General features: G+C 52.6%; 1 protein-coding gene across 1 annotated transcript; it reads right to left on the reverse strand.

The window, feature by feature from the left end:
• Positions 1-9,154: 9,154 nt before the first annotated feature.
• DISP3 (dispatched RND transporter family member 3) lies at positions 9,155-57,820 on the reverse strand. The gene is made up of 21 exons (XM_047728325.1): positions 57,428-57,820; positions 37,898-39,002; positions 36,806-37,025; positions 28,377-28,513; positions 27,351-27,485; positions 26,903-27,063; positions 25,505-25,644; positions 24,409-24,557; positions 24,044-24,205; positions 23,109-23,270; positions 20,948-21,061; positions 19,988-20,124; positions 18,697-18,881; positions 16,763-16,893; positions 16,516-16,688; positions 15,403-15,529; positions 14,696-14,841; positions 12,628-12,787; positions 11,964-12,077; positions 11,317-11,483; positions 9,155-10,683 (listed from the first exon to the last, which is right to left on the reverse strand). Exons 2-21 carry the CDS (start codon positions 38,997-38,999, stop codon positions 10,321-10,323), a joined length of 4,185 nt encoding a protein of 1,394 aa, XP_047584281.1. The 5' UTR covers positions 39,000-39,002; positions 57,428-57,820; the 3' UTR covers positions 9,155-10,320.
• Between the last annotated feature and the right edge of the window lie 12,779 nt (positions 57,821-70,599).

Raw genomic sequence — 70,599 nt, forward strand, 5'->3', positions numbered from 1 at the left:
TGAAATCAATTTAAAGTGCATTTGCTTAATGGCTTAAGCATAGTGAATTATCTATAAATTGTTAATTTAGTTGAATGTCACACCAGATTTTCATTTTATAAATTGCATTTTGGGGTTTGTAAATGTATGTGTCCTTTCTCTCCCCTCTATCCACGCTTCTTTTCTTTTTCTAAAACAAAGCTTGATAATTTACCTTCTGGGATTCAACCTATAACAGGAGGGTTGAACACAATTCAAGCCATAATAGGAGGCCTTATGTGCTCCCACTCATTCTCCAGGAACACACTGCCTTGTGAACGAGTCTGGTGAGTGACATATGGCCCCACGACCCCCCATTCCTCCAGCCTGACAGTCAGCAAAGCCTCCAAAGCAAAACCACTCAGCTAACCTACAGCTGACTGCAGATGTAGGAGGGAGCCTTTAGGATTGGAAGAACCACCCAGATAAGCCCAGCTTAATTTAATTAGTTTACAGAATCATGAGCTAAATAAATGGCTACTATTTTAAGCCACTAGTTTCTGAAGTGGTTTATTAGGCAGCAATAGATAACTGGTATACTGAGACTCAGAGAGCTCATGTGGCTTTCATAAGGTTGCACAGCTATTGGTGATGGTCTGGTTACCACACCACTGGGAAAGGATGTGTTCCAAAGTCCCCCTGGGCAAGGGTCCCAGGGTCCCTGAGTGTGACCTCCGGAATTCAGTGATCCAGGGGACAAGGTGGGAGGAGTCTTACCTCAGCTTCATTATTTGCTATGTTACCTTGGGAGAAATCACTTCACCTTGCCAAGCCTCAGTCTTCTCCTCTGTAAAATAGGGGGTAATAGGTCTGCTTGGCAAAGTTAGGAGAAGCTGGGGAGACGGTGGCTTGTGAATTGCATAGTGCTGTACGCATTTTAGGGCATCTCTCTTTTTATTGTAATAATGTCATCGATGCTCTCTGTCCCCTTTGATCCTACCTGCACCACTGAGGCACACCACATCACTGCTCAGTGTGGAGGCAGTTGCGTGCGGGAGAAACCGACCTTGGAGTCAGACAGCCTGGGTTAGAATCTGACCACTGGGTGAAGATGGGTGACTCACTGTTTTCTTTGAAAAATGGGGATACAATCCTCCTTTCAGGGAGGGTGGTAGGGAAGAAGTGATTTCAAGGCATGTGGAAGGGACTCGGTTACATGTCAGCTTCCCTCCACCCCTCCCTCTCTCGCCTGACCTGCAGAATTCTACCTGTTCTCACCAAGGCAAGGCAGATCTGCCCTGAAGGCACTCTGACAGGCAGAGTGTAGTGACTGTTTGGGGACAGCCTGGTCAGAAGCCCATCTCCTCTTCCCACACAGGCCAGAGAAGTACAAGCAGCATCTCTGTCAGGTAGGCTTGTGTAGAACAAAGGCTCCACTGATCTGCTGAGAAAACATGTCCTTCACCTTGAGTCCTTTTGACAAGAGGTGGGGGAGGAGGTGAAGGCAAGGAGGGATGCAGGGTTGCTGGAGAGTAAAAGCTGTTAATTAATCCCCTTGCAGTGAAGCACAGCCTGGACATCGCTCTGCCCTGGTTCTGATGAGATGGTTCCCGTTTTACAGGTAGGCAGATGGAGGCTTGAAGGGGCAAGAAATTAATTCAGTCAATAAATATTTACAGCAAGCATGCCCTGTGCCAGGAGCTGGGGATTTTCAGCCTTTTGCCTTCAGGGAGTATGCCCTTGTGGGGAGAGAGAGACAAGTAGAAGATCACTAAAAATACAGGACAGAAGCAATCCAAAGGGCTATGGGGTCACATCCCAAGATGACCAGCCCAGACTTGGTGCACTAATGAGGGCTTCCTGGTGGAAGCTGAGTCTGAAGGCTAGAGAGGAGCTATGAAGATGCAGTAGGGGAGGAATGTTCCAGGCAGGGAGGACAGTCTGAGTGAAGGCTGGAGGTGAGCCACAGCACCACATGCATCAGGACTAAAGTTTGGTTCGGCTGAGATCTGAGGTGCAAAGTGGAGGCAGTAGTGTGAGATAATAGTGGGGAAACTGTCAGTGAGATCCTAAAAGAACTTGAAGAACCTTCAGCTTTATTCTGAAAGTCATGACCAATGCTTCAGTCAGCTACTGTTGCAATAATGCTGCAAAAAAATCTCCCCAAACTCAGTGGCTTAAAATAACAGCCACCAGTGTCAGTTGAGAGTCAGGTGATCTATGTTGGGACCAGCTTTGTTTGGCTTCAGACTACGGCTTGTGTCGAGTCTACCCCACATATCTCTCAGCCTGCTGGAGCTAGTGGGCTCCCTGGGGAATGTCTTTCCCTTGGAGAATCAGAAGGTCGGAGGGCAAGTCCCTTCGGACAGACATATTTCAAGTCTTTGCTTGCTTCTCTCCTGCCAGCATCCCAATAGACAATTCAAAGGCATATGGCTAAACCCAGCATCAATGGGACAAGAAAACACATTCCGCCCACAGTTGGAGAAAGACTAATTGGGGAGCAAATAGTTCCTGTTTATTGAAGAGCTTTGCATCTCTAAGTACATAAATGCTACCCTGAGTTGGGAGAAATCTATTTTGTAACAATGCTGATGGTCGTGATGATGGTTTAGCAGGTATCGCTATGACTAAGCCCTTGGCATTATATTACCTCATTCAAAATGCAACAACCATGCACCATGGATTATTCTATTTAATGGATGAACAAACAGGTTAAGATAGAGCAAATGACTTGCTCAAATTCACACAGTTAATGGAGGCAGAATGAGAACACAAACCCCAAGTTCTAGGACTCCACACTGACACGACTACAGAGCCCAGACCCAGGCTTTTCCTATCACCCTGTGCTGTCCCTCCCAAGCATTCCTTCTGCATGCTCAACTCCAAGGGGGAGAGGGAGAGGCATCAGGCAATGCCACACTCCCAATCACTTCCAAGGCTCTGATTAAACTCTTTGGCTACAGAACAGGTGACTGCCCCATGTTTCTGCTTAGAGAAGGAGGCAGGGAGGGTGCCGCTGGCCGCACTAGCTCCCAGCAGTGCCTGGGTTCGGACAATCTCAGCTAATGTTCGTTGTCTTTTCTGAGTGGGGAGGTGCACCCCTCCTCTTCTTCCTCACTGCTCTCCCTGCCTCACTCTGCCTTCCTCCAGCCCACCCTCTGCCCTGAAACCAGAGTGAGCTCTCTAAGGAGCAAATGAAAGCCACATCTCTCCTCTGCTTTAAAAAAAAAAAAAAAAAAGAATCATCTAGGTACTACATTCCTGCAGTCAAAAGAATCCAGAATGTGAGAAGATTTATAAAAAATCTTCCTTCAGTTGTTGTCTGCCATATGCCTGGTACCGGCCCCTCACGCCATACCCACAGGTAACCAGTGTTTTAGCTTTTCTTGTGCTTCCTTCAGATGCATACACAAGCAAAAATGAATATATATCCTCTCACCTGCCCCCCTTTTTAAAAACATAAACTAGCACATTTTACACACTGTTTTGCAACGTCGCCCTATTTGACAGCTGGGTGATGTTTCACATACTAGCACTTAGCTTCCTCGTTCTTTCTTTATAGCTACAGAGTATCCTATCGTCTGAAGAGACAACTTTATTTCATTGGTTCCTGTGCTGATGGACATTTAGGAACCCCCAGTCCTTTGCTATACCAGACAAGTTTTCAGTGATTAGTTTCTACATTTGACCCGTGTAAGTTTATCTTCAGGATAAATTCTCAGAAGCGGGTTTGCCGAATCAAAAGGATCGTGCAGCTGTGATTTTGAGAGTTATTGCCAAATTACCCTTCATAATGGCTGTTTACACTTCTACCAGCAATGCGTAAGAGAACCTGTCTCCCCATAGCCTTGCCAACAGAGGGTGTTATGAAACGTTTAGATTTTTATCAACTGGATAAACCCCAAATGGTCTCCTGCTTAAAGAAACCCTTCATTTTATTCCCATTTCCTTGGGATAGAGTCCAGCTTCCTTGGGCAGTCCTGGTGGAGGGCACAGCTTTTTCCTTTCTCAAGGTCTTATTGTCAGCCAGAAAGGTAGATGTGGACACAACTCATGATAGCATGGAGCTTGGCATTCCAACAAGGAGCCATGAGAATGAAGAGGAAGCCTTCGTGGAGAAGGTAGCATCTGAACTGAGCCTTGAGGGACAGGTCAGAGTCTGACAAGCGTTAATGGGGAAAAGAGAGGGAGACATGGGTGCATAGTCCAGAATGAAGATGGGGAATGTCTGGGCCAGAATGTCTTGGATGGCTGGAGGACCTTGAAGGAGATGAACCTGAAGCCAGGGTTGAGGCCAGATCATGATGGACCTTGAATGTCTTGCGTAAGAGTTGGGGCTTAAACCAGTAAATGATAGAAATACTTGAAGCCTTTGGGGGAGACTCTTTAGTTACGATTCTTGATTTAAGGTGAAATAGAACCTTACTCAAAGTGGCTTAAGGAAAAGGGGATTTATTGGCTTAAGAAAGAAATCTAGGCACATTTAGCTTCGGGCATGGCTGGATCCAGAGGCTTAAGTGATATTATCAGAAATTTGACTTTTACCCTTTGGTGTCTTTCCTCTGTTTTGGCCTAACTCCTAGGTAGGCTCCAGACTTTCCTCCCACACCTAGAAATATTGGTCAAAGGAGAGTCTACCTTTGCCATAATTCCAGCAAGTCCGCAGGAAGACATTCATTGGACTGGCTTGGGTCAGCCCATCCCTCAACCTATCACTATGACCAGAAGATGGAATGTACTGATTGGCCAGGCCTGGGTTACGTGCCATGCACACCTGGTTGGGGGGTAATGTGAGGGGGTAACTGGGGGAGTGTATGTGGGGGAGGGTGGCCTCAGCTTCACCTGCACCACAGGTCTGGGATGGGGAGAGAGCCTCAAAGAAAAAAGATTAAGGCACAGTGACCAGAAGAGGGAAGAATGGGTTTGTATGAGAGACTGATTAAAGGTGGGGAAACCAAGGAGGAGGAGACAGTCAAGGCTGGGAAGAGGATGAGGGAACTGGAAGAAGCTCCCTTGGAGCTGCTCTGTTGGAGCTGTGGTGTGGGGGAGCTGAGTGCCTCTCTGTGGCTGGGAGGCGCACTCTACCCTCCTGGTCTCAGGATGCAGACCTCATCTCTAAGGCAATTCCAGGCAGCCTTGGAGGGTGGAGAGAGAAAGGACATCAGGCCACATGCCAGCCTGACCCCTAGGGACAGTCATGTGTGGACCCATGGCCCCCAGAGGCTGGGCTCCTGTTATACATCTGTTCAGAGTGGCCAGCGTTTCACAGGACTCCACTGGGCCTTGAATGCCCAAGGCAATGGTATTTAGCCTGCTGGAATGGGTGTGACTACCACCCCGAACTCCTCTAGAGGCCTCAAGAGCCAAAGGAGACTTGGTTCTTTCTGAGCAACTCTCTGTAGGAAGGGAGGCTGGCCGGACAGCCCTGTGCACAAGACACTCCATGTGCTTTGCTCGGCTCTCGTTCGATTCAGCTGGTGGGTTGTGTGTGTCCCTTTGAAGCAGATGTTCGCTCCTGGGCCAGTGTATTGTCCCTTTCCGTGTCTGCTGCCCCAAGAAGGCTCTGGCCTTGGTCCCTCTAAGGTCCAATGAATCCCTTCTTTTATGCCTTCACATCAGCCTGCAGTAAGATGTCCTTTGGCTCCAGAAGGCATGTGTCTGGTGGGATCAGCGCCCCAGAGGCAAGGAAAGTGGTCCTCATCCTTCTCCAGGGACCCCTCTGCCAGCCCCGACTTCATGGCTTTGTGCCCTTATGCCTCACTCCTCTCCCTCACTGCCCTAGGGTTTGTGTTTTTATGTTTGAAGAGTTCTTCTATGAAAGTTCTTTTCCCCACCTCAACAGTAAGGTCAATGAGGTCAGGGATCTGGGTCTCTGTTTGCATTCCCTTGTATCACTGAGGCCTGGAACGGTGCCTGGCACATAGTAGGTCCTCAGTAACCAAGTTGTTGAACACATGAACGCCCAGCTCCAGTGTGGATTCTTCTGCTTATGAGATGTGAACAACGATGAGAACAAGACTCACAGGGGACGGTCACCGGTGGTGGGCACAGGGCAGCTTGATTTCAGGAGACTCAAATTCTGCCAGCATAGCAGAGAACAGATCAGAGCTCTGGGTGTCATTCTGTCCCCTGCCCCATTTCCCAGATTAAATAAATGTTCAGTGGCTTGTTCAAGATCACCTGGGTAGGGCTGGAGCTAAGTCTTGGACACTGGACTCTCAACTCCAGATCAGGTGCTCCTTTCTCTCAGAGCAGCACACAGGTGGGCAAGCAGCTGTTGGAAGCTGGCCAGCTGTCCCTGGAGTCAGATGTGGTGCATGCTGGGAGGCCGTAGGGGACACAGAGCATGTACTCAGGAGTCAACAGCCCTGGATGGGAAGCCTGGCTCTGACTCTCACAAGCTGTGTGAGCTCAGGCCAGTTACTTCATGTCTCTGAGCCTCAATTTCCCTTAGCAGTGAGATAGAAACAGAAACATTCCCTTCTGAGGAAGGCAGCGAGGATTTCCAAAAGTGCATGGATAGGACCCAGGACACAGCAGGCGCTCCAAAAAAGCTGGTTCTCATTAGTACCTCCTGGCCTCCAAGAGAAGGAGGGAGAGAAGCAGGGGCTTGGGGAACTTTTGGAGGGGACAGGGGTCTCTCTCCCCTGGTTTCCCTTTGTATCCTGTGGCCCTCCTTGGCCTGCTGAATGCCTGCACCTCCGCGCAGACCCCAGGCTAACTGCTGTGCCCGAGCTAATGAAGGGCTTCTCATTAACGCTCAGCAAAAGCCCATTAAGATCGTGAGCTGTGCATCAGTAGCAAAGGAAGGTCAAGTTTCTTCTCATGGGAGTTAGTGCTTCTGGGACTCAGTGTCAATATTCACAAACAAGAGAAAGGGGGATTTATCTGTAGGCAGGTAGACAGCCGAGGGTGTGGCCCCAAACAGTCACCCAAGTCCTTCCCCCAGCCCCTGGGAGGGAGAACATCACATCCCGGGAGCTGGACAGACGCAGGGCCTGAGGGACCAGGACAGGTCAGTTTTGATGAGGAAATTAAGATCCAAAGTTGAGAATGTCACCCTCAGGGCGGGGTCGGGAAGCAGCCTGGTACTGGTACCCAAAGCTGCCTTCCCCTCTCGGGGCCCCGGGAGCTCATCTGTGAGATGGGAACCCAGCTCTGCGGAGAGCCGTGAGGGGCACCAGAGTTGTACGTGGGCTGGGCAGCCCTAGTCACCTGGGGGGAGGTGACAGTGACACCAAGGCCTACCTGCTCAAACCCTGCCCCCCCAACACTGGGAGAAAGCAAAGATCAAGGGGAAGGAAGTGGAGCAGCTTCTCAAAAGGAAACGGGCTAAGTGAGGTATTCTTTACAAATGGGCATTATTTGGACTGCATGCAAATGACATGCAAACGACTCTGCATCCCCATTAAAACTAGGTTGTTGGAGAGGTTATTGGACAGGACAGTCCCTTCTCCGAGCGCCTCTGGGATGACCTGTCACCTTGCCAGCTGCCTCCCTGTCACCCCTCCCACCTGAACTCCTCCCACAAGCTTGCCTGTTCCTCCCACAGCACCAATCACCGGAAGGAGCCCTGGGATCTCCGGCCTGAACCCCTGAGAAGCCCCTTCAGGGCTGTGTGGTCCCGAGCTCCACCTGCCCGAGCCTCTGCTCTTTGCTAGGCCTCCGAGGGCTCGGGTTTCACTGAAGGTTGATGGGAGAGTACTTAAGGGTGAAGTATTATACACATTCAAGGGTTTCCACGCCAGCTTTTCTAAGAACAGGCCTCTTGATTTGACCACCAACCTTGAATGTCCCCATCGTCAGGCTTTGCTACGATTCTCCCCAAGGTTGTATACCTTTAAAGGTTGAGTACACCTTAGGGCAGATTGGCTGGGGTCAAAGTCTGGCTCCGCGCTACCAGCTGTGTGACCCAGCCAAATTAATCTCTTGGAGAGCTTTGGCTTCCCCATCTGTAAAATGGGTATGATAGCACACACTCTGTAAGGCTCATGAAAGCTGATACACGTTGACCCCTGCTGGTTCCGGGCTGAAACGTGTCCCCCCCGGAGATACACTGAGGTCCTAACCCTGGTACCCATGAATGTGAGCTTACTAGGAGACAGGGTCTTTGCAGGTGATCGAGTGGAGCCACTGAGGTAGACCCTGACCTGATACCACCAGTGTTCTTGTAGAGGGCAGAGGATGTGAACATCACAGAGAAAAGATGGCCACGTGAAGACGGAGGCAGAGATGAAAGTGACGTGTTTCTACAAGCCCAGAAACACCAAGAACTGCCCACAACAGCAGGAGCCAAGAGAAATGCCTGGAACAGATTCTCCTTCAAAACCTCCAGAAGGAACCACCCAGCCAACACCTTGAGTTTGGATGTCCAGCTTCCAGAACTGAGAGAATAAATTTGTTGTTTAAGTAGCCCCCCTCCCCCAGTGGTGGCATTTTAGCTCTGGCAGCCCCAGCAGACGATACAAATCCTGAGAAGAACATCTGGCACAGTAAGTAGAACCGTGAATTACTTGGGGTCTGGCTTCACCATAGATGGTGGGTCCAAAGTCGGCTATTCCCCAGACAAATACCGAGTCCCCACTTGGTCCCAGGCATGCACTGGGTGGTGACACGCTGTTACACCTCTGCCTTGTAGACCCAGCCCCCAGATAATATTTCCAGATGACCAGATGAGCTAACCCGAAGGTCACTCAGGACTCAGGGCTCAGTTCCAGCTGTTTGTGTCCGGCTTCCTAACACTCAGGGGGCAACATGTGCCCCAAGGAAGGACAGTGCCTGGGACACCAGAAGTGCCCCGAAATGCCCCGGCTGGGGTGCCTGGGTGGCTCAGTCAGTTAAGTGTCTGCCTTTGGCTCAGGTCATGATCCTGGGGTCCTGGGATCGAGTCCTTATCAGGCTCCCTGCACAGTGGGGAGACTGCTTTTCCCGCTGCCCCTCCCCCCACTCCTCTCTCTCTCTCAAATAAATAAAATCTTTAAAAAAAAAAAAAAAGAGCCCCAACTGACAAGCCAGACAAGCTCCTTAAAAGAAGGTTCACTGGGGTGCCTGAGTGGCTCAGTGGGTTAAAGCCTCTGCCTTCGGCTCAGGTTATGCCCCCAGGGTCCTGGGATCGAGTCCTGCATCGGGCAGGGAGCCTGCCTCCCCCGCCCTCTCTCTGCCTGCCTCTCTGCCTGTGATCACTGTCTAATAAATAAATGAAATCGTAAAAAAAAAAAAAAAAAGAAGTTTCATCTACGGAGCCCCATTCCCACAGTGCTACTGAGGCTTCCAACCTCAACCTGGGCCCGCAGAGTACTGTGGGGCCTCGGTCCCTGGGGAGTCTGGCACCCTCCACCCACCTCCATCTCCCTCCAGCCTCCACCCCCCACCCCCGTGCTGGGCTCTGGCCAAGCAGCCTGAGAGTACTCGTTACTACAACGTGAAGGACGTGCAGCCCGTGACGCTTACGATGCTCGTGTTAATGGCGGCAGTCCGCAGTGTCATTTCACTTGAATAGGAACCATCTGCTGTGAGCTGGTGGCAGGCACAGCCAGCCCCCGACCCAGGGACTGCCTCCCCCAATTCCAACCCCCAGAGTCGAGTAGGGGAGATGGGGGCTTGGATCAGTGAGGAAGGCTGGATTGGGGAACCCACAGCACCCCTGGGGAGAAGGAGCCCCTTGAGGCCAGGGCCAGGGGTAGGACGTGCAGAACCCAGGCCGGTCTCTTGTGCTCTCTGGCTAGGACCAAAAGGCCTGGGAGGGACCACAAGACCACCCAGCATTGGCCTCCACGAAGCCGGTGGGGAGGGGAAGAAGGGGCAGAGGGGTGCAAGGCCCCTGCCCTTGAACCCACTGTGCTCTTCCTGCAAATTCTCTGACCAAGGCACAGGGCTCAGGAGGCAGTTGGGCTCTGCCACCGAGCCTTCTACATGTCAATCAGTTTGCCTCCTGGCGCCTCAGTGTTCACATCTGTAGAATGGGGACCCCGTAACAGCCCTGTGGGAGAGCTTGTGGGAGAGCTGTCATCAGCACTGAGGCAGTACAAGGGGGAAGTCCCTGTGGTGAGCCGGCATGGAGGGGGGCTGGACTCTGGGCTGTCGGGGGTACCTGACACAGCTGCTGGCCGCCCAGCAGAAGGGGGTGGTGGCCGGCTTCCCACCCAGCTCTGGCTGGGTGCCGTCATGAAGGCAGTGCGGGCCGCGCGGGCAGGCGTCCACTCCCACACTGAGCGATGGGGTGCCTTTCCCGGCCCAGGCCTGGGAACAGAACTAGTTAGAGCCGAGCCGGGAAATAACGTGCCTCTGGAGTCAGAACAAGTACCTCGTCCCACACCCGCCGGACAAAAGGTGCGCTGGTCAGGACCCCAAGTGCCAGGGCTATAGGGAGGCCCCGGCGGGCAGGGGAATCTTATAGCCGCTCCGGAGGAGCACGAGGCAGGCAGCCAGCCCCAGGGCCCCTGCCAGGAGCACAGCGCCCAGGGCTTTGAGGAAGGAAGTCCTGGTCCGGGTGAAGGAGCCGGGTGCCATGATGCCAAGCAGGGCCGTGCTGACCGTGAGCGTGTAGAGGATGGACACCCCCGTGTTGAGCGCGACGATCTTGCCAAACTTGGCAAATGGGGCGATGATGCAGAAGAAGAGGGGCACCGTGGCGATGACCGTGGTCAGGGCGCTGGACACGATGGCCACTCCCACGTGCCGCACGGCCTCCAGGGTCCGCCACTGGCGCTGCGAGTGGGCATCCTGGGTGCAAAGGTAGGGCAAAGGCTGGGGCCAGGGACCCGACGTGCCAGGGGGATCCCTCCCTGCTTGGGGCCAGCCTGTTTCTGGACGGCCCCAGCTCTGCTTCCAGAGACAGGGCCAGGGACGGCCCCTGCTCCCCGGGCTTGGTGGGAAGATGACCTGGTTCCCTGACGAGGGCGCACAGGCAGGCGCTTAGCGGTTGCTGGGACAACCAGGCTGCTGCGGTGTGCGTAGTAGGTCCTCAGAAATGGCCCGGAGGGGAACGGATTTCTTTCTTTGGACCAAAAGCAGCTAAAAACATAACTGACTTAATGTACGTATTTATGAACGTTTCCACACCACCACAACTCCAAATTAGGAGAAAACAAAGCCCTTGAAAAGACCCGGAGCTGGTGCTCGGTACCCGGAGATGAGCGCGTTCTCACTAAGCCACAGACATGTGGGGGGTGGGGGGTGGCTTCAGAGTCACGACTAGAATGGGCCACCCTGTTCTCCAGGCTGGAGAAGGAGACTTGGACTCGGAAGCAGGGAGGCCTTATGCTCATTAGCGGAACAGGCTGGTTGGGAGTTGGGCACCAGGGTGTCCCGCTGGCCTCAGGGGACGCCCTGGGGTCGGGCCGGCAGGCTGCTCACCTCAGCCTGGTGGGGGGGCAAGTGCTCTCCGGCCAGCAAGTAGCCCTCCACCAGATGGACACAGTAGTCCACAGACGAGCCGACGAGGATGGACAGGGAGATGGCTTCCACGGCCCCCATCTCCCAGCCGCTCCAGTACATGATGGTCACCACGAGGCAGACGATGCCTGCAGGGGGCAGGGGACAGTGGGCAGGCGGCTTGGACCCAGCCTTACCCACACAGTCTAGAGGGGCACTGGGTAGACTCAGAGGGCCCCTGGGGGAGGCAGCAGAGCCTAGAGTGGAGCCCCCATCTCTGGTGACAGGAGGGACCAGGAGGGCCAGGGTCAGAGAGAAGTGGGGGTTCTGGGGGAGGGACAGGTGCAGCAACAGGTTACTGGGCCAGGAGCTACCACCTGGCAACATCCGGGTCCCTTCCGGGAGCACACAGGCTGGTGGGGGACAGTCCTGGGAGCGACCATCACACGGGGTCTTCCTGCCGGGAGTGGATGTGGGGGTGGCTGGGAAGCCTTCAATAAGGACATGTGACAGTTAAGGATGAAGAGGAACCTGCTGGCCTGAGACCATCTTTGGGACTCCTGCCCACCCCTGGCCCCAAGAGCCTGATGTCTGTGTATTAGCCCCCACCCATTCCCCGGCCCACATACCCAGGATGCTCAGGAGCACGGGCAGGAGGAGGAGCACGTGGGTGGTGAACACGGCCACTGCAGCCACGCAGATGAGCAAGGACAGGGCCAGGCCGTACAGGGCACTCTGCACCCCTGGAAGGCATGAGAAGAGGTCCTCAGCTGGGCTTCATGGGGGGCACCTATAACTACCCCCCACTGCCCCTCCATGGTTCAGAGGTTACTGGGGTCCCAGAGATGGCCACCATCATAGCTGGCCATGTCACTCTGGGTGAGCCACAGGACCTCCTTGAGCCTCATCTGTAACACCGAGCGACAGGAGTACCCACCCCACAGGTCTTCTCTGGGGTTTAAAGAACATGGTCAGGCCCTTGGCACAGGGCGTGGTCCCGGGACCAAAGAATTGCCACAATGGTGATCATTGTCACTGTTCAGGGGACCAAATTTAGGAGAAAAGAATGGGGCTAGGTGCCCCTGAGCAGGAGACCCACACTCCAGCCTCTGATTGGTGCTCCTGGCCACTGGGCCATTCCAGTTGCCCCGGGGCTCTTGGCCAGGCTGGAGAAGATGACAAGTGGGCAATTCATACAGGCCACACCCTGCCCTCCCTGCCCCAGGAAACCTGCTACCATCCCCCGCTTCAGGCCCGGGGAGTTAGGGGGTGAGGGGCTGGGCTGCCGCTTGCCTATGATCTCCATGAAGATCTGTTTCCAGTGCTCACACGTCTGGAACCCTCGGCGCAGGGCTGAGCCCTCAGGGAACGTCTGTAGCTGCTGCTGCAGGAAGCTCTCCCAGCGCAGGTAGTCCGAGTACGTCTGGAAGGAGGACTTGCCCTTGTACGTGGTCTGTGAGGCACATGAGCCAGTGAGATGGGTAGGGGGCAGTGTCCACTCACGCTTCCCAGGTGATGACTAGTCTGCCCTGTGGCAGGTGCAGCCGGCCCTTGGGCACCTGCACATGGACAGTGCCCCAGTCCGGGAGTACCTCCCACCGGCCTCTGGGTGCGTGTGTGAGCCTTACAAGGGCAGCAGGTTCTGATGCCACCAAAGTCCCCGCCCCTTCCCAACAGAACCAGTGGCAGCTCCCAGAGCCCCCAAGCTCTCACACCCCAGCCTGTGCACACAGTTCCCTCTGCCCGCACAGCCAACTCCCAACATCCTTCAAGCCTCTCACGGGCTCTGTCTCCTCCAGGAAACCTTCTTGGAAGCCCTGAGACGGGCCTCTGCTGGGCTCTGCCAGGCCTCGGTGCTTCCCCATCAGAGCTGTTGTCACGGCCCAGCATCCTGCCCGTCTCCAGCCCCGAGCTCCGCAGAGCTGTTCTGCGGGAGGACAAGCACTCAGCCTGCTCTGGGACCTTCGCACGCGCACTCCCACACCCACTTCTGCTCTCCCCGAGTGTACCACGTTACGGTGTGTCCGTGCACATGTGTGTGTCTGAGTGTTGGTGGGGTCTGCTCGGAAGCAACACTCTGTGGTGTGGCCAAGCCCGAGAGGGGTTCTGTCCTCTCTCAAACTGTCTAGGGCCTCAGCCTCTGAAAGGCAGAGGATTCTGACACAGGCCGGACCTGGGTGAACTTGGGGACCGTTATGCTGAATGAGATAAGCCAGACACAAAAAAAACCAGTGCTGTCGATTCCGGTTACCTCGGGGGCCCCGAGAAGCCAGGTTCCCAGAGACACTTCGTAGAACAGTGCGTGTGAGGGCTGGGGGAGGGTGGGAGGGAGCTGGTGTCTCTCGGGACAGAATTCCAGAGGCGGCATCACAGCGTAAATATCCCTAAGCGTTACTGAACCATTCTTCCAAAATGGTTAAGATGGTCAATTTTACGATGCGTATTTTACCACAATTTTTTTAAAAACTGCCTGGGGCTTTGAAGTGGTGTCTACATGAGCCTGGGGCTCCCTCGGAGGAGGACTGGGAGGGGCTCTGGGGCCTTGTGACTTGGTGCGGTGAGTGGCAGATGGCGGGAAGGAAAGCAGGGCCCCAGGCCAGAGCACGAGGCCTGGTTTTCATGCCCCGCATCTCTAGGTGACGGCCCTGCTGCTTCCCGGGACTGCCAGACAGCGGGCAGGGACATATCACCCTGTGCTTCAGAGGAGGCCTTGGAGGCCAGTGGGGAGCTGTGATTGGCACAAGGAGACACAGAGCGCTCCAGCATCAGCGCTGGGACTGGACCCCGGGTCTCAGCACACAGGCAGCAGCGGCAGGCTCGGCAAGCCTCTGGAGCCAAGCACCATGGCCATGGGGCCTGCAGAGGCCCAGGTCAGGCATGCTTGCGTGTGTGTGTGTGTGTGTGTGTGTGTGTGCACGTGTGCATGTGGGCCTCCCTCCTTGGGCAGAGTCCAGGCAGTGTCAGGATGAGGGAGAAGGCAGTGAGGGGTATGGATGGCTGGTCCCCTGGCTCCCAAACTTCTTGGAGGCGGCCCAGCACCCAGGACTGTGGCCTAGAGCCCAGCGTCCCAGAGCAGCAGAGGGGAGCGTCCTGAACTTTCACCAGGGCTCTCCACCCCAGAGGCGACAAAGCAACACAGGCCCTGGCATGGTGGGAACAGCCTGCATGGTAGAAAGGGCAGTGCCCTGTGGTCAGACAGCTGGCTTCACACTCGATGTTGACACCCATAACCGTGTGAGCCAGGGGGAGTCTCTTCAGCTCTCTCGGCTGCAGTCTTCCCCCCTCTATAGAGCCGCCTCTCAGACCTGGGCTGGGCACTGCGAAGAGAGCCCTGGGCCTGGCGAGGCCACGGGGAGCTCACCGACTCGAAGGCCATGGAGATCCACTGTACCCGGCCCTCCTTAACGCCCACTGCCCCATGAGACAGCTGCCCTGGGAGCAGGTTGGGCTCAGGTAGCTCCTTGCACTCAGGATGCAGCATCTGCAGGAAGGATGAGGTGCTGTAGCCTGTAGGGAGAAAGGGAAGGGAGAGAGGCAGTGGGGCTGGGGGGACCCTGGGAGCATGTCCCTTCCCCTCCCCACCTTGTCCCACCCAGGGCATGTATGCACCTGCTGGGAGGGCATGTGGGAGGGGCCCTGCCCTCCCCACAACCTCCCGGCCTTAACACGTGTCTGTCACCAGGGGCAGTGACCTACAGCAGTCATTTGCCACTGGGGTGGAAAAGGACACCTTGGGTCTCCTTCAGCAGAGCCCTGGCATGACCTCACCCGGGTTAGTGGCGTCCAGCCCAGCCCTGGCTGGGAAAAGCCACTCTGGCAGGTGTGCCCACACACATGGCACACATCCCGCACACGCATGCGCCTCCACACCAATCCGTGTCTGGGCACGATTTGGCTTTAGAAGTCTCACCCCCTGCCCCTTGCCCCAGTGGGGACACAAACTCAAGCAAGGACGTGTGTCTGCCGGACTCCTGCCAGGCATGGAGGTCCTCGTGGCTATCTACCCTGGGAGTGGCAGCACGGCCTCCCCGGCGTGTCCTCCCTCTGGCAAATGGCTCTCCCACACACCTGAGGGCAGACACTGGGCCCCGCCTGGCTTCACCAGCTCCGAGTTCCCCGCGATGGCCTTGCAGAGGCGACACAGGTGCCCAATTTCTTTGAAGAGATCAAAGCTGCTGTCATAGACGACACTGCCCTTTCCCAAGGAGACACAAGTGGGCACGGGCCGCTCAATGAGTTGGGAACTCGGTCCTGAGCCCCACCCCAAGGGAAGAACCTCCCCAGCCCCTGGCCACCATTGCAGACATCAGGCTGGAGTCTCTGCATGGTTGCCTAAGCCCCCTGCCCAAGACTGCTGTGTCCTGCTCCAACCAGTACCTTCTGCTCCCAGAACAGACCCCTAGGCTCAGCCCTGCTTTGACTCACAAGCTCTTACCCTGGGCTTCCTCCTGTCTCTCCCTGCTCCACACAGCCAAATCTCCATCCTCCCTCAACTGCTTAGTGTCCTCCCCGCCTCCCCATCCTCCTCTGAACACCTGGGGGACTCGCGGTCAGGACAGAGCACATGGATCCGGATTATCCCAGCTCCAGAACTACTTCGGGTCTGAAATCCTGTATACCCAACCGGACTGACTTCTCAAGGCAGGAGCTCTGACCCTGCCACACCCACGGTCCTTCCCACCACACACTCAGCACCCACCCGTGTCACACAGACCCCACGGCTCCAGCAGTTTCTCTCCCTTCCAAAGCCCAAGAGCCCAGCGCAGGGCACAAACATCTACAGGGGGAGGAGCCTACACAGAGGGGAGGGCCACTTAGTCAGGCACAGAGCAGGGGCTGTGGGAGCAGGGAATGGCCTTCTGTAGGGAGGGGAGGGCCAGGGGGGGCAGTTTACACACCTGCATCTCCCTTAGCTCTGTTCTAACCCCTCACAGTGAAGGGCAACCAGCTCAGGCCCACAATGTACCCAGATTCCTGGGTGATTCTGAGAGCCCCACCCTGATCGCTCCTCAAGAGAAACCACCCCCGAGGGCCCGTGGTGGTCCTGTCTGGGCCTCAGGAGCAGTCAGAGGAGCAAGAGGATGTGTGGGGAGCTGGGCCAGTGGCCACCCGGGCTGGCGTCTGTTTGCACATCTGGTGTGGTCTGGCCCCTTGACATCTGCCCAAAGTGGGCCCACGTACCGGGTCTCCGATGACATGGTTGTCCACCTGCCGTGTGCGGTTGATACCAATAATGCCAAAGACCACGAAGACCATGGCCCCTGTATCCACCAGCGGCCGCACGGCTGGCTTCCCGCAGCCCGTGTTCACGCAGGGGTTGAAGCCGAAGGTGGCCGAGAGGCGGGCCTTGGGCACTGCAGAGGGAGTCACATCTGTATGCGAAGGCGGGGCTCAGCCTCCCGAGGCCCCACAGCCTCCCCACATGTACCTTTCTCACTGGGCACATAGAAGAAGCCTTTGGTCGGGCCGTCGGGGCTGGAGCTGAGCAGGCAGCCAGGAGGCGCCACGCACACGCGCCCATGGAAAGGAGGCTTGTGGGACTGAGCAAAGTACACTTTCCTGCGGAGGCAAAAGAGACTGGCTGAGGATGGGAAGGCCAGGAGGTGCCTGGGAGGTGAGGCCAGCACCGCCGCGTGTGGCTGTGCACAAGGACAGGAAGAATGCGGGGACGGATTCGGGTCCCCACCCCCCAGCACGAGGATGTAGTCTCAGGTTGGGGGCTGGGATGTGGAGGTCACTCCTGGTCCCGCCCCTGCCAGGGGCGCCTGCTCAGCAGCCTCCTGCTCTGTGTGGGTCTCCCCACCCGTGGCAAGGAGGGTGGAGACCAGGAGTTTCCAAACCATCCTCCAGGGAGTGTAAGAGTTTGCAGAGGGGCCCCGGGCCAGCCTGGCGGTTCCCTGCTCGGAAGCACCCCTGCTTTAATGGGAACAGTTACTGAGCCTCAAGATTTTGCGTGAAATAAGGTTCCATGGTTAGCTTGTTCACCACTGGACCTGACATAGCTCAAGGTTCTTTCTAGAAAGTTTAAAGCTCCTCCAGGCAGCCTGATTCCATTTGCTATTGTATATATGCAAAGCAAGCCCAGTCCTGGGCTCAGGGGAGGATGGGCAGAGGGACCCCTATCCCTGAGCCCAGGTACCCTGGGCTGGAAGGGCCCAGTGAGCCTGTCTTGGTCACCTCCCCCCACCTCCATGCCACTGCCCTCTGCCCCAAGGGGCCTCCAGCCTCTGTGGGTGCCCAGTGCCCAGAGGTCAGGCTCCGTCAGAGACCAGAGCCCCATGTGTCCCCAGGGCAGGGTCCGCACTATCGCTGTCCAGGCCCAGCACCGCTCCCCCTTCCAGAGCAGAACACGTGCCAGCATTTGCAACGACACTGGTTGACTTGTTAGCTGTTGTCTCCCGCTCGCCAGCCTAAGGGCAGGAGCCACATCTGTCTTGTTCACCACTGACGCCCCAGCAGGAGCAGGGTGTCGGCACACACTCGGTGCCCCACGTTTGTTCAGTGAGCAATGAAATACAGTCTCAGTGGACACATGAATGTGGGGCCCTGGTCTGAACACAGGTGCCCCCAGCTGCTTGGAGCCCCCCGCCTCCCCAGGAACAGAATGCTGTCACCCATTAAATACTCTGGGGCACCTTCACGTGCCAGGCACTAGGCAGGGCCCAAGTATACAGAAGGTAAATATAACAGACAGTCTCTTCTCCTGCCTCCTTACGGTCTGGCGGAACAGGGGTAGGGGGGAGGAGTGGTGTGGGGGGTGGCATTTATTAAATATTTACTAAATTAATTATATGTAGAGAGTGAATAGTGCCTTGGAGAGGAGGTAGAAAGTGCACACATCCACTCATTCGGCCAGTGTTCACCGAGAACCCCCTGGGTGCCAGGCCCGATGCTGGGGACACAGCGACAGAAACGGTCAAGGAGCCTGCTGCAGGATGCTCCCAAGGAAAGACAGGTTATAAACAGGTCAGAGTGATTCCAGGTGGTGATGGGGCGGGAAAGGGAGTGGGGGAAACGCACAGAGAGGGACCGGGCTTGGTTCTTCTGGACGGGGAGGGAGTTCCCATCAGGGACAGCCTCTCCCAAGAGGGGACCCTGGAATGGACACCTGAATCCCGGAGAAAAGTCATCACACTCGAGGAGCTAGGAAAGAGCATTCGAGGCAGAGGGCAGACAGAGAAGCAGGTCCCCGCCCATCCTCTGCACCGGCGTCCCCCGCTCCCCAGCCCTGGGCCGGGAACTAGTTGAGCACACGTGTGCACATGGACGGGTGCCTAAAGGCACCTAAAGGTGCCTGCTGACATCTCTCGGTGGAGGGGGTGGTCCAGCTGGTGAAAAGGGGCTTATCCACGAGGCTGTTACCGCGTGTGCTGCTGCTCCTTGGCGGCCGCGTAGAAGCTGAAGTCAAACTTCCAGCCCCGCTTGGCATCGCAGCCCAAGGTCGTCACCATCCACTTGCGGGAGGGGCTCGCCGGCTGGAGCAGCCCTACTGTAGACATACAAGCGGTGAGCTTCTTGGTGAAGTTACCCAAAGGCGCTCTATACACCTAAGCAGTGGATCGACAGAGACAAGACAGGTGACTCCGGGGGGCTGCCTCGGCCTGGGCCCAGCCTCAGGCTCCGGCCCCTCCCTCCCTCCTGAGCAGCTCCCCTGACCCTGCCCCAGCACCCACGGAGGGGCGGGGCAGAGCCCTGGGCAGAGGCTCAGGAGGCCTGGGTTCGAGTGTGAAGATGGAGCACGTCCTTCCTTCCCTGTCTGAGCCTCGGTCCTTCCCCCAGTGGGGCACCTACTCTGCCCAGGTCCCGAGCTGGGCAGTGAGCGTCCAGCAGCGAGCAAGATGGGCTTGGCCCCTGTCTCCGGGGAGCCCCCAGGCACGATGGCTTTAGGTTCTATTGGGGGCTATGAATGTGCTAGGATGCGAAGACCGGGGATACATGGGCAGGGGAGGAGGAGGGCAAACCGAGAAGTGGGTCAGTGCAGGGCTGTATGAGGGGGTGACATTTATGCTGAGGCCTCAACGAGGGGCCTGCCATGCGTTCCGCTGGAAGGAAAGCTTTCGAGGCAGCGGGAACAGCAATGCAAAGCCTCAGAGTCAGGAAATGCCTCAGACACCTCACCATTCAGATGGAAACAGAAACCCTGAACAAATGAGTTGACACAGGGCGTAACTTGTCCAAGAAACACAGATGATTCCTGAGAGGGAGAAACTGGAGGACTGGGGTGGCCCTTAGAGGCTCTTTTCTGGGGTGCTGGAGCAGACTGTTCTGCCAAGGACAGTCACCTAGCTACCGGCTACCAAGCACTTCCTGTGTCCTAAGCACTACCTACCATTACCTCATGTACCTCCAACCCTGGCTGTCATTTATGCACCCCATTTCACAGATGAGGAGACTGAGGCTCAGAGAGATTAAGCAATCTGCCCCAAGACACACAGATTATAAATGGCAGAGCCAGGACTCGAACCCAGGTCTGCCTGACCTGGAAGCCCGTGCTGTCACTACTCTGTGGGTACCACAGACCTCGCTGGGAGAGGGTCCTACTCTGCCTCACAGACCCTGCCTCACCCTCCCGATGTGGCCAGGGTCCACCAGCATGGCTCTGAGGGCCCCCTTCCCCATACTGGCAGTCCATGTCACTGCAGCCCAGGCTTACCTGGAAGGAAGGCACCTCCCCGTCCCCAGGGGACACGATCTGCCAAGGGGCGGGTAGGCTGGCGTTGAGGGAGAACCTGTACACAGCCGGGTGGCCTTTACTCTTCACCTTGGAGACATACACGGTGCCTGGGGAATCTGGGAGACAAATGAAGGATGGAGAAGGGGCAGACAGTCACCTTGCCTGGCTTCCCTGGACTTGGAGCAGCCCACTCTCTGTTCTGTGGCCTGAGGAGCTAAGCCCTGACTTGGGCTCCTCTCTAAATGCGGGCTCTGTTCCTCTCTACTGGACCAAGCCCATGGCCATGATGGGGGATGCTGGTAGTGGACGTGGGGATGGGGTGGTGGGCACGGAGGAAGTGGGAGGTGGTAGTGGTCACTGGGATGGGGTGCCACAGTAGGTGGCCAGATTGACAACGACGACGTTACAAGTCGTGGGAAGATGTGGTGTCTGGGCTAGGGTAGATGCTCTGCTGCCTGTGATGGGGGTGGGGGTGAAGGGCAGGGCCAGAGCTGCGAATGACAATGGCAGGCAGCGCAGATGGGTGACGACAGCCATGGGGTGACAAGGACACACAGAAGTGCCCCATGGGGGAGCTAATTCCCACACGTGTCCCAGTGTCCCAGCGCTGATGGGGATCTGGGCAGGGATAAGTCACTCTTTGGGGCTCAGGACACTCCTGCCCACCCCCAGACACTCAGGAAGGATCTGGCACGCACAGCAAGTCCATGGGACGCCAGAGGCCTGGCTGGGGTGGTGTCAGGAGGGGATGCCACTGTTATGACTGAGGAGAGCTAGTAGGATAGTGGGCGAGGGCCCCGAGTTCAACTCCCAACCCCACCCCACCTCAGTGTCCCCAAAACACAGACTCTTGTTCTCATCAGGAGCACCCTAGTACTAAGGCAGGATCTCCCAAAGCCACCCCCCTCCCCCACCAGCCAGACCACACTCCCCACTAACCCTGTGGGGTGGCCTCAGGCCGGCCGGCCCAGGAAACCCCTGAGCCCCGCTTCTTCTTCTCCAGAGACGTCCGGATGTTGTTCTGCAGGCTGTGGGGCTTCTCCTGGAACAGACCTACCCCCGCAGCTCCTTAGGGACAGCCGGGCCTCCCTGGCTGAGCCCGGCAGGGAAAGGCAGAGACTAAGAGAGCTGGCCACCCTAGGGACATGGGCCTCGGGGCCCTCGGCTTGGGGGACGGGTGACAGGGGTCTGAAAGAAACTGGATAGAACTGAAAAAAAAAATGCCAAATATTGATTTTGCAGGAATCTTAAGGCAAAAGGAAGGCACCTCTCTGCTCCATCTGGAGAAAGACACTCTGACACTTTCCCTCCTCATCCTTGCCGCGCCTCACATCCCTCCTCTGTCAAATGGGGTAATGCCGATCCTCCAGAGGATGGGTGGCAGGACCAAACAGGCCACTGCATCTCACGCATTTAGCTGATAAATGCTCCACGAGCAGGAACAAGTAGAAATGGGACGCCATCCACCAGCCGAGATGACAGGAGACTGTCCTGTTTTGCCTCAACAACTGGGGATGAATTTTCTGGTTTCCTTTGTTGTTGTTTCATGAGAGGAATTCTACACTTTCAAAGATGCAATCTTCACAGTAATTCTCGGAGGTCGCTATCATTAACCCCATATGACAGAGGAGAAAGCAGAGAGGTTCGGGGAGGTTCTGTGACCTGCGGAGGAAGTGACAGGAAGAGCCTCATTTGGATCCTGTCTTGGTGGCCCTGAAAGCCCTTTCTGCCACAAACCCAACAGGCCTCCCAAAGGGCAGTTCAGGGAGACAAGAGGGCCAAGAGGCTGGGGGCTGGACTTGGGCCAGCATTCTGGCCCTTCTCTGGACAATTTTAGGAGCTTCAGCACCATTCTGGGTTTCACCTAGCTAGGAAACGGGGACTGGCTTTTTGACTCTGAGCCCCGAGGGACAGCAGGTGGCCCCGAGCAGCAGTGGTCATGGAGTCTAATGCGTACGCACGGGCGGGAGAGGAGCTGGGGATGCGGCCGGGGCTGGCTCCAATTTCGGAGGCGCTCTTCAGGCACCTCTCTGAGCTGCAGTCGATTATCGTGCATTTGGCTAATGCCATTACCGAGGGGAAGGCCAGGTTAATGGGAACACCGCCCTAATTAAATGAAGGCAATTACAGCAGTCGGCGGATCTTCTCCTAGGAGCTGGGAGGACAAGCCCAGCATCTTCTCATTTGATTCTAACGGACCTGGCAAAGCTGTATGACCTTGTGCCAACCTCCTCTGGCCCCAACCCCAACCTCCTGCTTCCCTCTGTGAAATGAGGGCCTGGATCAGACGACCTCTAAAGCAAGGGGACATCTTCAACTCACCTCCTTGCTCTTTCCTGACACCCACTCCTCATCACTGTTTCTATGGATTTCACCTCCTCAAAACCTCTTGACTCCACGGCCACCGTAAGCATGCTGGCCCCAGGCCCACTGTCTCGTGCTCAGATGAGGGCACCAGCCCCCTGGTCTCCCAGCCAGCTTCCACCCTCACCCTCCCACCCACATCCACACAGTGCCCGGGAGACTCAATCATGGCCCTTCTCTGCCTAAAATCCTCCAGGAGCTCGCCTGACAATTAGAATCAAATGCAGACTCCAGTCCTCCAGTCCTTGGCCGGGCCTACCTGCCTTGCCTTAGCTCCTGCGACTGACTCTCTCACACTTGGCCTCGGTCTTGCCCATCGCTGGTGCTTCCCTCTGCCAAGACCTCTTCTCTTCTCTCTCAGCCTGGCTAAGTCTTTCCCTTTCTTCGAGTCTCGGCTTAGACACTGCCTCCTCCAGGAAGCCTTCCGTGATGCTGAGCTCACCAGGCTCCCCGTTCTTCCTCCATCACAGCTACCTACTATTCCAATGTCAGCCCCTAGCAGGCAAATGGACTCCCAGAGCTCAGGAAGCCTGTCCAGCCCACGACAGTTTCCCCAGCACCTGGTAAATACCTGTTTCAAGAAATGGGGAAACACTGAGGCTCGGACATGAAATGATTTGCTGAGGTTGCACAGTGATGGGAGCCTGGACCTTGCATCTCACAGCCTGACAGTCTTTGAGACCTGAACTCCAAAGAGAGCAGGGAGCCCGGGGGTACACCCCGACTGAACTCTCACCTGAGCAGGTGATACAGGATATGCCCTCGGCACTCAGGTTGTACTTGAGGTCCAGCAGCACCTGGATGTTGGTGTCGGGCCGGAAGAGCAGGGGGGCCCGGCTGGCAGGGCGGAGCCGGCTGACGAAGACCAGGGACAGGATGAGGACAGAGATGAAGAGCCCTGCCAGGAGAGGAGGCATGCTAGGCGGGCCCGGGAGGCTGGGGGGGGGGGGCTTCACAGCCCTGGGGAAGAGCTGCTCCCTTTATGGGGGAGCAGTGAGGGGGCAGGGTTCCCAGGGAGCTGGCAGAGGTGTGACATGGCAGCCTGCGGGTGAAGCTGGTCAGGGACTGGTCCTCTGGGGTTCGGGGCTGGATGTTATTTGTGTCACTTGGGGAGGCAGACGAGAAGCTGCAAGGTTGCACTCTTGGGCAAGAGAGTACCTAACAGTTTCTAAAGAGCCGATGCGTCTGCTTGATTATACACAGCCCTAAATACAGTCCGTGATTAGAATAATAACAGCACTGAGCCTTTATTGGGCACTTACTGCGTGCCACACCCTGGGCTGAGTTCTTTCCTTGCACCGTGGTTTGCCCTCCTTCTGCCCTAGTAGATAGATACTATTCTTATCCTCAGGAACAGGTTACCCAGCCAGTACATGGTAGAATTAGGATTCCAACCTGGCCAAGCTGGTCTGACTCCAAAGCCCAAGAATCTGCTCTACAGCCCGGTGTGATGACTGGCACACAGCAGGCGCTCCGTCAGCAACAATTATGGGGGACCAGCTCTGTTCCACACAGGAAGGGGAGATGCGAGACGCCAACCCAGGGTCATTTGCAGGAGGGATGCTGGACTCCCACGGCCAATGCGTCCCTTGGGGGAGTCTGTTCCTTGTGCCTTAGGCACTGGGGAAAAGCTGCAAGTCAGAGGGGAAGGAGGGCAGAGACCCCACTTACCGACAATCACCCAGCGGCTCTTGACAGCGGACCACAGGGCCCAGCGGTGCAGCAGCTTCTGCAGCTGGGCAATGAGCCGGCCACGGCTGCCCTGGTCGGGGGCTGGCTGGAGGCTCTCGGGGGGCACAGACACCAGGGACACATCTCCTAGCTCCAGTGACACTGCCAGGACAGAGCAGCAGCCCCTCAGAGGTCAAAGGCCACCCTGGTCCCCATCCTCTCTAGGGAAGCCCAAATGAGGATGAGGATGCCCGAAACTGTGAGCACCAGCCTGTCCCCACACTGTCTCGTCAAAAGTGACCTCCCTGACAGAGGCAGGCTCAGCTCCCGCCGGGGTCAGCAGGGCAGGTTGAGGCCACACTCACCTGGCTCCTCTTCAACGTTCAGCAAGGGAATGTCATCGTCCAGGTAGGGCATGGGGCCCTGGGCAGGGCTGTCCCCAGCCCGCTGCGGGGTGGCAAAAACGTCCCCAGGAAAGTGCAGGGAGCTCTTGTGGCCACACTTCTGGTGGCAGCTGTGGAGACAGTGGGGCGGCAGGTTGAGCCCCGAGGACCCCAGGTGTGCAGGGCAGGTGGGCAAGGCCCTAGCTACCATATTGAGCCCCAACATGCTACCGTGGACGTGTCCTGGGGGATATTCAGCACAGACTCCCAGGAGCCCATTGCCTGATTTCTTCCCGGGTCCATCTCCCACCCCCTCCACCCAGACCTCCGGTGCCACCACACTTCCTCTAGGGAGACAAAGGGTGATGGCAGCCATGACCCAGGGAAAGGGTCTCCTGCCCTGGTGTGGCCCACCCCAAGCCCAGAGCCCCTGTCATTCTTAGTACCCAAGCCCAGCCAGCCACCCAGGCCCGACTCCATGTGGCCTCTCACCCTCCCTCCTTTCCTCTCTTACCTTTCCAGATCACTCAGCCTGGAAGACCCCAACCCTTCACCTTCTGGCAGCAACTGGGGGCTGACCCATCCAACTTTGCACACAGTTCACTATGTCTAAATATGTTTACTCCACCAAGGCAAGAACGCGAGAAGCATTTAACATGGAGGCTGGCGTGGGGGCCATTCAGACCACTGGGTTGAAATCTTGCCTCTGCTGCCTGCTGAATGGGCGACCTTGAGAATGTCGTCCACCCTCCCCCAGCCCTTGCTTTCTCATCAGTAAACAGGGAGAAACAAGGGAACCTAGCTCCAAGGGTCCTGGGGGGGAATAAGGTCTTATATAAAAGCACTTTGCCCACTTCCTGGCATGGAGTAGGTGTTCCCAAATGGTAACTACCTGGCAGGATCCTCTTCTCCCTCCTCGTACCTGCAGGAGTGCCCAGCAGAGAACTGGGCACACAGAAGGTGCTCCATAAAGGATCAGAAAGCTTTTAGAAGGGGAGGGTGCTGGGGTTCCCAGAGGACCTGTTATGGACATTCAGTGGGAGGAGGGCACGGCCCCTCCAGCGCTATGGCCGCTCACCTGGTCTGGCAGGCACTCTCCAGCGGTGCCATGTAAAGGCTCCAGATGCCCAGGGCAGCTGGCATGGTGAACAGCACAGCCAACCAGCAGCAGGACACGATGAGAGACATGAACAGGCCAAAGTCATGGACGGCTGGGATCTGGCAATGGAGAGGTACAGGTGGGCTGTGAGGCTGCTCGGGTCCGGTATCCAGGGAGCCTGCATCGCTGCAGCCAAAAGCACTCAGGACCCCAGACCACTCCCAGAATGCGGGGCGGGGGGAGTGAGGAGGCTGAGGCTGCCAGGAGGACCTTGTAAGGCAAGGGACTGGTGGAAGCTCAGGTCCACATTCCGCCTCGCTGCCCACAGCGGTGTCCGGCACGGAGTAAGCGCTCGCTAACGGTCGTTACCCGAGTGACTGGGGCTCGGAGGAAGACAGCCTGTTAGAGCAGGCCACAAGTTAGTGAGGGAAAGGGAGAGAGTGCTCACAGGTGTTCCCGGGGCTGCGGAGCAATGGGGTGTCCCAGGGACACACACGGGGATGTGGCGGTCAGAGGAAGACTAACCAGCAGCATGTAAGCCTTCGCTGCTTGTGAAAAACTTGGACAACCACCTTGTTTCAGTCCCTGAATAACCCACAGAGGAGGTGAGTGAGGCCTGGACGTCCTAAGGTCACACAGCCAGTCACAAAGGGAACCTAGAACCCAGCTCTGCCTGTTTTCAGGACACAGTTCTCTAGCGAAGCCTGGATACTCCCAAAAGCATCCAGTGGTTTCTAGATGGGATACTTGGCCCAGGTCCTTAAATGTTTTGAAGGCTCAGGTGGGCTCACTGCTTTTCAGGTTCTGTCAGCGCCAAGGACCTGGCCCAAATTCAGTAACTCAGATCCTTCTCCTGAGCCCAACTCAGGGGCCTGAAGGAGCATGGGGCCAATGAGAGGGACATCGATGAGAAGGATGACAATGTAGGGTAAAGATGCTGGGTGGGAAGAGCTCTGGACTGGGGGTCCGTGGACTTGGTCAGGCTCACCACTGACCAGCTGTGTGACCTTGAGGAAGTCACGTTATCTCTCTGGGCCTCAGTTTCAGTATTAGGAAAAAAGGGATGTAACTGTACCTTTCTCATATGTCTTAAAAACTAGATGTGGAAGAGCTTTGCAAATTGCCACATACCCTTCAGGGCAGAGGTTGGATTACTGTTAATGAGCATTAATAATAAATACTATTTGTATTTTTATAATTTCTCCATTTGTTAATTTCTGGCAATCATCCAGGAGCAGGAATGGAGTCTAGGGACATGGCAGGAGCCTCGAGGCCAAGGCTGTGTGGCTGCAAGAGAAGGGGTGAGTGGGAGGAGCGAGCCCAGGGTCTATGGGCATAAGAGGGGAGGCTGAGCCCAGGACAAAGGCCATCTCTCACCTGGGAAAAAACATTAGCTGCGTAGGCAGCGGCCGTGGTCAGGGAGGTGAAGAACGTGGCCTTGCCGGCTGTCTGGATGGTGTGGATCATCCGCAGCTGTGGGTCCTCCAGGTGGCTGGCCTGGCGGTAGGTGTTGACGAACACAAAGACATCGTCCACACCTATGGGCGGGAGGCCCAGGCCAGCAGGGGCGGGCTCAGGATCACATTGCTCTCTCCAGAATCAGACCCACGCTGGGCCTGCACCAATCCTGAGTGGCCCCCCAAGAGGTCAGGCTCCCAGGGAGTCCTACTTCTCAGCCTGGAGTTTGGAAAGACCCATCTGACTTTGCAACGCCCCCCTCCCCAGAATCCAAGTCCCACCCTCCATGCTTCCCCAGAATGAGGGCCCTTATTCCAAATCTTCACCTCCTTTCCACCCTTCCTGCCATGCCACAGAGGGAACTCACCGATGCCCACTATCACGAAGGCAGCCACCCCATTGAGGATGCCCAGGTACTGGATGCCGAAGACCACGTGGTACAGGAAGAGTGCCACCAGGCAGCTGAGGCCAATGCTGGCAATCCCGAAAAAGGACAGGAACACTGGGCAGGGTGAAAGGTATATGGGTTAGAGTGGGAGGGTCAAACAGACCACACACCCTTTGGGCATACCACTGGGTCCTACCTCATACCCTGTGTCCCCGCAGAGTGCCCTCCACCGCCTGGGTATGCCCTGAATAGTTCTCATGCCCAGAGAGAAGGGTCCAGGCAGGAGGCCAGAGTGGCAGAGGGAGCCATCTGAGTGGGCAGTTCACAGGCCCTCACCTACATAGAACTGACCTCAGTTGCTGGTAGGGAATTATTATATATTTCACATCTGTCACCCCAGCAGACTAGAGGTTCCATGGGGCTAGTAAATGTGTCTGTGATGTTCATCACTGTATCTCTGGTGCCTCAGGGCACCCGACACATAGTCAGTGCCGAATTTGTATTTGTTATGTGAATGAAAGGATGTCTTTTCCATTTTTGAAGGTATGATGAACCTGTCATTTGCTTGGGCAATAGAGAGTACCTACTGTATACACAGTAAGAAGCAGCCAGGATATGTGGGAAGGTAGTGTTTAGGTGAACTAAGGGACAAAAGGGCAGCTGACCTGGGACTATAAAACATGCAATGGAATAATCCATAAAGGAGGGCCTGATATTCCAGACCCCCAGAACAAAATTTTTAGCAAGGAAACAATGGTCAAAGGGTACAAGGTTAAGCATGCAGGGTCCTGGGAGCAGGGGCCCTCAGTTATGGCTCGAGCTGAGTCTGGACTACAGTCCACCTGCCTGGGGTTGGAAGGTGATCTCTGAGCACCCCGCTCCACCAGCTCTGACACAGTGGATTCAAGACGTGGCATTCTGGAGAAGGCAGGCTTTAGTGGGACAGGAGCACACGGGGAAGGGGGAGGGGAGCTGGCTCCTGCTGGGCCTTCTGAGGAGGCCTACCAGAGCAGGAGGTGAGAATGTAGACGAGGGCCGCAATGCAGCTGCTGCTGATGAAGGCCAGGAGCATGTCATTGTTGAAGGTCCTGCGCACCTCATAATCAAAGAGGTCCGTCCCCCCGTACAGAACCTGGACTTTGCTGGAGGGGTGGAGAGGAAACACAGAAGTGGGTTGCAGATGGCTGTTGACACTTGGAGGAACAGGAGCTATCCACCTCTGTAGTAGCTCTTTATTTTGGCTCTATGTTGAATCACCTGGGGGCTTCCAAAAATCCTGATGTCCAGGCTGGACACTAGACAAATTAAACCCGAATTTTTGGGGTGGGGTCGAGTCATCAGTGTTTAATCCCAGGTGACTCAAATGTATGGCCAATGTTGAGACCCTGATCGACACAGACAATAATCAATCACTGTCGAATCCTTTGTCATCTCCAATCCTCAATATTCACTGCAAAATTCAAACCAGCTTCCACACAGCTATTCCATGTGTGGAGAATACAAGCTATTCTTAATAATAACAAAAACATAACCAGCTGATCACATTGAGTTTTAAAATACAAACAGGAGGGACATCTGCCTCTGGCCATGAAGGAGTGATAAGATGAGATCTAGATTTACCCTCCCCCTAAAATTAACAACAACAACAACAAAGAAAGAAAATATATAAAACGAGATTCTGGACATGAGACAACACAGGATGATGATACCTGAGAGATGAGAAGCAAAATGGATCCTGTGCTTATCTTCACTTATCACCTTGAGAGTTGCTGGGCTCCCATGCAGCATAATGGGTTATATATCTCATCCACCCAAAGGAGAGTGAAACTTTCCCAAACTTGATGGAAACTATAAGCCTGCTGATTCAAGAAGCTCAAGCAACTAACTCCAAGTACAAAAAAAAAAGAAAAGAAAAGAAAAGAGACCCCCCCCCACAAAAAAATCCCCATGAAATGACAACAATGCCCATCATAATCAAATTGCTCAAAACCAGTAATCAAAAGAAAGTCTTAAAAGCAGCCTGAGGAGAAAGACCCATCACATACAGAAGAACAAAACTAAGAATGACTTCTCATCAGAAACCATGCAAATGAGAGGACAATGGAACAGTACATTTTACCTATCAGGAAAAGAGCTGACCCAGAATTTTATACCCAGCAAAACTGTATTTCAAAAGCAAAGGCAAAATGAAGACTTTTTCAAATACACAAAAGTCCAGGACATCTGGACTACAAGAGATGTCAAAGGAAATCCTTCAGGTACAAAGGGAAGGATAACAGATGGAAACATGGATCTACACAAAGGAATGAAAAGAACTGGAAATAGCAATGGCATGAACAAATATGTAAAACTTTCCTATTACTTATTTAAGTCTCTTTATAAGATAATTGATCATTTAAGCAAAAATAATAATGTAGTGTGGTATTTATAACATGTATGAAAATAAAACACATGACAAAAATAACATAAAGTCCAGGAGGAAAGAAATGGTAGTATACCATTGTAAGGCTCTCACACAATATACAATATGTGTAACATCATCTGAAGGTATGCTGTGATAATCTAAGGTTGCATACTCTACGCACTGAAGCAAGCACCAAAATAAATAAAAAGTTATAGCTAAAAGGCTAACAAAGGAAATAAAATGCAATAATAAAAAATACTGAATTAGTCCAAAAGAAGGCAAAAGAGAGGAAAAGGGAAACAAAGAATGTATGACAAGTAGAATAAAATAAGAGAGACTTAAGTCTTACCATATTAGCAACTGCATTAGCTATAATGGTCTAAATACCCCAAGTAAAAGGCAAAGACAGTCACACTAACTTTAAAAAATCAAGACCTAGCTGCTACAAGAAATGATTTTAAGATTTTTTGAAGAATTTTTTTATTTAAGTAATCTCTACACCCAACGTGGGTCTCTAGCTCATGACCCTGAGATTAAGAGTTGCATGCTCCTCTGAAACCCACTTTAAATGTAGACACAAACAGGTTAAAATCAAAAGGATAGAAAAAGATGTGCCATGTTAAGTGAAAAGACAGTGGGAATAGTTATGTTAATAACAAATGAAGTAAATTTTAGAGCAAAGAATATTACTAGGGATAAAGAAGACAATTTCAAAATGATAAAGGGTTCAATTAATCCAGACAACACAATCAACCAATTTGACCTAATTGATATTTATTAAACACCTCACCCAACAATAGCAAAATCTGTGTTCTTCTTAAGGGCACAAGGGAATATTTAACAAGACAGACCACAATCTGGACCATAAAACAAGACCCAATAAATTTAAAAGGACCGAAGTCATACAAAGTATGTTCTCTGACCACAAAAGAATTAAATTAAAAATCAGCTACAAAATGATATCTGGAAAATCACCAAATATTTGGAAACTAAATAACATACTTTTAAGTAACCCATGTGTCAAAAAAAAAAAAAAAAGAGAGAGAGAGATCAGAAAGGAAAATAGAAAGTATTTTGAGGTGCACCTGTATGGCTCAGTAGGTTAAGTGCCTTTGGACTCAGGTTATGATCCCTTGATCCTGGGATCAAGACCGCATCGGGCTCCCTGCTCAGTGGGGAGTCTTCTTCTGGTTTTTTCCTCTCCCTCTGCCCCACCCCCCTGCTTGCGTTTTTTCTGTCTCAAATAAATAAAATCTTAAAAAAAAAAAACTATTTGAATTGAATGAAAATAAAAACACAACATATGAAAATTCATGGGATGTGCTAAAACAATACTGAAAAGGAATTTTATAGCAATAAATGCCTATATTGGAAAAGAAGAAAGGTTTCAAATTAATGACCTCAGCTTCTACTTCAAAAAGTATAACAAGAGAAAATTACATGTAAAATAGACAGATGAAAGGAAATAATGAAGATCAGAAAAGTTAATGAAAAACAACAAAACCAATAGAAAAAAAATCAAAGAACCCTAAAGCTAGTTTTTTGAAAAGAATAGTAAAATCGATAAACCTCTAGCCAGACTAATCATGAAAAAAGAGAAAAGATACACATGAAAGAGGTGACATCACTAGTTCCTATAGATATTTAAAAGATAATAAGGGAATATTATGAACCACTTTATACCAACAAATTTGACAATTTAAATAAAATGGACAAATTTCATGAAAGACTCAAAACTACCACAGTTCATGCAAGAAGAAATAGAAAACATTACTATCTCTATGTATCTTTTTTAAATGAATTTTTTTAAAGTTGAAATAGCCCTGTGTGTGTGTGTGTGTGTGTGTGTGTATTTTTTAAGATATGCAAATAAAGAAATAGATTGATGAAACAGAACATAGAGTCCAGAAATAAACCCACATATTTAAGAATAATAGATTTTTGTCCTAGGCGCAAAGGCAATCTTTGTTGAAGGGATGATATTTTCAATAGATGATGTTGCAACAATTAGATACCTGTATAGAAATATGTGGCATCTCCACACACTGGATTACTGCTCAGCATCTAAAAATAACGAACTATTGATACCTGTAACAACATGGATATAACTTAAAATAATTAGGCTGAAAGAGGTCAATTAATGAGTGCATACTGTATCATTCCAAGAATATAAAATTCTAGAAAATGAAAATCAGTATACAGTGATAGGAAATGGAAAGTGGTGCCTGAGGTAGGGCTGGACAGACAAGAAGGGGGAGGATGGAGTGATTAGCCAGGGTACAGAAGGAAACTTTTGGGGGAGGTGGTTATGTTCACCATCTTGATTATGGTAAAGGTTTTATGGTGTATTCATGTACCAAAACTAATCAAGCTGTAAATTTTAAGCATATGCAGCTGGGTTGTATGTCAATTATATCTCAATAAAGCTGTTTAAAAAACCAAATGGAACATTTAAAAGCCAAGTAGAAAAGATCTTTGGATTATCTACTTTGTTGAACTAAATAGGTTAATGGATCTTTCATTAGAGTAGAACACTGAAAGATCAAGCAACTCTTTAGTTATTAATTAATTCATTCATTCATTCATTTGTATAGCATTTATAGAGTGCCTTTGAAGTTCTAGGTCCTATCTTAGTTGCTGGCTATAAAAAGACACAGGCCCAAATTTTTACTCTCAGGTATAAAGGAAGACATGTATGTCATGGAAGACAGTATTCTTGCCAAGAACGACAAAAAGTCAGATAAAAAAATAATCTGAGGACAGTAGAGAGTATATGAGAATAATGAGGAAAGGAACTCCAGAAAGACTCTGGAAAGAGAACTTAGGAAAGGTAAATTGTCCTTCTGTGGCTGTTTTCATCCTGGAGGCATCTGCTGATTCTGAACACAGGCAGAAGGCTAAAAATTAAGTCTGGGAGTCAGATGAATTAGCAGAGTTTTGGGCAGAAACCTGTAGACCAGCAGAGTAAAATGTCAGTTTCTTTCTCAGTACTTGTACTGAGTACTGGAGCTGCAGGAAGCATTAGGCTAAAAGTCTAAGCAGAAAGCCTCTGAAAAAGTGACATGGAGTTTTGTTTTTGTTTTTGTAGTTTTGAGAAACAAATATTAGAGTTTGTAACCTGTCAGGGGAAAGAGTTGTGCAGAATACACCAGGCTCCCAGTTGAAAATTTTAGAGAATCAAGAGCAAACAAGAGGCAGACTAAGACTTTGCAGGGCTGCAAAACAGCCTTGACTCAGTGAAATGGTTGGCTACTTAAGGTGATCAGTTACAACTGTGCCTAGTGAGAGAAGGATAAACTTTCTGTGCATGAAAAAAATATCATCTGGACTTCTTTGTTTTTTATACACAATGTTCATCACTCAATAAAAATTACCAGGCATTAGGTGGCTCATTTGTTAAGCATCTGCCTTCAGCTCAGGTCATGATCCCAGGGTCCTGGGATCGAGCCCTGCATTGGTCTCCCTGCTCATCGGGAAGCCTGCTTCTCCCTCTCCCACTCCCCCTGCTTGTGTTCCCTCCCTAGCTCTCTCTGTGTCAATTAAATAAATAAAATCTTTTAGAAAAATTACCAGGCATACTCATAGACAGGACCACATGACCAAAAACCAAGTGAAGAACAGATTACAGAAACAAATCCACAAATTATCCCTATATCAAAAGTCAATGGATAAGGACTTTAAAATAATGATAATTAATATGTTTAAGGAGAGAAAGGATAATATAGACAAGTAAATAAAACTGAAGAATTTTGCCAAAGATTTAGATCAATAACAAAGGATCAAATGGAAATTCTCCACAGAAAAATGTAAATTAACCTTCAAATCTCAATAGACATTAATTAGCAGATTAGATATAACAGAAGACTGGAGTATAACAGTGAACTGGAATTTCTAAAACATAGAAGGAAATTAAACACAGAAAGTAACATATACCAGAACATAGAAAAAAAAAATTAAAACCTCAGGAAGAGCACTGAAAACACATGGAACTCAGTGAAAAGATCTAACATTTGTGTAATTAGAACCCTAAAAAGGAATCCTAAAAAGTAAAAGCAATATTTGAATAGGGAATACCCAGGAAACTCTTAAAACTGATGACAGTTATCAACCTACAGATTGAAGAAGTTCTGTGCACCCCAAGCAGAACAAATACAAAGAAAACTACACCAACATAAATCATAGTTTTCCCAGTCTTGCTGAAACCAAAGCCAAAAAGAAATCTTAAATGCAGCCAGAGAAAAAAGATAATTTTCAAAGGGGCAACAAAAATATTTACAGCTGACTTTTCCACAGAAATGATGGAAATCAGAACACAATGGACTAACAACTTGAAAGCATTAAAAGAAAACTACCCGTTTATAATTCTATACAAGCAGAAATATGCTTCAGAAATGAAAGTAAATTAAAGATGTTTTCTAGGCAAACAACACAATTTATCACCAGCAAACCTGCACCAAAAAAACACAAACAAACAAACAAACAAACAAAAAACCCTACTAAAGAGAGTTCTTCAGATACAAGCAAAAAGATTCCAGAGGGAAACATGAAGTTGTAGAAGGTAATGAAGAGCAACAGGGAAAGTAAATATGTGAGTAAATATAAATGAGTACTGACTCAGTAAAGTAATAGTGCAGTGTCTTATGGGGCTTAAATGTATATAGAATTAAAATGCATGCAACAAAATGCAAAGGCTGAAGGGATATAAGTGCAGTGAACATGTTCTAAGATTCTAGTATTATCAGGGAAGTAGTAAAGGAGATTATGTGTACTATTCTGCAATAAGTTAAGGTACATGTTGCCATCTCTTGGGTAACCAATAATAGAATAATAAAAGGATCTGATTATTCTACAAGAAGATACTGAAGTCAAGTCTACAGGGACTCTGCTTGTCACCAAACCTAATGAAGCTCTAAGGGGATGGGAAGGGGGGTGAGAGGCTTTTCTACGCAGGTGGAGGTTTTGACGCAGCAGCTGAACATATTACCCAGAAGGAACTGTCAGTATCTGAAACCCTAAAGATCCTCCTCAGCCAGCCCCTCCCAGCTTCCCAACCCAGCAAAGCACCTTTCTCAGGAACACCCCCATTTATTCATCCACCCACCCATCCCCTCATTCATTCCCAAGATAAATCCCTACTAAGGGGTTCCTGGCACAGGGGCTAGGCCTGTAGAAGTGAGCCAGGAACAATCCCAGTCTCGACCAACTCCCAGTCTACTGAAAGGTAACGAAACTAGACTTCCTTAAACTTTAATGTGCAAACAAGTCACCTGGGAATCCTGCAGGTCAAGGAAAGACCTGGAGAGTCTGCATTTATAACAAGCCCCCGGGTGATGCTGACGCTGCTGATCGAGGGCTGCCCTTTGAGAGACAAGGAATTAAACAACTAAAATACAGACTGTCAAGGGCCATGATGGAACTGTAGCTCAGAGAGGTGAAAGAACTCACTGGGACTGCCACAGCTAAGCGAAGTCGCTGTTAGGTGACCCCAGATATGTCTACCTCAGTGTATGCTCTTTCCTGCCTCCTGTAGAGAGAAGGAAGGGCATGGTGGGCTTTTGATCTGCCCAGGCTGTATCTTAATGGATGAACAGGGGTTTCCTTGGCAAAGAAGCATGACTGGGAGAAGGTTCCTAGTGCAGCAACTGGCATAAAAGCACAAAGGGTAAGGAGTCCAGATTAGAAAGCCTGGGTTTTGTTTTGTTTTTTGTTTGTTTGTTTGTTTTTGAGAGAGAGCATACGCAGAGAATCTTTTTTTTTTTTTTTAAGATTTTATTTATTTATTTGACAGAGAGAGATCACAAGTAGGGAAGAGAGGCAGGCAGAGAGAGGAAGGGAAGCAGGCTCCCCAGCGAGCACAGAGCCTGGTGTGGGGCTCGATCCTAGGACCCTGGGATCATGACCTGAGCCAAAGGCAGAGGCTTTAACCCACTGAGCCACCCAGGCACCCCAGAAGGAAGAGAATCTTAAGCAGGATCCACACCCAGTGCGGAGCTAATCTCAGGATCTTGAGATCATGATCTGAGCTGAAATCAAGAGTCGGATGCTTAACTGACTGAACCACCTAGGCACCCCAGAAAGCCTGGATTTTCATGTCATTCCACCATTTATCATTTTGGACAACTTCCTTAACTGTGCTGTGCCTCAGTTTCCTCAACTATAAAATGGAGATAATCAGAATGGCACCTACCTCGCTGGGTCGGTGTGAAGACTAAATGAGATGTGTATAAGGGTCTTTACCTGCTCTGTGCCACATGAATGTTAGCTGATTTTCACAGTCATTGTTCAATGTAGTTGTGCAAACTAATGGATGAGTAATGGAAGGAACAAGGGTATTTCAGGCAGAATATTTCCTCCTGTGTATGGGGCTGGCCTGTCAGGGCAAAGGACTGAGAAGCATTCCAGTTGTCCATCAGGACTGACAGATGAATAGCTAATGCCCTTTCTGGGTGAGGACAGGCCTAGCTGTATTTGTAGACACATACCCCAATGTCTGACGGACAACCAAAGCACTCACTGCCTGAGAGCACCTTCACATCTCTTGGCTCATCTCCTCCTAATGCCTCCAGAAGAGTATCAGGACTTACCATTCCCATTTTACAAGTAGGGAAACTGTGGCCTAGAGAAGAAGAGCGACTCTCCAACTATGTCCCTGGATAGTAGACGCAGAGAGGCTAATACTTCCTGGTCAAGAGTCTTCCCAGAAAGCCCTCTAGCACCATCTCAGGAGAAAAGCAGTACTCCACACCTCCAGAGGCAAGAGCTTCGGGACTCCCTGCCTCTGCCAAAGCTGTCATGTCCAGTACCCATTAGCACTGATCAAGAAAAGGGTTTATCAGCTGTCAGAGTGACAGCAAGGATGCACCTGGCTCTGCTCCTGATTCAGGAAGAGAGACTTCCTAGGGAGAAGGTTGAGAGCATGTGATCTGGGGTTTAGGAAAAAGAAGCCCGGGAAGATAGTTTCTTGCCTGAACACAGCCCTTTCCTGGTATACACAAGGGCAAATACACACTGGTGCATTTGGACCTCCTACCTAGTAGACTGCTTGGCCAGCATGGCCACGTAGGTGACCACAAAGCTCTGAAACTTGGCCCGCTGCTCCTCCCAGCGATCGTCCACCGAGTAGTAGTTGGGCAGGGGTGCTCCAAACAGGATCTCGCTGCGCAGGAGGGAGCTCTTGAGGTTTTCTGCGGAGAGGCCCTCGTCCACATACCAGTAGAACTCGGGGTGAGTCATGGCCAGCTCTAGGGAGCCTGCAAGGGCAGGGGCCCAAGGAACTCAGAGGATCAACACCCCCCAGCCCTCCATCAACATCACCCTGCCCTCCTCACCATCTAACTCCTCTCTAAGGAGGTAGGAATCTCCCCCTTAGGCTGCCTCCAACTGTCCCTAACGGGACAGAGAGAGGATTTAAAGAACTCACTAACCACGAGCAGCAGCTCCCCGAGATGTGCTCAGGCAGCCCCCAGTAAATTCACATTTTATTTGCATGTGAACTTCATCTGATACCAAGGCTCAGTCTTTGCAGTCCTAGAACTCCACCTTCCCATTGCAGTCCCCCTTCATCTCCCTAGAACCCTGTCCATGTGTCCCTTAAAAGGCACACCTAAGCTCCCAAGCCCCTTGACCATTCTCTAACCCTCTTCAAGTCTCATCCCCAAATTACCTGGAACTAACACCACCTTGGTCTCCCTTCAACCCCAGTCTCTTCCCCTAGTTAGATGCCCAGTCCTCTACCACCACTCCCAGGCTTCTCTCTAACCAGCCTCATGCCCAACCCCAGTCCATGCTTCCTCTAACTCCCAATTTCCCTCAACCCAGGTATGCGTCCAAACCTCCTTCTTTGCCTCCCTCGAATCCCATCTCACACCTAACCCTGCTCCCAGCCCTTCAACCTGTCACCTTCAGGTCATGCCCAGCAGGCAGCTCCAGCCTGACTCCGGCCCACGGCCAAGTCCCACCCCATCCTCCTTCAGCTGTGAGTTCAAGGCCAGGTTTCCTATGCGCCTCTAAAGCACCTTGTCTCAACCCCAGGAAAACCCAACCCCCAGCCTCACGGAAGCCCCGCCCCTTACGAGCCCCTCCCCACCCAGCCCCACCCCCAGCCACACACAGGTCTGCTCACCCCGGATATCAGCCAAGTCCTGGCCCATGCCATCATAGTAGATCTTGCCGCCTCTCTCAGTGGGAAAGAAATAGGTCATGAGCGAGCTGGGTGGGGAGCAGTAGGAGTAGGACCCTAGTGGAAGGTCTTTGAGCACCTCATGGGGCTTCCAGCAGAACTCCCGGAAGCCCGGGTGGTCCATGATCTTGCGCTCAATCTCGTGGATTGTGACCAGCCGCTCACTGGTGAAAATGTTTCGCTCTGCGTCGCCGCGGGCCAGGAAAATGAGCTCGATGCGCCAGTGCGCATGCGTCTGGGTGTTGGCGCTCACATAGGAGCGGGAGTAGTCCCAGCGTGAGGCACCTCGGCGGGCTCGGCTCTGATTGGCCGCAGCCACAGCAGGGGGCGGGGCGCTGGGTTTGCACTGCCCATTCTTCTCCAGCCTCTGGTTCATTGGGCCTTCACTCTGGTTGGCTGCCAGATCCGCCGGGGGTGGGGCCTCGCGCCGAAGACGCCCACTCCGATTGGCTTCTGGCTTCTGGTTGGCAGAAGTGTTCCGGGACAGGCCTGGGCGGTGGCTCCTTGGGGCCGCAAGGACTGCCCGTGGGGGCCTGGGGGCCGGCCGGGAGCGGTTTCCCAGATGCAGCTGCTGCAACTGCTCTGAGATAAGGCGCTGGAGCGTCTCAGAAGTGAAGTCGGCCAAGTCGCGCCGGTTGCGCCCCCAGGACCCAAACTGGGACTTGAGCGCCAGCGCCAGGGCGTCAAAGCGCTGGGAGGCCTCGTGGTTGCGGATCTCAAAGGCGTTGTAGGAGATGTCAATGTCCAGCGGCGGGTAGTAGAGGAACATGAAGGCTGACAGGGCCATGGGGATGCTGCAGCCCAGGAAGAGCACCAGCCCTGCACAGCACGGGTTTGTGAAAGCCCAGCCCAGGGTACTCCAGAAGCCCGAGGCCGGGGGCCGGGAAGGCAAGGTCCAACGCCGCCAGCAACACTGCCCTGCTTCCCCAGCTTGCGGCCCTGGCTTCTGACCCCTCCTCAAGGCCTCATCTGTTGCTTCCTCCTCCTCTTCCTGCTCCTCCTCTAGCCACACATCCTGCAGCAAAGGGTCATCCTCCGAGTCCATAGCCTACAGGAGACGGAGAGGGTCAGCAGGCTGGAGAGATGGAGAGGATGGTACCCCGTGGCTGCAGTTGCCCAGCCCTGGGGATTGACCCTGTCCACAAATACTACGATGGAATTACATCAAGCAGGCATTTAACTCAACTGAATCCCATCACTCATACACAACACAGAAAGAAAAAAAAAAAAGTTATTTGTCCATCACCTCCCCCACCTAGATCTTGACTTTCGAGGTCACAGAAAAGGGAGAATCACAACCCAGTTGCAAACATAAGAGACATCCCTTCCCATGTAAGGACTCTTCGAAGGGAACTTTGACTGCACATGATTTCCCAGCTTTTGCTTCATGCTCTGATTTTAGAACTCAAGACCAATGTGAAGTGTTACTCCATTATAATCACTTTTATTTAATCAGCAACTCTGAGGTACCTTGCAGAAGTATCAAGGTAGAAGGGAAAGAACACGATCTTTGGAATCAGATGGACCCGAATTTGGGTCCTGGTCGTTTGAACCTTGGCAGCGTGGAAAATCTCTCCGAATCTCAGAGTCCTTGTCTATAAAACAGAGGTGGCCATCCCTGCCCCACACTATTGCAAGGTAGGTCAAGGGTTGGAGCACGCTGCAGTCTGTGCAGTATATTACTCATTATCTGTCACATAAATGGATTTCTTTGCTCCCCTCTGGGGGCCGTCATGTGCTCAGCTATTGCCATGGGGCTGTGCCAGAGCTAGATGCCTGTCACGGCGCTCCTCAAGAACTCTCCATGGCTCCCCACCCCCTCTTTGGGACGCTGCAGCTGCAGCCACTGTTTGTCAGACTCAGACCACTTAACATGCAGCTCCAGCAACGTCAAACCTTTGGGCATGAGCCGGGGCCAGGCATCTGTCTCCCCAAGACTTGGGCACAAGCAGCAGGAGGGCCTGGCAGGAGAGGGCAGGCTGGGCAGCCTGAGGACTCCAGCAGGGTGGCCCGAAGGCAGGAGGCCTTCCAGCATCCCCGGGCATGGCCTGTCCCCCTTGTCCCTCCTGTCCTCTGTTTGGACGGAGAGAGACTCATTATCAAGTTAGACGCCAGGCATTGAGAAGAGGAAGCTAATTATGCCAGAGCTGGCTAATTAATGCTGCCTTTCCTATTAACATTCTCTAGAGTGCTCCATTTCAATTAGACGGTCTGTCCAGGAAGAGAGGGGGCTGCCGACAGCCCAAAGAAAGTGAGGAAGAGAGGGTGAGGGGAAGGAGGGAAGCAGAGACAGAGAGACAGGAAACAGGAGAGATGAGAGACAGTTGGAAAGAGGAGACAGAGAGGAGAGTGGAATTGGGTGGGGGTGGGCAGAGATGGGAATAAGGAAACAAAGGGAGAGAGAAATAGAGTGGGGCGAGGGTAGGTGGGAAAGGAGGAGGGCAAAGCAGAAGACTTGAAAGGGAGAGAGGCCCAGAAGGGGTGGGAACAGCTCGTGTAATATGCAAGATTCCTATGATGAGATAATCAAACTTTCCATTTGCCATGCCCTAAAGCAAGCCTGCCGAGGGGATGCTATTTGCTCCGGGCGCAATTTGTATTAGCAGAAACTCCTGAGTATGAACCAGAGGGAGCTCAGACTCTCCCTATCTCCAAAAGGCAGAACTAAGTCGGCCTTTGGAGGTGGGGGCAGGTGGGAGCCTTGGCACCACTCCCAGCCTTGGAAGGAGGATGCTGATGGCGTATGGTGGAGGAACTGGGGTCACTTTTGCCTTTTTTCTGGGGTCTACCCACCCTGTCCCCAGCTTTCGGGGTGTACAGTTTATAATATATTGATGTGTGGTGGTGGTGGTCCAAGGCCAGGATTCTGGGTTACAGCTTCATTCTTTGAGTGATTTGGGGGATCCTCTAACCCACTGCCTGCACCAGGAATGCCACTCCCTTCCCCAGGTGTCTGAGTCTAAGGCATCTTTCAAGGTCTTGCTCAAGTGTCACCTCTGATAAGAAGCCTTCCCAGATCTGAAGCCCCCAGCTGCCTGCCTAAGCTTCTCACCACACCTGGGGGGGGGGGGTAAAAAGTACTTAGGGACACGGAGGGAGAGGCAGAATGTCAAGAACTATGGCTTTGGAGGCAGACAGACCTGGGTGCCGATCTCAGCTGTATGACTTAGGGAGGCAGGGTAGCCGTCCTGAGCCTCGGGTTTCCCATCTGCAAAACGGGGCTAACAATACCCTTCACAAAGGTGTTTGAATGATGTATATGGCAGGCTGACCACAGGGCCTGGGAAAAGACTGCTACTTTTCTCTTATGCTCTGCTTCTTCCCAAAAGCTGTGAACTCCTACAAGACCCGCATGGCCCTTTGCGTCTGCCACAGATGGCCACAGCAATCTCTCTCATCTCATGTGTTTTCTCATGGTATGACTGAGACTTCTCCCATCTGGAAGTAGTGTCTGCATTCCTTCCCCTTGAATCTGTGGGATGGTGGTGGTGGTGTGGAGACCACAGCAGAAGTGGTGCTCTGAGATGTCTGAGACAAAGGGAAAGGCAGCTCCCCCCGGGCTCTCTTGGGACACATTGTCCTTGGAACCCAGTTGCCATGCTAGGAGGAAGCCCAGACTAGCCCAGGAGGAGAGACGACAAGTAGGAGCTCCTCTAACAGCATCAACCACAGGACACATGGGTAAAACACCTCCAGTCAAGGAGTAACCCAAGCCTTCAAGTCTTCCCAGCTAAGACCCAGGTACCGTAGAGGAGAGCTAAGCCACCCTCTCCTGTGCCCTGTCCTGACCCACAGAGTCCATGAGCATAATGCATTGGTTATCATACATCCCTAAGCTTGGAGATGACTGCTGACATAGCAACTGGGATAATTTGCAATGGGGCCCTGTCCCCTACGTGTGACTCTATGCCCTGCAGACAACATTTGCTGGATTTAAATGACCAGAAAATTGGGCACAGCCATTCTTCCTCCTGGTGAGAGCACCACAGCTGGGTGGACATGAACTCCAAGAGAGCAGGGACTTGGCTGTTATGTTCCCTGCTGGGTTCCATGTGGCCTAAAGTACTTGGTTGGGGGGTGGGGGGTAGTGATCAGTGCTTAGTAGATACTGTTGAATGAAAGAAGGCAACCAAATCTCTGGAGAATCTGAGTTAGATATTAGATAGGACCTCCCCCTGCACAGAGGATAGTCACTCAACAATACAAACACATGGCTGAGAGTGTGGTGACTTCTTCCTTGTGGGGGGGGTGGGAAGGATCTTGAGGAGGATGAAACAGACAAGCAAGAATTAGACTCGATGAGTTGTCTATGGCGCCCCCTGCCCCCTCCATGCCCACCTTCTCAGTCCACCCCTGAAAAGAAAAGCTGTCATGTAGGAAATGACACAAGAGAGCCACACCGGCTTCAGACCTGGCTCAGCCACCAACTTTCTGTGTGGCCCTGGGCATGTCCCTCCCTTCTTGGGGCCCTGTCTCGCCCATCTGGTCCTGGGATGGTGAAGATCCAGGTCCTGCTCAGTGTGACATCCCTACAAATTGCTGAGAAGTCTCAGTCCGTAGGCCAATAAGGGGGGGGGGGCGAGATCTGAGAGACACCCCCCCCCCCAAGCCCAGGGAGGCCCAGCTGGCAGGTGGGGGGTTGAGAGCAATGCCTCAGTGGGCAACCACCTCCCTGGGCCCTTCTACAGGGCGGGCAGCAAACTGCACACTTATTTTCCTTTTTCAAATGATGGGAATTGATTAGCTTAGCAAGAAGCTCCAGCTGCTCCATGGAAAGGAGCTAAGGGCGGCTCCACAGTGCCCGTCATGAGCTGACTGCCATCGCGACGTTATGGTCTCCCATTAGGGTCGGCTCTTGGGGTGTGCTTCTGCTCAGTAACTAATGTCCTCTCTCCCGCACTCTCTGTCACACACACACACACACACACACACATGCTCACTCACAGAGGTGGCCAGAATTAAACTCTGGGCCTCCCAGGAGCCCGTGAGCCAAGGGGCGCACACATCCACAGAACAAGCTCTCCTTCCTCTTGGGAGAAGCAAGAGGGGCAGCTGCCTGCAAGGAATGGCAGACCCTCGGGGCCTGGGGAGGAAGAAGCTGGCCCAGTTTTAAGGGCCAAGTGTGGGGCAACCCAAAGCCACATTTGAAGTATAACCTTAATTTTATAACAGAAAAAAAATTCTGCATGTAGACGCATTAAAAAAAATTTATAGTGGTTATCTCAGTCTGGGAGGATTATGGGTGATTTTTATTTTCTTTTTTATACTTGTCTATTTCCAATTTTTCTGCAGTGATCAGGTGCAGCCTTACTTTCAGAGTGAGGAATCACTGTTATTTAAAAATAGAATGTGTGTGTGTGTGTGTGTGTGTGTGTGTGTGTGTCTGTGTCTGTGTATATGGAAGAGATTTGGGTAACAGCCTTCAACTCTTTGAGGAGTTACTATAATCAGCCTGGGAAGAGGGTTCTGTCCACTAAGGAGAGAAAATGAGGAGGGGTGACTGAGTTGCAGCAGAAGAGACCCTGGTTAGACAGCAAAAGGAACTGGCCAGTGCCTGATGAGTGAGTGAGTATGGAAATTTCCTGCTCCCCTGAGATGAACAGAAAGGTCTTGAAAATGAACAGGGAGTAGATCATAGCTCCCTGGCCCCAGAAGGGACGTCAAAGCACAGCCAGTCCAACTCCTTCATCCTCCAGCTAGGGAAACTGAGACCCAGTGAAGAGAAGGGACTTACCCAAGGTCTTATTTCAGTGGCAGAGGGACTCTTGGCTTGGAGTGCTCAGTCTGCTCCATCGTCAGATTCGGGGGAGGAGGGGTTGGCAGTCCCTGGGAACAACCAGGCATGTGCACCCAAAGAGCCAAATGGGGAAGCTATTTTTAAGGTCTAGGGAAAGAAACATTCTTCAAGTCCCAAGCCAGATGGACTCCCCCACCTGGATAGAATGGGGCTTTGATGGGAGGCAGTGTTGCCTCAAAGACACCTCCAGCCCCCTCCTTGCTCTCCTGTAGAGCAACTCCCAGGGATGAGACCCCATGCCAGAGACTGCCTGCAACCCTGATTATAACTTCCCTCCTCCCCGCAACGGGGACAGAAACCTTCCTTCTTCATTCCCTTATCCCAGCCAGACTATTAAAATGTAATAAAAAAGATCACATTAGACATGCAGATTTGACTTAAAATACGTATATGTATATATAATTTAACGGCAATTAGGAGCTAATCAGCTTTTTCTTCCTGTCTTGGGGTGTTTTGCCTCCCTGGTGCATGCAGCAGCACTGGTCCTTGGAAACATCTTGGGGTCTTTGATTCTCCTACCCTTCGGCTGAGCAATTTGGGAGCAAGTTCAAAATGAGATAGTTTGTGCTGAACAGCTCCATTTTCCCCTGACGCTGGAGCAGGGACATTGTGTCCTTCTCTGCTTCCTGATTCTGGGTCTGGTCCTTTTGCGAATTCAGCTCATCTGAGGCAGAGAAGGGAGGACGAGGGAAGGGAGGTCCCTCCTGGACAGCAATGTCCTAAGTCCTCATGCCCCATCTTTTGAGAATCTGCAACCCTCCCCCACCCCCGCCAGAGGCCCCAGCTCTGCGCCAGCCATCCTGAATCCCAAGCCTTTCCCCAAGACTGGGGCACTCCATCTCAGGCCAGGAGACTGCAGAAGTATTAGAGACAAGGTGGTGAAACTGGGGCCATATCACACAGACAGGGGGAAGACAAGAGCCCAAGGTGCTCAATGCGGGAACTGCCACCCATGAAGATAATCATAGTCTAATAATCCACTGCTTGTCTACCAAGAGCAGGTGCTCTATCCACTCTCTCTGGTACTCACATCAGCCCTGCAAGAGAGGCATTACGAGTGTCCCCGTAGGACAGCCAGTAAACAGAGAGGTTAAGTGACTGCCTTGTGGTCACACAGCAAATAAGGGGTGAAACTCGAGTTTGAACCTCAGATCTTCAGATTCTGACACCCATGATCTTTTTCTCCTTTGAACCTTAGGTCTTTGGATTCTGAGGCCCATGATCTTTTCTCCATTCCAGGTAGCCCTTAAGTTCCTTGAGAGCTGAGATGTCAATACCCATGGAGGAAACCTACAGCTCTTTAACAAGCCTACACCGGCCCCACAAGACCCCAAATCACTCAGGTGTCATCAATTCTGTTTCCGGTACATGACAGCTCAAGGCATGACTTAAAGAAAGTCCCCACCAGTCTCAGAAACCTGGTCTTCCCTTCAGAGGGAACATGGACTGGTGGTTAATTTTCTGTGGCTGGGCCATGGGACGCCCAGACATCGGACCAATGTGTGGTTGTGGAGACTGAGTAAAGCAAAAGACCCTCCTTAATGTGGGCTTCATCCAATCAGTGGAAGACCTGAAGAGAATAAAAAGGCTGAGTGAGAGGGCACTTCTTCTGTTGGCTGCTGGAGCTGGGGCTTTGGTCTTTTCCAGCCCTCAAACTCTGCCTAAAACATTGGCTCTTCTGGGTCTCAAGCCTGCTGGATTTCGGGCAGGAATTTACACCATTGGCTCTCCTGGTCTTCAGGTGGCCCATTGCAGACCGTGGGACCTCTTAGTCTCCATACTTACCTGAGCCAATCATTTTATCTATATCTATCTATCTATCTATCTATCTATCTATCTATCTATCTATCCATCTATCTTATCTCTAATCTACCCATCCAGCCATCCATTCATCCATCCACATCACATCGGTTCTGTTTCTTTCTAATACAATTTCCCTAGAGGCAAAGTGGGGGTCATGCAGGGAGCCCCAGCTCAGCAGCTAGATCTTAGGTGTCTCCTGGAGTCTTCTCTCAAAAAGCCCCACGTCTTACCCAGCATCTCAAATGAAAATGGTTAAAGGGCCAGGGAATGGCCTCCAAATCCGTAGACAGAGGGGCATAGCTAGGTGGCTCTCAGGATACGTCTGAGCCCTTCTCTAGCAAGAGGACCCGAAATCCCCCACCCCTATCCTCCCTGCCCCGGGCTTGAGAGAAACCTGACTTTGCAGCTGTTGCTAAAGCAAGCACCTGCACCTACACCCCTCAGACCTCCTGCCCCCCAAGAAACACCAGCCTCATTAACTAAATGTGCCAGCAGAGGGCAGGAAGTTCGAAGGGATGCGCATGGCCACTTTCCACAAAGAAAATCTGGGCTTATTTACCAGGAGTCAGGAGGGGTGGGAGAGGGAGTTGCAGGGGCTCTGCGGTGAGCCTGTCTAGCCTCTCATTTCCCAGAGCTGGGCGGGCTGCGGCGATGGGGCTCATGAAGGACAGCTGGTCTCCCCGGGTTGACAGCTGGTGAGGAAACTGGGCACTGACTCGTAAGCCCAACAGCTCAATATATATCCGGCAAACAAGCTTTGCTCTGGTCAATATATCACCCGGGGAAACGTCCCAGCCAGCACCAGAGGAATCCAGTATTGATGGTTATAAGAGCACCACAACCCTCTCCCATTCTGTGTTCTCTCTAGTGGGCTCAGGGGGACAGAACTCATCCCCCCCATCACTAAGAAGATTATGGGGTACTGAGAGCACCAGGGCCTGATTCTGGGGGGTGACAGTGGGGAACTAAGCACGGACTTTGCAGTCCGATAAACCTGGGTTCAAACCTCTGCCTCCCTCTGGGGGCCTGGGGTCTCAGTTTCTTCATCTGTATAATGGCAATGGTGACACCCTGCTCGCTGAGTCACAGCTGCTAGTATGATCGTGATGAGCTTCAGAGATGGGGAGAGCCCCAAATCTGGCCCCTGCTCATGAGCAAGGGTGGAAGTTGGCCAGAGCCAACTCTTATTCTCCACCACCTTAACCCTCTGACTTTAACATGGGTCAGGCACCAGGTGCATCTGTTCAAATGCAGATTTCTAGGCCAGACACCAGGTCCAGTCAATCAGACTCTATGGGGACAGGGTGGGGGCGATGGGTGGGGTGAGGCCCAGGAACTTGTAGTCATACCATCTCCCTGGGTGATTCTGCTGCAGGTGGTCCAGGATCCTTTGAAAGACCCTGCTACCCTTGGTCCCTTCCCCAGTCCCCAGTGACTTCTTCAAAGAGGTGGTCTAACCATTGGCATTTCCCTGGCCCGGGCGTCACACTTGCCTCTCTGCAGGCTTGCCATACCCCTGGTCCTGAGGATGGACTCAGGCTCCTGGGTCTCTGGCCAGGGCTTACTCCTCCAAGCGCCTCTTCCTCCAGCGGTGGGGAAGGACGAAATGACAGCCTCTGGGCCAGGAACAGGATTCTATGTCCAGGGAGAGGGACCCAAACAGACTGCCCAGATCTGCCAACCAGCTCTTCAACAAGCAGTGAAAGGAAATAGAAGGCCAAGGGGCTTACGGTCTGGCAGAAGCTGTGTGAGGGGCTTGGGCAGGGAGCTCTGATTCCACCAAGCACTGCCAGGTGCCCAGCGCTGGTCACTTGACTTATCTATGTCATCTCTGATCCAGCCGCGGCTCTAGGAGGCAGGGTGCACGGGTTGGGGGTGGCTGTGGTCTGGGCCTCTGCAGGCCAATGTCAGAGCCCCATCATTTTAGCCTCTGTGTTCTACTGCTAGGGGGTGTTATAACCAGACTGACCCACTTTTGCCTGCCTCCCCCCTTCTCCCCCCACCTCTTGCCGCCCAAGAGTTCAGGCCTCATGGCCCAGACCCATCAGTCCTGGCTCCTGGAGCCCGCCAAGAAGCCTTGGCATCTCTGAAGAAAAGGCAATGAAAGCTTAATAAAATGAGTAACACAGCCAGGCCCCTGGATGTCCCCTTGCCTGAAGGGTCGGAAGGTTCCTAAAAACCTCACTATATGCCTTAGGCAACGTGTCCCCCTCCCACCATCTCTTCCTCACCCCCTGTCCCTGGCCATTGTCTGGACTTCAGTGTGAGCCCGGAGGACCCACTGGGCCCGGTGGCCAGTCAGCAACCCAGCCCCCGGACCGCTAGGTGAATAAAAAAATAAAAATAAAAAGATCCCCACAAAATACGACCAATAACCATGGCCATAAAAGCCAAATTGGATTTCTTCGTAGATGATGAACTTGGGGTCCTTCTCTCTCTCTCTCTCTGAGACCTGATTAACAAATATGTAAAACAATTCCCCTATCATCTCTGGCTCCAGCCAGCTCTCCTGGCAGCTCGAAGTTCAGGGACAAGGAAGGAGGCAGAAGCAAGGATTGCTATGGGGGCAGTAAATGCGGCCCCAGGGGCTGGGATTAGGGATGTCCCCTCCCACTGGCTGTGTGACTGAGAGCAAGTTGCTTACAACCCCTGAACGGTGGTCCCCCATCTGGGGAGAGATGCTCTCAAACCCTCCCTCTTTGGATTCTCAGCCCTGCTGTAAGACACAGAGACAAAGGCTAGGGAGAGGGCTCCCTTTCATCCCATTCAGAAGCTGTTGTACAACTGGGCGCCTGGGGACATGCAGGGAGGGTCCTGCTGTGACACCAGCTAAGCTTTGCTGGGACACAGCAGGTGGCCACCTGTCAGTTCTTAGCTCCAGGGTGACTTTGGAGACTCTATCCCTCCCCTCCTCCCAGCATACCCAGACCACATCTGTGGGTCCAGGGACATGGCAAGACCCTTCTCGGCCCCTCACCACAAAAGACAAACTCGGGAGTAAACAGGAAGCTAAAAGATGCAAAGCACATAATGCAAAGTGCTCAGATCCACAGAGAGGTCACAACAAGTGGCCTGGGATGGAGCTCTAAGAAGGCTGGACCACAGCCTGACTGCCCAGGGCTGGGGGGGGGGGCGGGGGCGGGAAGGGTGAAACCTCAGGGCTCCCCCAGCCCCTGCTGCCAGACTTGGGGCTTGCGGAGGGACAAGGGGGCCAGCACCGGGTGAGAGAAACGCAGCACGGAGATGCTGGAGGCTCCTTGTGTCCCCAGGCCAGAGCCACCACTCTCCCGGCCCCTCCCCCTCCCATCCTGGGGGACGGAATGGGTCTTGTATCTATGCAGCAACTTAAACAGCTTGTAGATCATTTTCACAGAGGTTTCCAAGTCTTAGGAATCATTTCTAATTCGCAAACAAGAAAAAGGAGGCTAAAAGAAGTAAAGGGATTTATTTGAAGCAGATTTCTGATAAGCCTGATACTCTTCTCACTATAGTCGATTTTATTTGAGTCTCACATGTTTGAAAACTCAGTCCTCCTGGTCCCCACTGGTGTGCACACCTATGAGCTCCTTCTTGCTCTCTTCTTGTCTCTCTCTCTTGGTGTCTGCCCCCAGAGTTTTCTGGCTCCAGTCTAGGCTCAGCTCTGGCCCCAGGGAAGGGAGGAGGAAAGCGTCAGGGACTAACAAGCAAGTTCATCAACTTGGGGGTCTGGGTGGAAACGCAGCTCCGCTGCCCGCACAAGTCAGTGGCTCCAGGGGAAGGGCTTCCTGGCTACCCTGACGATGGGCAGCTCGGGTACCTATAGTGGGGGTCGAGGGGTCAGTCTCGGAGGGGTACCTTGTACCCATGCATACATGAGGCCAGCACAGAGGCCCCTGACAGGGTGGGGATCTGACACTGGCTCTTAGCCTCAGCCCACACTCCGTGAAGGTGCGACTACCTACAGAGACAGGAATTGAGGGTCGGAGCAGAGCGGCTGGAGCAGAGGGCCGGGGAGGGAGAGCAGATCTCCAAGTATCCTCCTCCTCAACTCTGTTGCCTTTCCCATCAAACGCTTGGGAGATTCAGGCCCCCGGGGAACTAACAGCTGCTCCCAGCCCCAGAGGCCAGGAGAGACCCCAGTGAAGCTACCTGGGCTCAAGAATCTCAGTCCCTCTCGGCCCCACCCCCACCTTGCTCGTGGCGCAGTGTTATCCCGAGTCAGTGGGAACTCTCCCCCAATCCTGTCACAATCACGGGGCTCTGTCTCCTATCTGCTTGGGCTCTCAGGCTAGTCTTCCTTCCCTTTGTCAAATGGGAGAGCTGGACTCAAGGAGCTTTCAGATACACTGTCCAGTTGTCATTTGGAGTCCACAAAGGGCCAGGACAGAAAAGTGGGACAAGAGAGAAAATAGGGTGGCTTAGGGCTTAGGGAGCAGCTAGGAAGGTGAAGAACATCGCAGATTTCTCAGGGTGCTGGGACCGTTGCCTCTATCAGCTTTGCAGCAACCTGGTTCCGATCTGTGCCATGACCAGAGCCAGAGGGGCCCTGTGACCAGAGGGTCCAGCAGAATGGGGGGTGGGTAGAAGTGAGAGGACAAGGTTCAAGGACTCAGGCTCAATCTCCCTGATCCTGTTCTGACGGCTGCTGTGGGGACAAGAACAGGTCCCTTCCCTTTGTCAGCACTTGGCGTTAGGCTCTGTCAAATCCGGGGCCTGGCTGTCAAAGCCCACTTCCCATTCATTCACTCATTCCCTAATTCATTCATTCACTGTCTTCCTTCATTCACTTATTGGTGCTCGCTCTTTAAGATAGAGACTTGCTGTTAAATCGTCTTTACTTGAACTCCTTTTCCCCAGAAGTCTCTCCAAACCTTCCCACCCCAGATCTGTTCTAATGCTCACTCATGCCCAAGATATGCCTCTTGGCTGACACATCCCTGTTCATCACGAACTCCTGACTCTGTTACTCTGGAACCATCTGCTCAAAGCCTCTGGAAGCCTGGGTCAGAAAGTCAGGAACCCTTACAAGGAGCACGCAGCACCTGCTTCCCGCAATGCTTCTCCAGCTTCTCTGCTGGAAGAAGGGAAGGCGGGGTCTCCTCCTCTGGTCACTGACACTGCTCCAAAGCCTGACTTCTCTCTAGCTTACCCTAATGCATCTCAGTCCTGGAGGGCAGAGAGGAACTGAAACCAACATCCTGCCTTTGGGAAGTCACAGGATGATGCTTCAAAGCCAGCAAATACTTTTCAACCAGGGATTCCATACATGTGGTCATGTCCAGAGGGATCCAAGTCCCAGCTGTGTCTACATGGAATGAAAAGGGGGAAACATCTGGAGGAAAGCCAGACAAGGCCTGCCAGTCTGCCAGATGTTGCACACATCTGGACATCTGAAACATGATCCGTGTGGCTGCTTGGCAGTCAAGAAGCAAATGGTCTACCCATGTCTCCCTGTCAACTAGGACACAGCCCCATACCTACAAATTGCTCAGATTACCGAAGGGTCCAAAGGCACTTTGGCTGCAATCTTAAGAGACCCAAATCAAGTTAATACAAAGGCCAAAGCTTCGGTCATCGTATGGTGGCTGCTCTTACGACACCTGAGTCCAGCCTGCCTGCGTTCCACTGCTCACCGGCAAGCTGCTTCATCTCTCTGCGTTTCACATTCCTGCTCCTCAAAGTGGAGTAATAATAGTGATGTCCTCATAGGCAGGTATGAAGATGGAGTTGTAACAGCTCTAAGCTCTAAGCCAGTGCCTGGCAGGTAGAAACACTCCAAGTATGTTGGCTGTTCTTAGCATCATCGTCATCATCGGAGGCGTCACCTTGCAGAGCCCTCCCAGCCAAGAGCATGCGAAATCCTCCGGAGAGTACAAAGGCCAAAATGGGGGAGAAGGACACATGCCCCTCCCCAAACATCCCAGGAACACCAGTTCGCCAAACCCTTTGCCCAACTCAGCCCCATCTAAGCTGCCTTTCCCAGAGACAAGAAGATCCCCACATTCTCAACCGTGATAGGAGTGGCGTCCAGCTAGGAGTACTGTCTCCCCTACTGAGAAGGTTTGGCACTGTCCAGGTGCCAGGATATGCGTCAGGTGCCTGGGCAGATGGCTGGGCGGGGATGAGCCTTCCCTACCACACCCCATCTCCCAACAAGACATCAAGCTGGGAAGGTCACCCAAGCATGCTGCAGGCACCGCCCATGGGAAGCTTTTCTCCTGACCCTGGAATGACTGCTTGATTGGATCATGTCCTCTGAACCCCAGAGGATACCTGAGTCCCTCTTTTACTTCTGGCAGGAGACCTAGAGGAGCCATCATTTTCCTCCATCACTTCTGCTCCAAGTAGGAGATGCTGGGTGGGGATGGGAGACTCTGGTGAGCCCTACAAGGACAGAGACAGGCTTTTCCACTTCTGCGCCCAGTGTCTGGCACACAGTGGGGCTGCCTGGGCAGACACATGTGGGATGGGGGACTAAGGAGAAGACTTTTTCAGGTAGAGGAGGTTTAAGCCTCTGGACACTGTCTCCCAGGATATCACTCCCTGGTTCAAGGAACATCCCCTGTAAGAGTCCTAGATGGCACCCGCTGGCATCAGAATCCAAGCCACTCCTTCTCATTGTTCCCGCCACCTCCTCTTTTCCAGTGGTCACGTTCACTGCATAAAGCAAGACCCTAGATCTGCCACGTGATGGCTTTTTCTGAATTTCCCAGGTTCCCAGTCTGGTTCCCTCAAAGGGAGGAACAAAGGAAGGAAACAGGATGCTAGAATCAAGGGCACACTCTAGGGGTTCCGCCTGCCCAGTGGGTTTCCCCCTGAGTTCAGGGAGAAACATACCCAGACCCGACACTTTGGTAAAGTCCCCCAGGGAATGGTCCCGGGACCCCGAGCCAGGTTTCTTCCTTCTAGGTTTTGGCAGAGACACAGTTCTTCCTGGCACAAATGCCAGCAAGCGTGACAAGACCTAGAGTTATAGTATAAATAGCTTGCTGCTGCCCATCAGCTCCTCCTTCCCTTTGGCTTTGGTTCCAGACTCTCCCCCTTCCTACCCACAGAATAAACTTGCCAATGGGGGGGGGTTCTGTGGGCTCCACCTACCTCCTGGTTACCTGTATGACCTTGGGCGAGTGGGTCAACCTCTCTAGCCTCCGTCCCTTCAGCTGTGAAGTGGAGTAAAAACACCTACCTCTGGGTTGTTGTGGGGATTCCATCAATTAATGTGTGTAAAGCATTTAGTACAGTGTCTGGCACATGACAAATATTCTGTATTGTGATGATCATGCACAGTTGGGGACCTGGGCATGTGAGCAGGGTCAGGCTCGAGGTGGGGGTGCCCTGTGCAGAGCAGAGGACTTGGTGTGACATGCAGCAAAAGCCAGCTGCGGTTCACCCCTGTGCTTGGAAAGGAAGTATTATAATGACCGCCTGCATCCGCTCAGCTCCTTCCCTGGGGTCCCCTGGATGCTTCCCACACACACACACCAGCCTGGCTCCCTGGCTTTCAGGTTCTGCTACCAACGTGTTGCTGCATGATGCTGGGCAGCTCGCCCTCTCTGAAGTCACTTCCCCATCTACAGAGGCCTCTTAAAGCCCTGACATCTCACAGAGTTAAATCATTTTTCCTAATTCAAGCTTTATAGGAGGCTCCCACCTGAGCCCATCCACAGGCAGAAAGGTTTGGGCTCCCGTGGTTGGGGACAGAGTCCAAGACACTGAGGCAAAGTCCCCACTCCCAGCGCTAGCCTAGAAACCACAGGTACCCACCCCCGGTCCCTGAGAGATGGCCAGAGCTGAACTTGGGACACAGCCCTGCCCTTCACCCTTCACCCTTGGTGGGGCCAGCAGAGGAATTCACATTCTTTTGAAAATCATGTAAATGGCTTCTCAACAAATACTGTTCATTCAATGAATGAATGGATGGATGAATGCCAGAAACAATGCAGAGTATTGGGCAAAACGGGGACTTTCGGTTTATTTGATAAAAATCCCCCATTTGGCCTCTCCTCAGTGTATGGCCTTGGGCAAGCCTCTTCGCTTCTCAAACCTTGGTTTTCCTGTATATTAAATGGGAATAACAATCCCTATTCCACGAGGTGGTTATAAGGTCGATGAAACAGTATATGTAGATGCTTAGTACGTACTCAACAAATGGCAGCGTCGCGATCAGCACTGTTATTACCAGCCTGCTGCTCCCACTGGAAGCCAGAGGACCCGAGGCCATTACCCTTGGATGGTGCCCGTTTCCAAAGAGTTTCGATGCTCACACAGAATTGCAGTCCTCCCACCCTTGTGCCTTCCAGCTGGTGAGGGGCAAAGAGTGGCCGTCTGGTCTCCCCAGGCTGGGCTGGGGAGGCTCTGCCACCTTCCCTGGGCTATCCTGGCAGCATCCACGTCTCTGGCCTTTGTCAAGCAGCTGGAGTGTGAGCCACACCGTCTGCCCGTGAAATGCGACTTTCAGAAAACATGCCTATTTGGGAGTTGGTGCATGTTTCTATTTCGGGCCGACACTGCCCTCTTTATTTATTTTCCCTGGGCTTTGCATTTGGAACCCAGCTCGGAGGGGCGTTTTGACAGACTTTGACACTGCTCCCAGCTCCTCTGGCAGGAGACATGCTCTGGTGGGGGCGGGGTGGGCAGGGGGAAGAGGATTTAAAATGACAAGCTTTCTCTCAGCTAGGACCCACCAACAATCAGACACCCCTGCCTCACTGGTCCAGCCCTCGGTATCTCCATATGTGGGTGGGAGGAGGAGTAGAAGAGGTTCAGGAGGGGAAACAATTTCAAAGAGGGGGAGGAAAACCAAAGAGGCTAATCATTATCAATACCAATGATGTTGTTATCAACCACGGCTGTCACCACCACCACCACCACTTTTGGGTGCCTGTTTTTATGACTGACAGTGGCCTGGAAGACTGCCCTTAGGGAAACCACCTCATCTATCAGCATCTCACTGTGCTCATCCGTAAAGGCGATTTTGCAGAACTCAGCTCACGGGGCTGTAAGAAGTGGACACTCAGTCAAATGGCAGCAGTGACTGTCTTCCCTCCTGGCCTCAGATCTTGGCCAGCTGCCCATGAACAGCTGACTTGGTCCGGGTCTTAGGGATTTGGGGCTGATTGCCAAGACCCTACCCACCAGGCAGGTCTCTAATGGTGTTCTCAGCTAGTGTCTTCTCTGTGGTCATTTACAACCAGCCCGGAGTTGACCTTAACTCAGGGAGGAAGGACCTTAACTCAGACAACTCCGTCTGCCTTTGGATGACCAGATGAGTGAAGGGGAGAGGAAGAGACAAGATAAGTGTGCTTAAACTGTTAGAGAAAAGGGGTTAAACCATAATTCTAAGGCTCTGAGGGTCAGGAGATCCCAGCTGAAGTTCCTGCTCTACTACTCATACATTCATTCATTCATTCACCAAGCATCCACCAGCAGAACCAGGGGTTCATGCAGAATCAATGTCTGCCTCAACAGAAAATGTGCTTCAGCAGTGTGACCTCAGGAAAATTACTTGACATCTCTGGTCCTATAAAGGAAGTCATCTGAACATCCCTCATTCAGGGGACAGGATGAATTCACCAGTGGGGTGTGCCTTGAGCAGGGAGGAAAGGTACTATAACCTCTGAGGTTAGAACCCTGATTTTCCCACCCACACTCAAGAGTGAGCTAATGTTCCCCATTATTAGGATTAAATAGGGACCCTTGAGGTTCGCTTCAGCCAGCCCTGTTCTTGCACAGATGGGAAGCCTGAGGCTCAGGGAAGGGAAGTAACTTGACCAAAGACACACCGGGAGACTGTGGCCAAACTGAGAAAAAATGCAGGTCTCCTTACTCCCACTCCAGTGCTCTTTCCACCACATCACACTGGGACTCTTCCCTTTCCAACAGTTTTTGGATATTAAGGGCAATAGCAGAAGAGGTATCAAAGGGCAAGCCAGAACATGGGTACCAGATCCTTCAAAATCCCCATGGGATGGGGGCCCTCTGTAATTCCAGAACAGAGGAATCCTGGCCCTTTGGAGAGACAGTTGGGGCTCTGGGGCATCCGGCCCTAGACACGTTCCCAGGAAGGGGCCGGAAGCTGCTGAGGCCATGGGCAGGGAGGGAGGCGGTGTCAGACTTTCACAGAGAGGGGAGTGGGGGGGAATCTGCCTGGAGAATGGAGTCAGCTCCCTCTAAGGTCAGCTGTGTCCATACTGGAGCAAAGATTGACTGGGTCAGACCCAGGCTAAGGAAAGTTGGTGGAGAGTGAACTGGGAAAGACGGTGGGGTGGGGGTGGGGGGGTCAGAGAGGTACATAGGAGAGGAGAACAGAGCAGGGAAACAAAGAGAAAGTGCAAGCAAAAAATGATGCAGAAAGAGTGGTGTGTACCCTGGTACACATTTGTCTGGAGTAGGGTCTGAGGAAGGGGAGCAGGTCTGAGGGTGGTGAGCTGAGCAAAATGGACTCTGAGCCTAAAATCCAGATTCTGTAAGGCCAGGTTTCTGCCCATAGCTTCCAGTGGGCCACAGCCTTCTCCTTCTGTTTGGCAGATGCCTGGCTTCCTGCTCAGGTCTGCATTGGGGGTTGGGGGTGGGGGGTGGGGATTGCTTTTCCTCACCAAGATAGTGTGTGTGTGTATTGTGTGTGTGTGTGTGTGTGTGTGTGTGTGTTGTGTGGGGAGCCCAAGTAGCTCTGTGAATCACTGGGTATCTCTGTGAGCACCCAGAAAGGAGCTCTGGAGTCGGGCTTAGTAAGATGTCCAGAGACAGCGGGACCTGGAGGAAGAGGCTGCACAGATGATAGTGTTTGTGGGAAGACCTGAGTTTGCCCACGTGTGAGTGGATGGATCGCCCCTCTGTGTGTGGACTGTGAATGGATATATATTTGCATGTGTGGACTGTGAATCTGTGTGGGGATTGTTTGCAGGTGGTCTGTAGGTCGGTGTGAGTGTGCGCAAGGACCCTGGGTCCGTGGGCGTGTGCGCGGGGGTTGTGCGTCTCCAAGGCAAGCTCGCGGCGCTGTCCGCGGTGCTGAGCCGGGGCGTGGACGGGATGGCACCTGCGTCCAGCCTCAGGGGGGCTGCCGGACAGGGGCCTCGGAAAGGAAGTCTCCAAGTCTTCCTTGGAGGCGCCTTCCCAGTCCGAGCTGCGGATCTCCCCGGGGAGTTGGGAAAAGTTCTCTCCCAGCGGCGGGGTTGGCTCACGGGACTCCGCGCTACTCGCAGGAGGAATCTTACCCCAAGCCTCAGCGCCACCACTGCCCCCTTGCTCAGCCCACCTCCACCCTCACTCGCCTCTCCGCAGGGCCCGGGGACCCTATCGCATCCGGCTTCCTCCGCCCGCCCAGTCTGCCTCAGAGCTCCCGCGCGCCCGACAGGACCTGCAACCAGATTAATTGCTTTCCAGGACTCGGGAAATGTCCGGCCGAAAGCACGAGTGCGCTAAGGTGGGGAGTGGATGGAAAGGAGGTCATTAACCTTTTCCTCCCTCTGCTCTAGCCTGGCCGAGATCCGGATCCCGGGCGGCTTCCAGACCGACACTCAACTTTTACAGAATCAGTCATCCACCCGCGAGGACGAGCAGGGGGCTGGAGGTCGGAAGCCTCCCCGGAGACCGGAAATCTCGCCAACTGTGGATGTCAAACTGACCCACGCAGACCGAAGCTGCTCTGGCCCCGGGAGGAGTTGGTGCGCAGCTGGGGCCCGGCCGCGGGGGGGCAAGCTCCGGGCTCTGCCCACCACCAGCTGGCTTTCCCGGGGACGCCAAGGCCTGCACCCGGGGCTGGCTGGAGAGCTAGAGAACTTCTCACACAGCCCCGCGCAGGCCGGGGTGGGGCGGCGCGAAGGGCTTGCCCCTTCCTCCGAGCAATGCATCCCCCAGCCCCGACCCGGATGGCGCCCAGAGGCCGTCGCACTCACCTCGGCTGGCCAAGCTGAGCTGGCTGAGCCGCGGGCGCTGGAAGAAGGCGCACGGGAGGGGCTGGGGGCTGCGGCCACCCCACCGGGAGGACTTGTCGCCTCGCGGAAGTCTCAGTGAGAAGCTCTTCGGGGCTGCAGGAGGCCGGGGTTTCCCGCTCCACTCCAGAGAGCACAGACCGCGTACAGCCAGGTGCAGATCCTGGTCTCCAGCGCGCAACCCAAGCACTCCGCGCCGCCGCCGCCTTTTATTCGCCGCCCGCCTTTGTTTGTGTCCCGGCTGCTACCATGGGGTGTGGGGGTGTCCGGGGCAGGCTCTGGAGCTGCACGGCCCCCAGACCACTGGCGCCCCCGGCCTTCGCGCCGCCTGGCCTTGCGTCAGTGGCCGGTGAGGGCCTGCGGTCCGCCGCTCATTGCTGTCTCTGGAGTCCGCCGCCAGGCGCAGCGGTGGCCGCCTCTCCCCCTGCGGGAGCCGCGCGGTGGTACAATCGGGCTCCCAGTGCCGGTGGGCAGGGCTGCGAGAGGCGTAGCGACCCCTGGGGGTCGATGCACGCCTCTGCAAACGGCCCAGGCCGTGACTCCTGCCCCGCCCCCAAGTTTCCTAGGTCCCCAGGTCTCTCTCTGGCCTGCGCTCCTGTCTCCCCTTCCGCACAGCCTTGGCAGATCACCAGCCGCCCGGACACTCGAGGGCATCCCCGGGTCTTCTCCGGAGGGAGCTGCCAAACCCGGGCTCCTGGCGCCATCCCCTCTTCCCCCCTTTATTCACCTTCCTGGCACCAGAGCCCAGAACCATGCCAGCTCCTGGGACCGGGCATCCCTCCAGCTTTAGCACGTGGTCTGCCTGACACCCCCGTCCAAAAGGCCACAAGGAGAAGGGACTGGGCAGCAAAGGCCAGTGCCTGGCCCATTTCTGTCCATCAGGGCTCAGAAGGCATAAACATCGGTGTCACCTGGGGAGCGCTGAGGGGGGTCGCCTCAAAAGTGGGGTAGCCACAGGGCCCCAGCTGCAGAATGCAGAGGTTTTCCTTACAGAAGCCAGGAAGAAGGGAGGCCACCACCACTGTTGTGTGAGGGGTGAGCCAGATTATCATACATCCTCAGAGTGTGTGCGGAGAGGAGCAGGGAATACAGAGATGGGGGAAACACACTCAGCCTGCAGCAAGTTCCCAGCTTCTGGGAAGGATAAGAACAGGAGAGAATTCTAAAATGAAACACTAAGCCCCACACTCACACACAGGTACTCAACCCATGCTAGTTTCTCCAGCCCTTCCCTATAAAAGAGGAAAGCTGAGTTGAGGGGACCTCTAACTCCAGGGTGCTGAGTGGAGCTCCTGCCCTGTGGCTCACCTGTCATTCCTGCTCTGTGGTGTCCAGTCCCTGGGAGCTGTACCCGCTGGCTCGCTGCCAACTAGACACATTGGTATTTATGACCCTGGATGCCTTGAGAGCTCCTCTATGCAGAAGCAAATGGCCCGAGCCAGTGTCCCTGCCCCAGCACTCACTCCCCATGTGCTCAGGATCCTCAGGGGAGCCATTGCCAGACTGGCCAAGCCTGTTAGGAAACTCCCAGTGGCTTCATCTGGCCTTGAAAACATTTAGGGTTGGAAGCAGCTCCTGATTCAAAGGGTGCCACCCTGAGCTTGAGGGGCGGGGGACAGACACAGGAGGCCTCTCCTGAGAAGTGGGGAGTATGTGTGTTGCTGCCCCCCAAGATCAGTGGCCATATCTGACATAGGAGTACAAAGGAACAGACCTAGCGCCACAGTGCACACTTTGAGTCTCCCTTGCCACATCCCAGAGGGAAGCCAGAAAATGTGGAGCCATGGGAGAGGGTGGGAGGAAGGAGAACAGGGAAAAGATTGGTTTTTAAGGGAGCAATAGGGGAGATACAAAATGTGTTCCCAAGCCCAGCTGAGAGCAAAGGGTTTTCTTTGCTGGGTGAATGGCTTAGTCTTCCCAGTTGGTTCCTGGAGTTGCTGCTTCCAGAAGTCTTCTTAAAGTTCTCCAAGCCTCCAGTACTGTAGCTCTCAGTCTGACAGATCCACAGAGAATGTCACTGGGGAGCCCCCAAAGTGCGGTGCCACCCCCAGCTCACACCTGGGGACACAGCCCCCGCTCCCCTGGGAACTATGTTTAGCGGATGGGGGTCCTAGCTTCATGCCACCTAGCTAGCCACAGCTGTAGCCACCTTAACCACACCCTCCTCCAAGCCCTCTCTGCCTCTGGGGGTCTCCAGATGATCTCCAGTAGGGGATGGGCTTGCTCTGCCCTTGTCCAGGGATTTCTGGGTACTGAGGATGCAGAGGCGGAGGCCCACAGAGTGGGAGGAGGTAGGGAGTGTGGTGCCCAAGAACACTGAAAGGATGCAATTTTCCCAGGCCATCAGCAGAGTTTTAAAAATGCAAATGGAACCGGGCCTTTGAAATATGCCTGCCATAAAGTGGAACTGGTGGTGGCAGCGGGAGCTGGCGCGGGTGTGGAAAGTCATGAAAAGCCTCCTCGCGGGGTCTCATCCTCAGGTTTCCTTCCCTCCACTGCCCACTCTGCCTGTAGGACGCATGTTTATGGGGGACTGGAGATGTTGGACTCAGAGATCCCTGCCCAACCTCAGGGCACCTCCCTGAAGCTTCCTTTACCTCAGTTATCTGTCCTGCAGAAAGGAGGCAGAGACTGAGATTCTCCATCTCCCACAGTCCATACTCCCCCCTTACCTCCCTACGCCCCCACCCCCCATCCCTCAACCCCCCGTGCTCTGCTCCAGTGCTGTCTGCTGGAAGTTCTTCCTGGGTCTGATTTAAATGCCTCTTGGTGCCGATAAGCAGCTTCCCTTATACTCTGTCTTCACAACTAATTTAAAAGCTTCTTTTGTAACGGGTTTGAGCTATAAAGGGCTGCTTTGTCCTTCATTCCCATCCCTTTATTTCTGTTTTCATTTTCTCTCCAGCTATGTTTGAAGCAGAGCCTCTGAGCCCAACCTCTGAGTCCACCACTCCCAGTAAAGCCATATTTCTGTTCCACCCCTTACCAGTTGTGTGACCTTGGGAAAGTCATTTCACCTTGCTGAGCTCAGTTATTTTGTCTATAAAATGGGAGTGGGAGAAGTACTTATCTCATACTAGTGGTTATGAAGAGTTTATTAAATGAGTGAATCTCAGTGTATAATAGCATTTAGCACAGTGCATGGCACAAACCAAGCTCTAAATAAATGTTAGGTGGTGATGGTGATGATGATGAGGAGGAGGATGGCTTGCTGAACAAGAGATGGTCTGGAGCTGTGTTGCTGGAGGTGACCATAACCTTTCTCATTTCTTCACCCCACCTCCGATGAGATGAGCTGTGTACAAATCAAGTCTCTCATGAGATGGTTGAGCAGCTCAAGGGAAGAGTATATGGGGAGGATTGGAATTGTCTATCCTGAAAACTACGGAAGAGTAAGATAGTTGCTTCATTATTCCAGCATCAAGGAATAGAATAATTACATTTAAAAGTAATTCCCTCTTCAGTCTGCTAACACACTGATTTTGGAGCTCTTGGCCCCAACTACTCTCACCTCTCCATGAAACCACTGAGTAGAGGCAAGTGGACTTGGGTGTGCTGGAAAGAGTTCTGGATGTAGAAGTCTTTTACTAACTCTATGACCTTTGATAAGTCACTTCATTTCTCTGAGACTCAGTTTCCCCAGCGGCGAAATGGGAGTATAATGATCTGTGCCTACAATATTCCTGTAATTATCTTCTCGGCTGAGGCAGAACACAGATTTATAGGCAACCATCTGATAATTATTTATATATATAGTTATATGTGGTTATAGTTATATGTAGAGATAGGTGGAATGATCAATCCCTCTTTCCATGACTTTCAGGGTTGACTGCACTTCCTTTCATATAATGGATGCAAAAGAGCTCAGGAAACTTGCCCAAGTTCATGGTGATCAATTTCTGACTCAAGGTGATATAGGAAGTTAGTGGAAGAGTTGGGTTGGACCCAGGGCTCCCTGGGTTCAGTTTTGAGCTTCTACCAAGGCACCATCTTTCCTCCTTCTCCCTGGAGCTCTGTTCAGGAGGTGAGTGTGAGTTTATGGGGAGCACAGGACAGAGGGGCCAATAATTCAAGAGAAGAGAGAAAGTTCTGGAAAAAGGTGTTAGGGCCAGACTGGGATAGGGGCGCTAAAACACAGGGCCTGGGGGAGGCTGGACAGATGGCAGCACTCTTCCGCCTCCAGAATTCTGCAAGCAGCCAGACCCAGCACTCCTTTCCCAGCCTTGCCTGCCTCCTCCAAGGAAGCAGGCAGCCTGTGCCAGAGTGAATACAATCCAAGTTATTAATTGCCTCCAACAATTAGCCCCAGTGCCTGGGCCTGCAGACACCAAGGCTCAAAATATAAAAAATAAAGGAAGGCACAAAAAATAATAAAACACCAATGACAGCTTTTTCAGTATTCACTCTGCTGCATAATCCTCCCCCAACACCACCCTGCTCCCCATCCATGTTTCTAGGGGCCTTTGCTCTGACCCCAGTATCTGGAGAAGACCAAGTTTTTCTGAGGACTTCAAGAGTGGAAGTCACTCAAGGGTTAGACCCTCAGGGGCATTACGCATAGCAGGGTCAAAGCATTGGCAGGAAGGAAAAAGCCCCTCCCAAAGATCTAGCCCACTGTGTGGCACTAGCCAAAGTCTATCCCACTGTGTAGGAGAGAGTACAACCTCCAGGTTGAAAGTTTAAATAGATTTCCTGAGGCTCTTATTGTTAGTCCTGGCAAGGGAGAGATCAGAAACGCACCCAAAGTTCTGGTTTGAATCAGTTCAATCACATACTAGCTTTGTGGCTTTAGGAAAATCCCTTCATGACGCTGAGCTCATTTCCTTATCTGTAAACTGGGGATGGTGGTCACACCTCATCATGGAGGGAGATTCAGGAAATGCTGTGCAGCAGCACATAGAAATACAGTGAGTGGCATGGGGTGAGCTGGAAAAAATGGTGTTTTGTTCTATATAGATAGAGCCCTGGCAGGAGGCTCTATAATACCTGTGGGTCCCCTGTCCCTTGGCAGGGGAGTAGAAGTGGGAGGCAATGGGGAAGGAGGTAGATGGGGAGTTAAGAGGTCTGGTTGCTGAACCCAGGTTTGCTATAACTTCCACTGTGGTCCTGGCGCCCTTTCCAGTCTGGCCTCTTGTTCCGACCTGATAAAGGAAGGCACAAAGCTAGTGAGCTCTAGAGCTCCTCTAACTGATTATTTTAGAAGAGTGTGAGCAGAAGGAATGAGTTTAGAATGGGTAGGAGGCCATGGGGAGTGTAGAATCCCCAATTTTTCAGGGGTGAATGGCAGTAGCAGTAAAAGTAATAGAACGGCCAAGAGAACATGAAACCAGTTACATCAATAGTTAAGCCTAGAGTCACAAATCCGTTGGTTCTGCATCAGTAAAAGAAACCAATTACCTTTTATCAAGGCAGGGAGTAAAGATCATCACCTGGTTCAGAACTATTTGGGAGAGCCTGCGTAGAAGTCCTCGGCACAGTTCTCACAGGTGGAGTGTTTCAGGACCACGAACAGCGGCAGACGCCAGCATCCAAACCTCTGGGCCATGGTTGAGGTGAGGGAAAAAGGATGAGGGACATGGGCTTAGCCACTCATTTGGATCCTCAGAGATGCTGTAATGAGGCTGATGTTTGATAATAACTCACTTACCTATGGCGGGGGTCTCTGAGTGCCCAGCGGGATTGCCCAAGTGTTATAGAGCAGGGTCATGTATAGGGCCTGTCTCCCAGCCCCTCCCCAGGAATATCTAAGGCTCCTGGTGCACCTGCCTATGTGTGAGCTCTTTTATGACTCAGCATGGAATTCCAGCCCCATCTCTCCCCACTCCTATGCCGCCCTACCCTGATCCTTTGTCCCTCTGGCCTCGGCTTCCTGGCACACGTTGGCAGTGCCTCCCTTTGCTTCAGCCTGGCTGGCCCACTGGCGCCAGAAGCCAAGCCGGCTTTAACCCTGACCACCAGGCCCCATCTGGGCCCCAGCAGTGACTGTAATAAAGAGCTTTTCTGGCATTTTCCCAGTCAGGGATCTGCACAGCTCTGATGGGCTGCCCCAGTGCTAGCTCTTATTCCAGCACATCCAGTGTGAGCAGGGTGGGGAATCTTCTGTACCAGAGAACTCTGTGGCCAGGGCCCCTGAGCTGGAATGAAGGGCTGGTAGAGAGACCATCAGTGTTCAGGCAGTTAAATTACTTTTTAAGCAGGAAGGAGTGCTTCTGACAACATCAGTGTCATTAATAATTAATGGCTACAGTTTGTTGAGTGCCAGGTCCCATATATGCGTTACTTCATCTAAACTCACAACCACCCCAGGAGGTGACCCCTTTATCGTCCTCATTTCTAGGTGAGAAGATTAAGACTCAGAGAGTAAATTGCTTCAGGTCACACAGCAGGTAAAGACTCAGCTCTAGGCAGTTTGATTCTATAGCCCAGATTCTTTACCATGTTATTATTCCCATTTTTGCAGATGGAGAAACTGAGGGTCAGAGAGGTGAGGGAATTGGTTAAGGTCACAGGAGAGTCAGTGATGGAGAGGATTTGAACCAAGATTTGCCTGATGTTGGAGATACCATATTTATCTGTTCACTCTACTGCTCCCCAGTGAACTAGGTCCCTTTTGGGTGCCCACTCTCAGAGTCCCCTTCCTAGGTCTAAAACACAATGAAGCTAATCTCCCTGTACTTCCTTAGGGAAGTCACTGCCTCTCCCTGAGCCCCAGTCTACCAAGGGCAACATGCTAAGATAGAGCTCACATTCCAATTTGAGAATTGCTTTGTCTGAGAACATTCTCCCATGGAGACTAGAAGGGCCATTGTGCAAAATGGTAAGATAGTCCTCAGGACCCAGAAGGGAAAGGTCATACTCTTCCCTTCCAGGACAAGGTACAGGAGCCAGGGCTACTGGCTGTAGACGCATTACATGATAGCCATCACCTGACACAAAATGCCAGGCCAACCAAATCCTAGCTTCTCATTTATGAGAAGCTGAAGACCCAGGACAGGTGACTACAGTGATGTGGTTGCCTCCTGACAGCACTGTTTCTTTGGCCATTCCTCCAAGGCTTCTGTGTCTTTCCCAACACCTCTGAGCCCTCATTTTGCAGCTGGGTACATCTGGGGACAGCTGTTCTCACTGGCATCCAGGACCACATCTGGCAGATGTGGCAGCAGGATGCGGGAGGAATATGTGAACAGTCTTAATGACCACGTCGTGGAGCAGCCTGGGCCAGGCTTGCATGCTGGTTGTGCCTGGGGAGCCAGGCTGGTGACATGTCCCCTTACCCTCCTCCTCCTCCTTGTCCTCCCTATCCTCCTCCTCTCTTCCTGCCCTTCCACTGCTCCTCCTCCTCCCCCTTGTTTTCCTTCCTCTCTTTGCCCCCATACCCCAAACTCCTCCAGACTCCTTGTCTTCCCTCCCTTACACTTATTCCTTCCCTTGATAATGACCGCAGTCCATGTTTACTGAGCACTTATTGTGTGACAGGCCCTGTACCAAGCATTTTTCCTGCACTATCCTCTTCGATCTTCACAATGGGCCCTTGGAGAATAATCATCTCTCTTTTACAGATAAGGAGAGTATGGCTCAGAGAAGTCAGGGTGTAAGGCCCACACTTTCCTGTCCCTTCTGCGGGGGACATAGCACCTCCTCCCACATGGGACAAGAAGGTCGGAGGAAAAGGTCAGAGGTGGTGTGATCCGTTCTCTTTGGCCTTGGATGGATTGTTTGGTAGATGTGTGTTTTTTTTTTAAAGATTTTACTTATTTATTTGACAGACAGAGATCACAAGCAGGCAGAGAGGCAGGCAGAGAGAGAGGAGGAAGCAGGTTCCCTGCTGAGCAGAGAGCCCGATGCAGGGCTCGACCCCAGGACCCTGGGATCATGACCTGAGCCTAAGGCAGAGACTTAACCCACTGAGCCACCCAGGCGCCCCTGGTAGATGTGCTTTTTGTCTTTTGATTTTCCCTAAAGCTCTAAGCTGATTCCATCCCCCAACCCTGGATTGCTGTGTTCTCTGCACCTTCTAAGCCCTCCCTTCCCACAGTGTGTATGGGCAGCCCAGAGTCAGCTGTTCAACATGCTCGCTAAGTCAGGAAAATGTAACCAGACCACCACACCCATGTGGGACCAGGTGTTAGGGGGCCAAGTGTAGAGGACTCCCCTCATCCCCTGGGGACTTTTCGATTATGGTCATTTCAAAGCTTTTTTTAAATTTTTTTTTTTTTTTTTTTTTTTTTTTTAGAGGGGGCAGACAAAAGGAGAAGGAGAGAGAGAATCCCAAGCAGGCTCCAGGCCCAGCATGTGAGCCCAACATGGAGCTTGATCCCACGACTTCGAGACCATGACCTGAGCTGAAATCAAGAGCTGGTTTCTATACTGACTGAGCCACCCAGGTGCCCCGTGACTGTGGTCAATTCAGTCCATAGATAACGAAGGCCTGCGGTGCAGGTGGCTAGAGGCATGGGGTTTGGGGTCAGGGTCTTGAGTCCATTTATAGCTATGCCACTGGCCAGATGGTGGTGGTCACGTTGCCCGTAGAACAGAGACAACACTCACGTTGAGGAGGGGGCGTGAAGACCAATAAGGTAGTGTATGTAGTGTGTCTGGTACCCAGTCCGCAGGCCATGGCCTTCTCCATCTCATTCTGGGTCAAGAGAATTAGAGAAACATACTTCTTCTAGCCCAAGGTGGTCCCGCTGGTACTCATTCCCTAGATACTGCTCTTCCAACTATTTGGGGGGAGTGTGTGGCTTTAGGTAACATGGTCATAGCCAGCATTTTTGTATGTGTCCCATGTGTGATATGTGAATTGGTCATATCATCTCATATAGATAGTGCCAGTACCGAGCCCACGCTCTAGAGCCAGACAGCCTGTGTTCAAATTCCGGCTCTGCCACGTACTGACTATGTGACTTTGGGGAAGTCACTTAACCTTTCTCTGCCTCACTGTCCTGTCAAAGGAGTTTATAGCAGTCCCTGCTTCCTAAAGCTGCGAGGAGGAGTTAGGAGGACATGGAAAATACCGAGATCAGGGCTGAGCCTTGATCAGTGCTTGGTATAAATGTCACCCACTATTATTTAATCTGTACACCAATTTCAGAAAGTGGATGTTATCATCCTTGTTTTACAGAAGAAGCAACCAGTAGAGGTTAAGTCACCGGTCCAAGGTCATATAACTAGTAAATGGCAGAGTTGGGATTTGAACCCAGTTCTGACTGATGCCCAGGCTTCCGGATTTCACACTGCAGCTCCGTGTCTGGGAGGGAAGGGCAGAATGGGCTTCGAGGCTCAGCCAGCTCCCCCAGTGCTGTGACCCAGATGAGCTCCCCTGCCACCCTCTTGCTTCCTTTTGTCGTTCCCATTCAGTCATTTGCTTCAAAGAGACTCCTGTTTAACTCCGACAGATTCCCTGGCTACTCGTATTCCCAAACCTGCTCACTCTGCGGGGCTCCCAGGCCATGGGAACCTGTAGAGACCCTGAATCCAGCCTTGCTCTCCCCCAGGGCTGGCATGAGCTGTAGGAAGCCAGGAGAGCTCCCAGGCATCCAAGAAGCCCCCAGGACTCCTTCTGCTCCCTGCTGGAGCGTCTGCGGATCCAAGTGCTCCATGGCTCTCCCCTCCCCACCGCCCACAGGACACAGCCCTGACCCAATATGGCACCCAAGGCCCTTTCTTCCTCAGTGGCCTCTCTCCAGTCCTGTCACTGGAGCCCTTCCCCGACCTCAGGAGCCTCAACTCCACTCCTACCCCAAGAACCTGTGATGGCTCAGACATGCCTCTCAGCCTTTCTCATGTCACTCCATCTGTCTGAAAGGCTCTTTTTCTTTTCTACCAGTTGAAACATTACTCATCCTGAAGGCCCAACTCATCCCTTCCATGATGGAGCCACCCCCCAGCCCTACACCTACTCTTCCCCCGGAGTCCTCAGCTCTCTCTCTTCTTTGCTCCTGGAACAATTTCACACATCTATTTCTGCATTTGTCACAGTCTGACTTTTTTTCTATATAGATTCTGTTGCATGAGGTCACATGAGGTGTGAGGGGACATGAAGACTCTGCAGAGGGGGCCACTTTTCAGGCAAGGGCTGGGGGCATGCAGGGCAGACCCTAAGCAGCAACTGGGCCTAGAGTTCCAGGACCACCTGCTCCAGAAGTTGGGGTCAGGTGTTACTTCCCCATGATCACATGGCACCTCACTGGGGAGCTATAGAAGCTGGGCCCCTGACTTCTGACCGTGTGGCGTTCCCCAAAGTCTCCGTTGTACAGCTGGGCTGATGCACACTCCCTCTGTATGTCACCCAGACCCTCCAATCTTCCCTGCTACCTTTATTAGTCAGCTATTGCCATAATGATGCTGCGTAACAAACCACTTCAAAGTCTCAGCAGCATTTAACACTAATACCTGTATTTTGCTCACAGGTCTAGAACCTGACTGGAGAACTCTGCTTCAGGCTGTGGTCCAGCTCATGTCCACTCCATGTGTCCCATCTAGGGGCTGCAGCTACCCTGATTAGGCTCCTCTTGTGGCTGTGGTAGGAATGCAAGAACGCAAGCACAACCGCCTAAACACATCTCAAGGCTCTTCTCTCATTGTATTTGCTGCCATCCAATGACAAGAGCAAGTTCCCTGGCTGAGCTCAAAGTCAGCTGGTGACGAAGGAGACTCGGTTCACGTTGTAGCCATGGCAAGGCTTTAAATGTAAAATACCTGTCTGGAAGGCTGGAGAATTAAGACCACTAATTCAGTTTATGCCTCCACCTTCCCTCCTACAGATTCAAATTGGTTGCTGACTGCCTCCCAAGCCACTAGACAGGTCTCTTCAGCTTCCTTCCATGCAGCTACTATCCACAGAGCTTTCAGCTGATGCTCCACCTTCCCCATCTGAAACTTACCCATGATGATTGCAAAACAGTGATGGAAAAGAAATGTGAGGAGAATACTCAGGCACCAAGAGTTGAAGGTAAAGGAAGAGGAAGGTGGCACTTAGTTTGTTTAACTTTGGGAGGGTGGAGAGTGGAGACCTATCTTCACCCCCATCTTCCAGCACTACCCAGAGTCCCAAATCTGAAAGGTGAGATTTAGGGACCTCTCAAAGTTCTGAGTCAAGTTCTCATAGGACACTCATCTGCACAGTTTCGGAACCTTGGTGTGGGGACACTTTTTAGCAATTTTTATCTATTTTCATCAGTTCACCATTTTTTGATAGCAGCCCACACCCACACCCATCAATTGCCAATGGAAAACCACCATTTCTCATTTAGACCATGAGATTTGGTGAGAGGCATGCACATGTGACCCAGGCCTGAGCCAATCAGAGCATCCCGTTGTCTCCTTGGCTACAGTGATTTATTCAGGAATAGACCCCTGGCAAATCCAGGTCAATGAGAATTCAGACCTGGACTTTTGTCAGCTCTCTGGGCATGACATGAGGAGTGAGAAGAAGCCAGGAAGGGATTCTGTTTTTCCTGCGGGAGAGAAACTATAGATTCTGTGTTATTAATAGCCATCATGGCACCAGATTGATTCCAAGAATAAAGGGTGCCAAACTCACCATGAACTGAAGAACAAAGAGAGACTTGAATTAAGCTCCTGGATCAAGCTATGCCTGAAGTCCTATCTCAAGACTTTACAGCTATTAGATCAGGTAGAACAGGTCTTCTGTCACTGAAGGAGTCCTGATTAAATAATCATGGAATCCTATAATCATGGAATTTGGGGAAGCTAATGCCAAGGATGTTTAAGATAATCAATATGGAGGCTGCCTGGGTGAGGCAGTTGGTTGGGCCTCTGATTCTTGGCTTCGGCTCAGGTCATGGTGTCAGTGTCATGGGATTGAGCCCCGTGTCAAGCTCCATGCTCCGTGTGGAGTCTGCTTGGAGTTCTCTCTCACTCTTCCTTTGTCCCCCCTGCTCGTGCTCTCTCTCACTCTCTTTCTCTAAAATAGATAAATAAAGCTTTGAAAAAAATGTGTTGAATCTCAGAGATGAAGTCCTTAGAGACTAAGCCGGACTGAAAGAAATAGGGGGAGGGCCTCCAAGCTGCGGGTGTGGAGCAGGGGAGGACCCAAGTTGCCTTTATGGCCCCCCACTGGTGCCAGCGCATCTGTCCCATACCAAGAGCTCCTGCAGTTCTAAGCACTAGACTATAGGTTGGCCTGGGTGAGCCGCATGCCATGAGATGCATGATCCCAGCTTCCTCGTCTTGGCAATGGCCCTTCGTGATTGTGTTTCTACACAGCAGCCTCTTATCCTTTCATCCAGGGAAGAGATGGGGTCTGAGCCGGCCTGGGAGAGTGCAAGCCATATGGCTGGGAGAGGCTACTGCAAACAGCGGTACTGCTCAGAGGGAGAGGCGGCCTCAGAGGGAGAGCAGAGAAGCCTGCCCCAGACCGGACTGCTCTGAGGCAGGCGCCTGGCCCAGCATGCCAACCTCCACCTTGGCATCAGTGCCTACACTTTCTGGCTGACCTTTCTGAGCAGATATTTCAGGAAAGGGAATGGAAGCTCACACCTCGCTCTGGCTTCCCCACCTGCAGAGACAATCTTCAAAGGTGCCAATGGCTGCACTGGCTGCTGGCCCCCTTCTCTCGGCCAGGACCCGGGCTGCCATTGGCTGTGTTCTCCTCCAGCCCACAGGGCCTCCCACCTGGCCACAGATCCTGGATCCAGCTTCACTTCTGGCCTGGCCATGCTTCCTCAGAAGGCAAATAGCTCTCTTGCCCTGCATGGAGGTTCCTGAGTATAATAATTTGGGTTCCAGTTCCACTTTCTCCAGTGACTTGTTACTTGTATATATTGGTGTCAGTTTGTCCACTTGAAAACCGAAGACTTCCCCAATAGTGAAAAGCCTCACTGCACTTCTATGAAAGGGGCCCCTGGATTCCCATTCTACAGGAAAAGAAGCCAAGGCTCAGAGGGTCCTTGATGCCATTCATTCAGCAGTCTCATTTAACAAATACTAGCTGAGGACAGTCTACTTGCCAGGCACTGTATTAATTTCTCAGGACATTAAGGGGACCAAAACAAGGTCCTGACCCACATACAGCTCAGTTGGGGTGGGTAACACACTTGCTTAAGGGCATAGAGCAAATTGTCTTCTCCTCTGCACACAGTAGGTACTCAATCAATGCATGAATTGGCTGAAAT

The sequence above is a fragment of the Lutra lutra genome, chromosome 4 (assembly GCF_902655055.1).
Source record: "Lutra lutra chromosome 4, mLutLut1.2, whole genome shotgun sequence".
NCBI classification, from domain to species: domain Eukaryota; kingdom Metazoa; phylum Chordata; class Mammalia; order Carnivora; family Mustelidae; genus Lutra; species Lutra lutra.

Bases quoted from the DNA above. Each gene is read 5' to 3' on its own strand.
- DISP3 (XM_047728325.1), bottom strand. From the start codon at position 38,999: ATGGACTCGGAGGATGACCCTTTGCTGCAGGATGTGTGGCTAGAGGAG. The intron at 24,558-25,504 runs GTGAGCGGCCAT...CTGTCTCCACAG, and splicing joins GAGAGTGCCTGCCAGACCAG to CTGCCACCAGAAGTGTGGCC. The intron at 12,788-14,695 runs GTGAGCTCCCCG...TGTGCCTCACAG, and splicing joins TCTCCATGGCCTTCGAGTCG to ACCACGTACAAGGGCAAGTC.